This window comes from Zea mays, chromosome 5 (assembly GCF_902167145.1).
Source record: "Zea mays cultivar B73 chromosome 5, Zm-B73-REFERENCE-NAM-5.0, whole genome shotgun sequence".
NCBI lineage: Eukaryota > Viridiplantae > Streptophyta > Magnoliopsida > Poales > Poaceae > Zea > Zea mays.
Window position 1 is genome coordinate 4,672,679 of NC_050100.1, and position 70,227 is coordinate 4,742,905.

General features: G+C 48.6%; 4 protein-coding genes and 1 non-coding gene across 9 annotated transcripts; 3 read left to right on the forward strand and 2 right to left on the reverse strand.

Moving 5' to 3' along the window:
* The first annotated feature begins 36,619 nt into the window (after nt 1-36,619).
* LOC100273341 (ribosomal protein S18) lies at nt 36,620-38,527 on the forward strand. Its single transcript, NM_001147782.1, has 4 exons — nt 36,620-36,694; nt 36,783-36,943; nt 37,034-37,222; nt 38,149-38,527. Exons 1-4 carry the CDS (start codon nt 36,692-36,694, stop codon nt 38,252-38,254), a joined length of 459 nt encoding a protein of 152 aa, NP_001141254.1. The 5' UTR covers nt 36,620-36,691; the 3' UTR covers nt 38,255-38,527.
* A 159-nt stretch (nt 38,528-38,686) lies between these two features.
* On the reverse strand, nt 38,687-40,576 carry LOC103625815 (Acyl-CoA N-acyltransferase (NAT) superfamily protein). Of its 4 annotated transcripts, none has more exons than XM_008646214.4 (3): nt 39,494-40,576; nt 39,236-39,340; nt 38,687-39,141 (listed from the first exon to the last, which is right to left on the reverse strand). In XM_008646214.4, the coding sequence occupies exon 1, from the start codon at nt 40,293-40,295 to the stop codon at nt 39,708-39,710; it is 588 nt and encodes a 195-aa protein (XP_008644436.1). In that variant the 5' UTR covers nt 40,296-40,576; the 3' UTR covers nt 38,687-39,141; nt 39,236-39,340; nt 39,494-39,707. The 4 variants fall into 4 exon arrangements, with proteins under 4 accessions (XP_008644436.1, XP_008644435.1, XP_020393428.1 ...); XM_020537839.3 differs by having other exon boundaries at nt 38,774-38,978; nt 39,294-39,340; XM_008646215.4 differs by having other exon boundaries at nt 38,774-38,978.
* A 175-nt stretch (nt 40,577-40,751) lies between these two features.
* On the forward strand, nt 40,752-41,912 carry LOC103627969 (uncharacterized). The gene has a single exon (XM_020537600.1). The coding sequence runs from the start codon at nt 41,170-41,172 to the stop codon at nt 41,899-41,901; it is 732 nt and encodes a 243-aa protein (XP_020393189.1). The 5' UTR covers nt 40,752-41,169; the 3' UTR covers nt 41,902-41,912.
* Nucleotides 41,913-42,498: 586 nt separating this feature from the next.
* LOC111589509 (U1 spliceosomal RNA) lies at nt 42,499-42,659 on the reverse strand. The gene has a single exon (XR_004849905.1). It is a non-coding gene; the product is annotated as a U1 spliceosomal RNA (small nuclear RNA).
* Nucleotides 42,660-43,464: 805 nt separating this feature from the next.
* On the forward strand, nt 43,465-44,764 carry LOC100192116 (putative bifunctional inhibitor/LTP/seed storage protein family). Of its 2 annotated transcripts, NM_001352160.1 has the most exons (3): nt 43,600-44,059; nt 44,221-44,298; nt 44,384-44,763. In NM_001352160.1, exons 1-3 carry the CDS (start codon nt 43,707-43,709, stop codon nt 44,592-44,594), a joined length of 642 nt encoding a protein of 213 aa, NP_001339089.1. In that variant the 5' UTR covers nt 43,600-43,706; the 3' UTR covers nt 44,595-44,763. The 2 variants fall into 2 exon arrangements, with proteins under 2 accessions (XP_023158179.1, NP_001339089.1); XM_023302411.1 differs by lacking the exon at nt 44,221-44,298 and having other exon boundaries at nt 43,465-44,059; nt 44,384-44,764.
* Nucleotides 44,765-70,227: the final 25,463 nt, after the last annotated feature.

Genomic DNA, 70,227 nt, shown 5'->3' on the forward strand with positions numbered 1-70,227 from the left:
GCAATAAAATGACCGGGCTTACCACATTTGTAGCACACTTTCTTGGAGCGGGGTTTGTAGTCCTTCCCCCTCCGTTGCTTGAGGATTTGGCGAAAGCTTTTGATGATTAAAGCCATCTCCTCATTGTCGAGCTTGGAGGCGTCGATTGGTTGTCTACTTGGTGTAGATTCCTCCTTCTTCTCCTCCGTCGCCTTAAATGCCACCGGTTGTGCTTCAGACGTGGAGGGATCATCAAGATCGTTGATCTTCTTTGAGCCTTTAATCATGCATTCAAAGCTCACAAAATTCCCAATAACTTCCTCGGGGGTCATTAGTGGATATCTAGGATTACCACGAATTAATTGAACTTGAGTGGGGTTAAGGAAAATAAGAGCTCTTAAAATAACCTTAACCACCTCGTGGTCATCCCACTTTTTGCTCCCGAGGTTGCGCACTTGGTTCACCAAGGTCTTGAGCCGGTTGTACATATCTTGTGGCTCCTCTCCTTGGCGAAGACGGAAGCGACCGAGCTCCCCCTCGATCGTTTCCCGTTTGGTGATCTTGGTGAGTTCATCACCCTCGTGCGCGGTCTTGAGTAGGTCCCAAATCTCCTTTGCATTCTTCAACCCTTGTACTTTGTTGTATTCCTCCTTGCTTAGAGAGGCGAGGAGAATGGTTGTGGCTTGGGAGTTGAAGTGCTCGATTTGGGCCACTTCGTCCGTATCATAATCCTCATCCCCTACAGAAGGTACCTGTGCTCCAAACTCAACAACATTCCATATACTTTTGTGGAGTGAGGTTAGATGAAATTTCATTAAATCACTCCACCTAGCATAGTCTTCGCCATCAAAAGTAGGCGGGTTGCCTAATGGAACAGAAAGTAATGGAGTATGTCTAGATGTACGGGGATAGTGTAAGGGGATCTTACTAAACTTCTTGCGCTCTTGGCGCTTAGAAGTTACCGAGGGCGCATCGGAGCCGGAGGTCGATGTTGATGAAGTGTCGGTCTCGTAGTAGACCACTTTCCTCATCCTCTTGTGCTTATCCCCACTCCGATGCGGCTTGTGAGAGGAAGATCTCTCCTTCTTCTCTTTGTGGTGAGAAGAAGATTTCTTCTCCTTCCCTTTGTTGGAGGAGCTCTTCTTCTTCTCCTTCCTTTTGGTGCGGGACTCTTCCGATGAAGTGCTCCCGTGGCTTGTAGTGGGCTTTTCGCCGGTCTCCATCTCCTTCTTGGCGTGATCTCCCGACATCACTTCAAGCGGTTAGGCTCTAATGAAGCACCGGGCTCTGATACCAATTGATAGTCGCCTAGAGGGGGGGTGAATAGGGCGAAACTGAAATTCTCAAAAACAATCACAACTACAAGCCGGGTTAGCGTTAGAAATATAATCGAGTCCGCAAGAGAGGGCGCAAAACAAATCGCAAGCGAATAATGAGGTAAGACACGCGGATTTGTTTTACCGAGGTTCGGTTCTCTCAAACCTACTCCCCGTTGAGGAGGCCACAAAGGCCGGGTCTCTTTCAACCCTTCCCTCTCTCAAACGGTCCCTCGGACCGAGTGAGCTTCTCTTCTCAAATCACTTGGGAATCAAACTTCCCGCAAGGACCACCACACAATTGGTGTCTCTTGCCTCAATTACAAGTGAGTGTTTGATCACAAGAAAGAATGCGAAAGAAAAGAAGCGATCCAAGCGCAAGAGCTCAAATGAACACTACAAATCACTCTCTCTAGTCACTAGGGCTTTGAATGAAGTTGGGGGAGGATTTGATCTCTTTTGGTGTGCCTTGCAATGAAAGCTAGCTCTTGTAAGGTGGTTGGAAGGTGAAAACTTGGATGCAATGAATGGTGGGGTGGTTGGGGTATTTATAGCCCCAACCACCAAACATGACCGTTGGTGGAGGCTGTCTGTTCGATGGCGCACCGGACAGTCCGGTGCACACCGGACAGTCCGGTGCGACAGCCACGTCACCAAAAAGCCGTTGGGTCGACCGTTGGAGTTCTGACTTCTGGGCTCGCCTTGATGTCCGGTGGCGCACCGGACATGCACTGTAGAGTGTCCGGTGCGCCTGCTCCCGCGTGCCTGACGACTGCGCGCTTCTGGCGCGCATTAAATGCGCCTGCTGGTGACCGTTGGCGCGAAGTAGCCGTTGCCCCGCGGTTGCACCGGACAGTCCGGTGTACACCGGACAGTCCGGTGAATTTTAGCGGAGCAGCGAAAGTGAAAACCCGAGGCTGGTGAGTTCCGGAGGCCGCCCTTCCTTGGAGCACCGGACATGTCCGGTGTGCACCGGACAGTCCGGTGAATTATAGCGGAGTGGTCTCTAGAAATTCCCGAAGGCGAGCAGTTCGGAGTTGGAGTCCCCTGGTGCACCGGACATGTCCGGTGGCACACCGGACAGTCCGGTGCGCCAGACCAGAGGAGCCTTCTGTTGCTCCTTTGCTCTTGTGTTGAACCCAACTCTTGGTCTTTTTATTGGCTAAGTGTGAACATTTTGCACCTGTATAACTTATACACTAGAGCAAACTAGTTAGTCCAATATTTGTGTTGGGCAATTCAACCACCAAAATTATTTAGGAACTAGGTGTAAGCCTAATTCCCTTTCAGTCGGGCAGAGCGGAGTTCGCCGTCTTCCGGGGCTTAGCTCGAGTCCGAGCCCTGGGTCGGGCGGAGCGGAGTTCGCCATCTTCCGGGGCTTAGCCCGAGTCCGAGCCCTGGGTCGGGCGGAGCGGAGTTCGCCGTCTTCCGGGGCTTAGCTCGAGTCCGAGCCCTGGGTCGGGCGGAGCGGAGTTCGCCGTCTTCCGGGGCTTAGCCCGAGTCCGAGCCCTGGGTCGGGCGGAGCGGAGTTCGCCGTCTTCCGGGGCTCAGCCCGAGTCCGAGCCCTGGGTCGGGCGGAGCTTCCTATGGTGCCTTTGGCAGGGCCTGACTTCCTTTGTGTTAAATGCTCCTGCGACTTGGCCGGTCGGTGCGGCGATTCAGTCAGGGTTGCTTCTTAGCGAAGGCAAGGCCTCGGGCAAGCCGGAGATGTGTCCGCCGTTGAAGGGGGGCCTCGGGCGAGACGGAAACCCCTTCGGGGTCGGCTACCCTTGCCCGAGGCTAGGCTCGGGCGAGGCGTGATCGAGTCGCTCGTATGGACTGATCCCTGACTTAATCGCACCCATCAGGCCTCTGCAGCTTCATGCTGATGGGGGTTACCAGCTGAGAATTAGGCGTCTTGAGGGTACCCATAATTATGGTCCCCGACAGTAGCCCCCGAGCCTCGAAGGGAGTGTTAGCACTCGCTTGGAGGCTTTCGTCGCACTTTTTTGCAAGGGGACCAGCCTTTCTCGGTTGCATTTGGTTCCGGTGGATGCGCGCGAGCGCACCCGCCAGGTGTAGCCCCCGAGGCCTCGGAGGAGTGGTTTCACTCCTTCGAGGTCTTAATGCCTCGCGTAATGCTTCGGCTGGTCTGGTTGTTCCCTCATGCGAGCTGGCCGTAGCCCGGGTGTACGGTCGGGGCCCAAGTTCTCGGGCTGGTATGTTGACGCTGTCAACGGTTCGGCCGGAGCCGGGTTCGCGAGAGTAGCCCCGAGCCTCTGCACAGGGCGAGAGGGCGATCAGGGACAGACTCGGCTTTTTTACATACGCCCCTACGTCGCCTTTCCGCAAGGAGGAGGGGGGAGAGCGCCATGTTACCCTCGATGGGCACCGAACATGGTGTCTCCGGTGAGCTGCAAGCGGGTAATCCGAGTGGACGTACGTGCCCCGTTCGTTAGGGGTCGGCTAGGGGCCCAGAGGCACGCCCAAAAGTACCTGCGGGTGATCTACCGGACCCGGTCCCCTGGCGACGGGGTCCGAGGGCTCGATGCCTCCCTCCGATGGGATTCCGTTACAAGATCGCTCCCGCTGGTCTCGGAAATGTCCTAGGGTACCTCGGGAGCGCAGCCCGAGCCTCGGTTATGTATCGAACGTACCCCTGGTCATCCCTCGCTCGGCGTCTGGGGCGACTGTGAACCCTTCGGGGGCCAGCCTTCGAACCCCTGATCAGTAATGGGCACGGAGCCCGAGTAGCATGAGGCGGCCGTGGAACCCTTCGGGGGGCCGGCCTTCGAACCTCTAACCAGTAGTGGGTGTAGGGCCCACGCGATCTGAGGCGGCTATTGAACCCTTCGGGGGGGCCAGCCTTCGAACCCCTGATCAGTAAGGAGGCTCGGAGCCTGGTTCCTTCACGGGGAAGGATCCCTTTCGGGGTATCCCCCTTTCCCGGTCCCTGTTGCAAGAGATAGAGAAAGAGGAAAAAGGGAAAAAGGATACGAAACCGAACGACGCGGCGTACCTTTTTTGGTGCGGTTGTTTCGGCGAAGGCGAAGCGTCGCCCGTTGCTCCTGCCAGAAGCGCCACCTGTCCAGCCGCGGAGTTAATGCAACGGGGCGAGTAGTTGGCGGGGCAGCCGTTGCGCGTGCGTGAGCCATTCGAGGAACGGATCACGGGCGCGTTGTCTTCACACCGTGAGAGGGGGCTCTCTCGCTGCCCCCGGATGGGACGTGAGCTTGGCTATCGACGTGCCCGCTGCTCCCGCGCGTCTGCCACCGTCATTACTGCTGGCCCTCCTTTGGCCGCGTTGGCCGCCGTGTCAGGCTTGCGCCGCTGGGTCGCGCGCTGGGTTGCCTCGAGTCGCGGTATTGGTTCCGCAATCGAGGAGGCACGGTGGTGGCGCAGGCGATGCAGTTGCTTGCATGCAGCATCCGGCGCGCCGGTTGCGCGACGCGTGGGCCAAGGCTTCCATGCGGGCGTGTCGGGAGTCGGAGAAGTGCGTCCACTTGGCGCGGTTGCATGCCGCCTGCATGGCCGCCCGCCTCTCTCGCCCGTTGGTCTGGGCAAAGGTGGAGGATCACTTGTAACCGCTGGGCGGTTGCGTGCACCACGCGCGGCGGTTTGGCTTCTTCTGCTCGGAGCCGGTCTGCATGACATACGGGACCTAGCCCCCGCGCCGCAGGGGAGGGCTTTTAAGCGTGTTGGAGAAGACTCAGCCCGTGACGGTTGGGAGCGCAAGCAGGGAGAGTTGCCTTTAAAAGGAGGGCGACCCCTTTCGGAAGGCGACCATGTCTCCTTCCTCCCTCATGCGCCGCATCTTTCCACCTTCCAAGCCCCCGGGTGGGGGATGCCCGCCGTCTTTTCGCCTCATCGTTGGTGGAACGCAACTCCGTGGGAGTTGGTACCTTTCAGCCATCGTTCGGCTTCAAGGATTTTCATCACACAGTCCGGTTGCTCCCCTCCGCTAATGGTTACCCAAGACGGTGACCTCCAGCTCCTGGATAGGGAGAGGCAAACCGGACTGTGATCCCGGTCCCGCCCTCAGTGTTGAGGGTGTTCGCCATCCTCGCTGGGGCGGGGGGCGAGGCGAGCCGGGGTTCCACCTTCCGCGCGGGTCGGCGGACCACCTCTTCTTCCAGCTTCTGGTGGTGGCAATCGCCCTCTAGCCCTACGGCAGAGACGTCCTCCAGCCATGCCGGGGAAGGCGAACTGTTGCTGCCCAGCTAGGATGCAACATTCCGCCTCTTTCCTCGCATTCGCGGCGAGGACGATAGCGAGGATCTGCCGGTATGCTCGGGGGCGACCCGTGTTTTGCTGGTGATTCGCCCAGAGCCTGTCGCTCCACGGGCTTCCCCGGCGTGGAGGTTGTCCATTCCCGCGGAGACGGAACCGGAGTTCCGTTTGTAATGGCACTTCGAATGCCAGGGTTTCTGTTCATCACGGCTTTCGGGGCCTGAACATGTATGTAACGTCGGCACGGAGCCGTGTTTTTTCTTCATCTTTGAGCGCTAAAACTCGTCTGTTGATTATCTGAACCGCTTCACCAAGCATGAGTCGCCCCGTGTCAAGGTGACGAGTGAGGTATCCGTATCCCGGAGGCGTAGGAGTACCTCGGCTCGGTCGGCCTTGCTGTCCGAGGCTCCTCTAGCTCAGTTAAAGGGACCCCTCGGCCGCTCTTTGATGAGCCGAGGCCAGGGGTAGCGATATCAGTATGAACAGAGGCGGAGTCAGCTCGAAAATGAAACCTGGTCGACCGGAGCCTAGCCGGGTTGTCCGTCAGTGGGACTGATGCCAGAGTTGATCAGCCGAGGCCTCAGGTCGGGCTGGCACCCTCGGGAGATGGTCGGCCGAGGCCCCAGAGGCGACCGGCCGAGCCGCCTGCTCGGGTCGGATTCCCGAAGGAGTCCCAGGCAGCGATTGCCCGAGCGTGGTGATGACGTCGTCCTTCGGAGCGGAGAACCTCGGACCGCGTCGCCGTCCGAGGCTAAGTCGGGCCTCGCCGGAGGTGTCGTCGATGTCGAGGTTGTTGCTGCCTCCTTCCAGCGTTAAGACCCGAGCCTGCAGGGTCAAAGTGTCTTGTAGCGTGTGCCTTGTGCGGCCGCCGAGGCCGGGACACACACCCTCGCTGCGTTGTAAAGCTGCGTCTCTTTTCCTCTTGTTTCAAGTATCTGGACTTTTTGTCGGTAACAGGGATGTTTGTGCGAGCGAAAGTTGCTTCTCGCGGAAGGTGATGAGTGAGGTATTGAAAGTAGCCTAGAGGGGGGGGGGTGAATAGGCTACACCTGAAAATTTTCACTAAAAACTTCGAAATAGGTTAAATTAAAGTTGCACGGGTGCAAACCGGTTCAGTCGATTTTAATCACAACTGAACAAGTTTGAACCCACTCAACTTGAATTTAATAATCTATTGAACAAATTCGAAGTAGTAAAGAAAATAGCTAAAGATTTGCCCTACACAAGAACTACTTGAATGAATAATATGAACCAACCACCGAATATGAAATGTTTAACAAGAACACACAAGAACACGCGATATAACCCGAGGTTCGGCAACCACCACAAAGGTGTCCTACTCCTCGTTGAGGAGCCCACAAAGGGCCGGGTCTTTCCCAACCCTAAACCTCCACAAGCCGACCACAAAGGTCAAGGCAATCTCTTCTCAAATCTGCTCAAGGAGCGGGTGATACAAACTTCTTGGGGTCGTCCACAAATTTGGAGACTCCCAAGCAACCTCTAACCGTCAAGGAACACGAGGTTCCAAGAGTAACAAATCCGCACATGGTTAAGTTTGCAACGAGCTCAAGAACAAGAGAATGGGAGAATCGAGATGAAATTGACAGCGAGTTCGATCGAGTTCACCTCACACCAAGGGTCCTTCAAATGATTGAAGGAGATGCGATTGCGGGTGTGAGAGGTGAAGTGAATGCTCTTGTTTGAGGGTTGGTCAGCCAAAGATTCGTGGGAGAGGCAGAAGTTAATGAGAGAGAGAGTGTGAGGGGGTATATAAAGGATCCCCCAAAAGCTGGCAGCCGTTGGGAGAAAGAGGGCAAAAACCGGTTGAACCGGTTTTCAAACCGGTTGAACCGGTTTCTACCAGGGGGATCCCGGTCCACTGGTCTACTCAGCCGGACACTGGACCGGTTTCAAAACCGGCTGAGTAGGGTCAAAATTCGGCTCAACCGGTTTCAGAAAAATATCTGCTCCGACTTTTCTGACAGCTCTGACTGTCAGACAGGTCAGAGCAGAGGTGGCAGGATGAACAGTACCAAAACCGGTTGAACCGGTTTTGGGGGCTGAAACCAAACTTTGAGAATTTTGAAGAGAACTTAGGTGGAGACTTTGTGGGAAGTGAAATTTGTTTTTCTCAAGAGCATTCATGATTTGGGAAAAGATGATCTCAAGGAGTTTTCAAAAGAATTGAACTTGGCTCGTTTCACAACTTACTTAACCGTCGCGGATCCCTCTTAATTGTACGGCGATTCCTATGACTCAAGAATTATAAACTTAGTACCGCCGACGATTCATAGCACTTGGAGCACGCCATTTGATGTGGAATTTTAAATCCGCTGTGCTTTATACTTTTATGCTCGTAGGATCTGTGCTTCTCGTGTCTGTAAAAATACTGTGTACACACTAGGAGCAAACTTGTTAGAATCTTAGTTTGTTTTGTCATTAATCACCAAAACCCTCAATTAGGGTTGATTGCACTTACAATCTCCCCCTTTTTGGTGATTGATGCCAAAACAAACTAGAATGGAAATAATAATTAAAAGTTACAAATACTTGTGATAAAAGTCTTTTGTGTATATGTAGCTCCCCCTAAATATGTGCATGAGTTTTGCGATATTAACATTGACTTGATATGTCAATTTGCAACATATTTAGAGAGAGAGAACAATCAACACCATACACAAAAATGATGAGATATGAAACATAATTGAATATAAAAAGTAAAAGCACATTCAAGCTCATCATTGCATAGCATATGATATGAAAAAGGTCTACAGCTATTACAATAGTGAGAGCTCGTCTCAACACATCATCAAGTGTTTATGGCTCTCAAGCCATGCATGCAGCAAATAGAGTTATTACAGACCAAGAGTTCATTACAAAAATAAAGTACTGAATAGTAAACGTTCTCCCCCTTTTTGGCACCAAGAACCAAAAAGAGAGAGAGGGACGCGTCAAGCCAAGAATCACCAGTGGGGAGGAGGTTGATGAGGAGCAAAGAGGTGTTGTGCCAGGTCGTAGGCAAAGTGTTCCTCTCCAGACTGGGCCGGAGGAGGAGCACTGCCAGACGGGTCCTGGGGCGGAGGGTAAGATGACGATTGACCCGGATCCCCATGATACGGGGGAGGGTCAAACTGCTCCGGATCATCAACATAGGTTTCTTCTTCGACGTCATCGGCTGAAGAGAAAGGTACCCCATACGCCTGCTGGTACCACTCATTCACATCTGGAGGAGGAGGGTGAAGAGGTACATCAGGAGAGCGAGGGGCGAAGGGAGTACCCAAAGCAGAAGCTTGACGACGAAGGTTGTCGTCGGTCTCCCGCTGACGTCGAGCCACCTCATGGACATCTGCAGCAATATTACGGCACATAGAGAAGAAGGACGCAAATCCGTGGGCCAGGCGGGCACCCATCCCACGTCCACGACCTCGACCACGACCACGACCACGTGGTGTGGGAGATCCGCGGCCAGGCGAAGGGCGCGAGGCACCAGCAGCAGCAGCAGCAGCACCAGCACCGGCAGACGGACCAGCAGATGTAGGACCACGAGAACTGGAGGGAGCTTTCCTGAGACGCCCAGCTGGATTGTTGGGATCAATCCAGAAGGGAGTGTATGACTGATGTCGGGTGCCTTTCTCAAATCTGAATTGGGTCACGACCTCAATCATCTTCATAATGAATGGGGCATGAAGACACCCCTTCAAAGGAAAGCAAGCTGCATGAATAATCTCCTGCCAAATCATGTCAAAGACATTAATCCTTTCTGAGCTGTTTGGTTTCATAAAAGAGAGCAAAACCTTGCTCTCCCCAAGGATGTTCATCTGATTTCCCCCTTTTGGAATGAGGGTCATCCTGCAGAGGGAGTTGATATAGCGATAATACTTGTGAATGTTGGTTGACTCCCAATACTTTCCAGACTCAGACAAATGAAGGTCCTTGGCTTCATCTCTTGTGGGCTGACGGTAATCATGAATCTTAATCCTGTCTCCAGATATATCCTCGTCAGAAAAACAAAGAATGTGAGCAAATCTACGATAGCTCACCTTGTACCAACTACCTTCAATGAAGAAGTTCAGGTAGGGATAGTTGTAATGGCTCTCCTCATCAGCCAGCTTTATCCAGAGAGTGGAATAAAATTGTGCAATCACTTCATCATTCCAATCATATTGGAATGTCATGATGTTCTTCATTTGCTTCCTTTCACAGGCCCTCAGTGCCTGTGACATCTCTGGGTCTCCAATTGCTTCGCAACCCTCCCAGTTAATGTAACGTTGATGAAGGATGAGCTGATGCTTCTTGGGTAGAATAACTGAATTATAGAAATCAACATGGTGAAGAGTCCAGAAACGATTTCCATCGATCCTGGCATCGCGAATACGCAATACCGGATTTTGGAAACGCAGATCCTGGAGAAGTGCAGATCCTCCACTGGCCGTGAAGTCCGTGACTGGCTCATTGCCAGCACGCCGAGCTTCGGCCCGGTGAAGCACCAAGCCGCGAATCACAGGAGCCGATGCCGGGGGAAGATCAACTTCATCGTCCTTCCCACCGTCATCGTCACTTGCAGGCTCCCATGCCTGCGGATTCGTGGCAGGTCGAGACCTACCGGAGGGAGTCCGGGAAGTCCGACCCCGAGCACTTTGAGACCCGGAGGCCTCAGTACCCGGCATGACATTTCCACATCCGCGCCCTCGCTTGGATCGAGAGCGAGGAGGGGTATCACCATGGATCTCCTGATCATCTGAAGAATCGGATTCTACCACTGCTGGGTTCCTTCGTCGCACCATTCTAAGAAATAAGAGATAGAACCTATGATGAGCAAGGATCAACCACGTTTGAGAAGAAACGCATAAGAGATTGAATCATGCACTTCAACCGTTCATATGAGCGGTTCACTACAATGAACAATATCAAATCGCTAATCTCAAACAGTGTTTGTGACAAAATGAAGATAGCCTAAGTGTTGCAATCACTTAAACCAAAATGTACCCAACGAATGATACATAAGATAATCAAGAACGCATAGGATCGAGTACAAGGAAATAACATAGAACAGTACCTCGATCCGAAGATGGGGGTCAAGATCTCCAAACGAGAAGGAGGAAGATGGTGGAAACACGCCGGGAAGAACGGATCTCCAACCACACTTCCAAACGGGTGAGAGCACGAGAGAGTTTGGAGAGGAGAGAGGAAAAATAGAAGTGGCGGCGGCGGCTGGAAACAAGTCTGAGAAGGGAAGAGAAGAGAGGGAGAGGTATAAAAAGGAGAGGAGTCGGCCGCCAGAAAGTCGAAAACCGGTTCAACCGGTTTCAAAACCGGTTCAACCGGTTTCGGGTCAGACGGCGCAGTAAAAGCGCGCAGAAAACAGTGTTGACTGCGCGCAAAACCTGGCAGTCTGACAGCACAGACTGCAAGACTGACAGCGCAGACTGCGCAGCTGTCAGCGCAGACTGCGCGCGGACTGACGGCGCGACGGCCAAAACCGGTTCAACCGGTTTTTAGACCGGTTCAACCGGTTTCCACCAGGAAGAAACCGGTTGAGTGGTCTACTCAGCCGGTTTACTCAACCAGATTTCAAATATTGCCCGGAAGGGCTGTAATATCACTTAGCAATTATGACGTGAGATATTATAGAGATAAAAATGACATTTCTCAATTCATATTGCTCAAACAAACAATTTTCAATCATCAAATTTGATCAAAATTTTAGTTATTACGTCACGTTTCGAGAATCCAAGATATTTAGCTCACTCCTAAGAAAACAAAACCTAGTCTCATCAAGGGGTTTAGTGAAGATATCGGCTAGTTGATTTTCGGTGCTCACATGAAAAAGTTCGATATCTCCTTTGGCTTCATGGTCTCTCAAGAAATGGTGTCTAATGTCAATATGTTTAGTTCTAGAGTGTTGCACTGGATTGTTTGCAAGTTTTATGGCACTCTCATTGTCACACAAAAGAGGAATTTTGTTAAACTCACAACCAAAATCTCTAAGGGTTTGCTTCATCCATAGCAACTGTGCACAACATGCCCCAGCTGCTATGTATTCAGCTTCTGCAGTGGAGAGTGCAACACAATTTTGTTTCTTGGAACTCCATGACACTAAGGACCGCCCAAGGAATTGGCAAGTCCCAGTAGTGCTTTTTCGATCTACTTTGCAACCAGCATAATCTGAGTCAGAATAGCCAAGCAAATCGAAAAAGGAGCCTTTAGGATACCATAATCCTAGGTTTTGGGTGTGGACTAAGTATCTTAGAATTCTCTTAACGGCTACAAGATGGCAGTCTTTAGGATTTGCTTGAAAACGTGCACACATACAAACACTCAACATTATATCAGGCCTAGATGCACATAAGTAAAGCAGTGATCCTATCATTGATCTATATAATTTTTGATCTACAGGTTTACCTTCCTCATTTAGGTCGAGATGTCCATTTGATGACATTGGAGTCTTGGCGTGCTTTGCTTTTTCCATGCCAAACTTCTTGAGCATATCTTGAGTATATTTAGTTTGGCACAGAAAGGTACCTTCCTTGAGTTGTTTGACTTGAAATCCCAGGAAGTACTTAAGCTCGCCCATCATAGACATCTCAAACCTGTTCGTCATTACTTTGCTAAACTCTTCACAAAATTTTTCATTAGTACTACCAAATATAATGTCATCAACATATATTTGGCACACAAATAATTCATTATCAACTTTTCGAGTAAACAAAGTAGAGTCAGCTTTTCCTATTGTAAACCCATTTTTAATTAGAAAATCTTTAAGACAATCATACCAAGCTCTAGGGGCTTGTTTAAGCCCGTAGAGTGCCTTGTGAAGAAGAAAAACATGATTTGGCTTCTTTGGGTCTTCGAAGCCCGGTGGTTGCTCCACATATACTCTTTCTTGTAGTGGTCCATTTAGAAAAGCGCTCTTGACATCCATTTGATATAGCTTGAAATCATGGTTAGTAGCATAGGCAATTAATATTCTAATTGATTCTAACCTTGCTACCGGCGCATATGTTTCACCAAAGTCAAGTCCTTCCACTTGAGTATAGCCTTGAGCAATCAACCTTGCCTTGTTTCTTGTAACAACGCCATTTTCATCTTGCTTGTTCCTAAAGACCCATTTAGTCCCAATCACATTTTGTTTGGGTCTTTGGACTAAGGACCAGACTTCATTCCTAGTGAAGTTGTTCAACTCCTCTTGCATCGCAGTTATCCAATCCGGATCACCCAATGCTTCTTCAACCTTAAGTGGCTCAAGAGAGGAAACAAACGAGTAAAATTCACAAAAATTAGCTAAACGTGATCGAGTCGTTACCCCTCTCCTGATGCTACCCAGGATGTTGTCCACCGGATGATCCCTTTGAATTGAATGATGGACTCTAGGATGAGGCACTGATGGATGTCTTTGTATTTGCTCTTCCTCATCAGTTACTTGATCAAGAGGCACTTCACCATCAATATTTTCTTGTTCATCTTCTACCACTGTTGGCATCCTTTGATGATTTTCTTCGTGGTTTGGATGACTTGAGGTTGATGGGTTTGCTTGGGTGGAGACATTGTCACTCACCACCCTTGCACCCACATCAACTACCTCATTGGTCATCCACAAGGTTCCTTCTTCATCATCCCTTTCTTGAGGTCTCACCTCACCTATGGCAAGTTTCTTTATGGCCTCACAAGGTAGTTTTTCATTTCCTGCAGTGTCATTAGAAACATGCCCTTGCGAGCCATTAGACTCATCAAATGTCACGTCTATCGCTATTTCAACAAGACCGGTGGAATTGTTGAAAACACGATATCCATGCGCATTTGATGCATAACCAAGCAAGAAACCCTCGTCCACTCTAGGAGCAAACTTTGAGCTCTTGACTTTCTTGTTAAGAATAAAACATTTACAACCGAATACTCTAAAATAATCAACTTTAGGTTTGTTACCAGTGAGAAGCTCATAGGTAGTCTTTTTGTAGATCTTATGAAGATAGAGGCGGTTGATTGCATGACAGGCGGTGTTGACCGCCTCTGCCCAGAAGTTGTCAGGTGTCTTGTATTCATCCAACATGGTTCTTGCAGCTTCAATTAGAGTCCGGTTCTTTCTTTCCACAACACCATTTTGTTGTGGAGTGTAAGGCACCGAGAACTCATGCTTGATTCCCTCTTCTCCTAAGAATTCTTCGACACCTGTGTTCTTGAATTCCGTCCCATTATCGCTTCTCACTTTCTTGATTTTGAGCTCAAATTCATTTTGAGCTCTCCTCATGAATTTCTTTAAGATTTCTTGAGTTTCACCTTTGTCACTCAAAAAGAAAATCCAAGTGAATCGAGAAAAATCATCAACAATAACTAAACCATACTTACTACCACCAATGCTAATGTAGGCCACAGGTCCGAAGAGGTCCATGTGAAGAAGCTCCAATGGCCTCTTTGTTGTGACCACATTCTTTGATTGATGTGGGACTCCATGTTGCTTTCCTGCTTGGCATGCGCCACAAACCCTATCTTTCTCAAATACAACATTTGTTAGTCCAATGATGTGATTATCCTTTTGAAGTTTGGCCAAATTCCTCATACCGACATGGGCTAGCCGGCGATGCCATAGCCAACCCTTGTCGGATTTTGCCACTAAACAAGTCTCAGGCGTCACTTTACTTGTTGTGAAATCAACAAGATAAAGCTTACCCTTCAAGCGACCTGTAAAGGCAACTGAGGAGTCCTCCCTTCTAAGGATTTTCACATCCACATCCGAAAATAAGCAATTATAACCCATTCCACAAAGTTGTGAAACGGACAACAAATTATAGCTCAAGGAATCTACTAATAAAACATTTGAAAGTGATTGTTGGTCAGAGATAGGAATTTTACCAATACCAATCACCTTACTCTTGCCACTATCTCCAAACACAATTTCTTGTGCTTCTTGAGTTAGTTGCAATGTATGAAACATGTCTTTCTCCCCGGTCATGTGATTTGTACATCCACTGTCAAGCACCCAACTTGACCCACCAGAGGAGTAGACCTGCAAAACAAGTTTAGGCTATACTTTTAGGTACCCAAATTGAATTGGGTCCTACAGTGTTAGTTATAGCCTTGGGTACCCACACACTTCTTTTCATGACTTTTTGTTTAGTGTAGGCACCCACATATTTCACAACTAATTTCCCTGAATCCCAAGTCAACATATAATCACAAAGATATGAGTGGGAAATGGGAGCATTAGATTTTTGTCCACTTGAGGATCCCACTTCCTTCATCTTACTCTTTGTGGAACTCAAGTTAACCTTTACCTGAGATGACTTGTCATTTGAGGAGTGGATCCTCCCCAAGGCATCATATAGAGTGGTTCCCTCTATGAACTTGGGGGATCTCCACCCCTTATGCACTGTGCTAGGGTTTTCCTTGGATGAATTGAACCCAAGCCCCCTTCTACCATTGTTGGACTTAAGGGACTTGTACTTGGGTTCAACTTTCTTTAACCCATCATTGCTAGAGCATCTTTTCAAAATTTCTTTGACCTTCACCTGTGGGCTTTGCTTCCTTGCATGGTTAGTTAGACAACAAGAAGCATGATATTTGGCACAATGCTTGCAAGAATTATCATTAGAGCTAGACTTAGATTCAAAAACTAAAGTGGGGGCATTGATGTTCTTGCAACTTTCAAGTTGCACTTGAAGTTCTTGATTTTGAACATTCAAGCTTGACATGCTTGATTCAAGTGCACTCTTTTCATTTGCAAGGTTATCAATAGAGGTTTTCAAGTTAATTACTTCTATATCTTTATTGTGAATCAACTCTTGAAGCTCTAGGTTTCTTTCCTTTTCAAGGATAAGCAAGTCTTCTTGAGCATCAAGAGTTGCCTTTCTTTTATCTAGCTTTTCCATTAATTTTGTGATAACATTGTATCCATTTAAGCCAAATTCTTTAATCATTTTATTTTTCATGGCAATTTGATCATCATCATCATCATTTGAAAAATCATTACTAAACAAAGTTACCTTATCTCCCTTTGCCATGAGGCAAGTTGGAATGTAGGAGTCGTCTTGAAGGTTGGTGAAGAGTTGCGCGCTTGAGGTAGATTGGATGGCCACATTTGCCACCACTTCCTCTTCCTCGGAGCTAGAACTCTCATCATCGGAGTTCCATTCTTCACCAATATGAGCTTGTCCATACTTCTTCTTCTTGAAGTATCCCTTGGTCTTGCCTCCCTTTTTAAACTTATCCTTCTTGTATTCCTTCTTGGCTTCTTGTTCCTTCTTGTTAGGACAATCCGCTATGAAATGACCGGTTTGGCCACATTCATAGCATGCCCTCTTCTTTCCTTTCCTTTGGAACTTGTCATTCTTCCTTACAAATTTCTTGAAAGTTTTGATGAACATAGCTGTGTCTTCATCACTTGAGCTATCTTCATCACTTGAGGTCTCAACCACTTTCTTTGCTTTGTGGTCTTTGCTCTTCTTGAGATTGTCTTGTTCATTTGTGATCAAGGCATGAGAGTCTCTTGTCTTGATGGGGGCTTCCTCGGACTCGTGTTGTTGAATTTTTGCAAATAGTTGATGAGGCGTCATATCCTCATAATCATCACGATCCCTTATCATCCTTGCAAGACTTTTATCTTTCTCTTTATAAGCTCTCATGAACAATCTTGTGACCTTGGAGTCACTCCAATCTTCACTCCCAAGTACTCTTATTTTGTTGACCAATACCATCAATCGATCAAAGAGTGATTGGAGCGACTCACCCTTTGTCCAATCATACCTTGCAAGCTCACTTTCCAAAGCTTCAACTCTATGTCTTTTAGCTTTGGGATCTCCTTCATGTGACATTCTAAGAATGTTCCAAATGTCACGAGCATCTTCTCTTCCTTGAACTTTCCGGTATTCTTCCGGACAAAGACTTCCTTTGATTATGCTCACTGCTTGAGCATTTCGATGAACCTCTTGCATCATTTCCGGAGTCATCTCTTCTCCTTGGGCGGGCTTATACATACCTACATTAACAATCTCCCAAAGACTAGGATGCACACCGATTAAATGCGACTTCATCTTGTCGGCCCACTCATCATAGTTCAACTCACTAAGAGTTGGTAACTTTCCAAGTGGGGCGGAAGAGAAGTTGGGAATATAATTTCTAGAGTAATCGAATTGAACTTTACTACAGTCATTACCTTTGCTTTTGGTAGATGATCCTTCGGTGTTGAGACTTACCTTGCTCAATACCTTAGACACCAAAAGATCCACTAGATCGTCATTATAATCAAATGTTCCCTTACCTTTACCTTCTTCGGCCTTTCTTCTTGTTTCCTCTTCTTCGGCCTTTTTCCTAGCATCTTCCTCTTTCATTTTGAGGAACATTTTCTCGGCAATCTTCATGGCGAGGTCGAGGACCTTGGGGTCCACTTCCTCACCGGAAGATGTGACGGGGATTTCCTCGAGAAGAGGATCCACATGGTCCCGTTGTGTAGACATGATCGTTTCCTCACGCGGTTAAGCGTAAAACGAGGCACGAAGCTCTGATACCAATTGAAAGTAGCCTAGAGGGGGGGTGAATAGGCTACACCTGAAAATTTTCACTAAAAACTTCGAAATAGGTTAAATTAAAGTTGCACGGGTGCAAACCGGTTCGGTCGATTTTAATCACAACTGAACAAGTTTGAACCCACTCAACTTGAATTTAATAATCTATTGAACAAATTCGAAGTAGTAAAGAAAATAGCTAAAGATTTGCCCTACACAAGAACTACTTGAATGAATAATATGAACCAACCACCGAATATGAAATGTTTAACAAGAACACACAAGAACACGCGATATAACCCGAGGTTCGGCAACCACCACAAAGGTGTCCTACTCCTCGTTGAGGAGCCCACAAAGGGCCGGGTCTTTTCCAACCCTAAACCTCCACAAGCCGACCACAAAGGTCAAGGCAATCTCTTCTCAAATCTGCTCAAGGAGCGGGTGATACAAACTTCTTGGGGTCGTCCACAAATTTGGAGACTCCCAAGCAACCTCTAACCGTCAAGGAACACGAGGTTCCAAGAGTAACAAATCCGCACACGGTTAAGTTTGCAACGAGCTCAAGAACAAGAGAATGGGAGAATCGAGATGAAATTGACAGCGAGTTCGATCGAGTTCACCTCACACCAAGGGTCCTTCAAATGATTGAAGGAGATGCGATTGCGGGTGTGAGAGGTGAAGTGAATGCTCTTGTTTGAGGGTTGGTCAGCCAAAGATTCGTGGGAGAGGCAGAAGTTAATGAGAGAGAGAGTGTGAGGGGGTATATAAAGGATCCCCCAAAAGCTGGCAGCCGTTGGGAGAAAGAGGGCAAAAACCGGTTGAACCGGTTTTCAAACCGGTTGAACCGGTTTCTACCAGGGGGATCCCGGTCCACTGGTCTACTCAGTCGGACACTGGACCGGTTTCAAAACCGGCTGAGTAGGGTCAAAATTCGGCTCAACCGGTTTCAGAAAAATATCTGCTCCGACTTTTCTGACAGCTCTGACTGTCAGACAGGTCAGAGCAGAGGTGGCAGGATGAACAGTACCAAAACCGGTTGAACCGGTTTTGGGACCGGTTGAACCGGTTTTGGGGGCTGAAACCAAACTTTGAGAATTTTGAAGAGAACTTAGGTGGAGACTTTGTGGGAAGTGAAATTTGTTTTTCTCAAGAGCATTCATGATCTGGGAAAAGATGATCTCAAGGAGTTTTCAAAAGAATTGAACTTGGCTCGTTTCACAACTTACTTAACCGTCGCGGATCCCTCTTAATTGTACGGCGATTCCTATGACTCAAGAATTATAAACTTAGTACCGCCGACGATTCATAGCACTTGGAGCACGCCATTTGATGTGGAATTTTAAATCCGCTGTGCTTTATACTTTTATGCTCGTAGGATCTGTGCTTCTCCTGTCTGTAAAAATACTGTGTACACACTAGGAGCAAACTTGTTAGAATCTTAGTTTGTTTTGTCATTAATCACCAAAACCCTCAATTAGGGTTGATTGCACTTACAGGTATCCGTATCCCGGAGGCGTGGGAGTCCCTCGGCTCGGTCGGCCTTGCCGCTTACGTGTACTCCGTCGTTTCCAGGACCCACTTTTCGAAGTAGTCAAAAAGCATGGAAGATATTCTGGTGAAAGAGATCTTTTTTCGAGGAAAATTTCGACGCAGAGGGGGTTTCCCCCCTTTTAGCCCTCGAGGGAGGGTCGGGCTTTGCCGAGGCGAGGCCGACCCTTCCTTGTTGACTAAACTTTGCGTGGGTGCGAGGTATATGCACAACTTGAAAACATCTTAAGGGTAAAAGCGATGTAACTGTTGGATGTTCCAAGCGTTGTCGTAGACCTTGCCTTGGCTGTTGGCCAGCTTGTACGTTCCGGGCTTCAAAACTTTGGCGATGATGAATGGCCCCTCCCAGGGGGCGTGAGCTTGTGCCTCCCTCGGGCGTCTTGCCGCAGCCGAAGCACCAGGTCGCCCACCTGGAGGTCTCGGGGTCGGACCCCTCGGGCGTGGTATCGTCGCAGGGACTGCTGATACCGCACCGAGTGTAGTAAGGCCCTGTCCCGAGCCTCTTCCAGCTGGTCCAGCGAGTCTTCTCGCCTAGCTTGGTTGCTTTGATCGTCGTAGGCCCTCGTCCTCGGGGAGCCGTATTCCAGGTCAGTGGGCAAGACGGCCTCGGCCCCGTAGACCAGGAAGAACGGCGTGAAACCCGTGGCCCAGCTCGGCGTTGTCCTCAGGCTCCAGACCACCGAGGGGAGTTCCTTCATCCATCGCTTGCCGAACTTGTTGAGGTCGTTGTAAATCCGAGGCTTGAGCCCCTGTAGAATCATGTCGTTGGCACGCTCTACTTGCCCATTCGACATGGGATGAGCTACGGCGGCCCAGTCCACCCGGATGTGGTGATCCTCGCAAAAATCCAAGAATTTTTTGCCGGTGAACTGGGTGCCGTTGTCGGTGATGATGGAGTTCGGGACCCCGAAGCGATGGATGATGTTGGTGAAGAACGCCACCGCCTGCTCGGACCTGATGCTGTTCAGGGGTCGGACCTCGATCCACTTGGAGAATTTGTCGACGGCGACCAGCAGGTGCGTGTAGCCCCCGGGCGCCTTCTGCAAGGGACCGACGAGGTCCAGACCCCATACAGCAAAGGGCCAGGTGATGGGTATTGTTTGCAGAGCCTGAGCGGGCAGGTGGGTCCGCTTCGCATAGAATTGACACCCTTCGCAGGTGCGGACAATTCTAGTGGCGTCGGCCACCGCCGTTGGCCAGTAGAAACCTTGCCGGAAAGCATTCCCGACGAGGGCTCGAGGCGCTGCGTGATGGCCGCAAGCCCCCGAGTGTATCTCTTGCAGAAGTTCCTGACCTTCGGCGATGGAGATGCATCGCTGGAGGATGCCCAAGGGGCTGCGGTGGTAGAGCTCCTTCTCATCGCCCAGCAAGACGAACGACTTGGCGCGTCGCGTTACCCGCCGAGCCTCGGCTCGGTCGAGGGGTAGCTCTCCTTGGCGGAGATATTGCAGGTACGGGGTTTGCCAGCCTCGGTCAGGCGTGGCCCCGCTCCGCTCCTCCTCGATGCGCAGCGCCTCGCCCTCGGGGGCCGAGGGTACCTCGGGCTGAACCGAGGACGCCTCGGGATGGGCCGAGGGTACCTCAGGCTGGGCCGAGGGTACCTCGGGCTCGGGCACGTCGTTGATCTTGACGGAGGGTTGGCGCAGATCCCGGGAGAAGACGTCCGGGGGAACCGTCGTTCGCCTCGAGGCTATTTTTGCCAGCTCGTCCGCAGTCTCGTTGTAGCGCCGAGCGATGTGGTTAAGTTCGAGCCCGTAGAACTTGTCTTCCAGGCGCCGAACCTCATCGCAGTAGGCCTCCATCTTCGGGTCGCGGCAGTGGGAGTTCTTCATGACTTGGTCGATGACGAGCTGCGAGTTGCCGCGAGCGTCGAGGCGTCGGACCCCTAGCTCGATGGCGATTCGTAATCCGTTGATCAGAGCTTCGTACCCAGCCACATTGTTGGACGCCGGGAAATGGAGGCGTAGCACGTAGCATAGGTGTTTCCCGAGGGGTGAGATGAAGAGCAGGCCCGCGCCGGCTCCCGTCTTCATCAGCGACCCGTCGAAAAACATGGTCCAGAGCTCCGGTTGGATCGGAGCCGTCGGTAGCTGGGTGTCGACCCATTCGGCTACGAAGTCCGCCAAGACCTGGGACTTGATGGCCTTCCGAGGCGCGAACGAGATGGTCTCGCCCATGATTTCCACCGCCCACTTCGCAATCCTGCCCGAGGCCTCTCGGCACTGGATGATCTCCCCCAGGGGGAAGGATGACACCATAGTTACCGGGTGAGACTCGAAGTAGCGTCGCAACTTCCGCCTCGTCAGGATCACTGCATACAGTAGCTTCTGAACTTGTGGGTAGCGGATCTTGGTTTCGGACAGTACCTCGCTGATGAAGTAAACTGGCCTCTGAACGGGCAATGCATGCCCCTCTTCTTGCCTCTCGACCACAATCGCGGCGCTAACCACCTGAGTGGTCGCGGCGACGTAGACCAAGAGGGCTTCTCCATCAGCTGGCGGTACCAAGATAGGCGCCTTTGTAAGAAGCGCCTTCAGGTTTCCGAGAGCTTCCTCGGCCTCGGGTGTCCAAGTGAAGCACTCGGCCTTCCTTAAGAGGCGGTACAGAGGCATGCCCCTTTCGCCGAGGCGTGAGATGAACCGGCTCAGGGCCGCGAGACATCCCATGACCCTCTGTACGCCTTTTAAGTCCTTGATGGGCCCCATGTTAGTGATGGCTGCGATCTTCTCCGGGTTGGCTTCGATGCCCCGCTCGGAGACGATGAACCCCAAGAGCATGCCTCGGGGCACCCCGAAGACACACTTCTCGGGATTGAGCTTGACGCCTTTTGCCTTGAGATACCGGAATGTCACTTCAAGGTCGGAGAGGAGGTTGGAAGCCTTCCTCGTCTTGACTACGATGTCATCGACGTAGGCCTCAACTGTGCGACCGATGTGTTCTCCGAACACATGGTTCATGCACCGCTGGTACGTCGCGCCCGCATTCCTCAAACCGAATGGCATGGTGACATAGCAGTACATGCCGAAGGGTGTGATGAAAGAAGTCACGAGCTGGTCGGACTCTTTCATCCGGATTTGGTGATACCCTGAGTAGGCATCGAGGAAGGACAGGGTTTCGCACCCAGCAGTGGAATCCACGATTTGATCGATGCGAGGCAGAGGGTAGGGAACCTTCGGACATGCTTTGTTGAGACCAGTGTAGTCTACACACATCCGCCATTTCCCCCCTTTCTTTCTCACAAGCACAGGGTTGGCAAGCCATTCAGGATGGAATACCTCTTTGATAAACCCTGCTGCCATTAGCTTGTGAATCTCCTCGCCTATCACTCTGCGCTTCTCCTCGTCGAATCGGCGCAGAGGCTGCCTGACGGGTCGGGCCCCGACCCGAATATCCAGCGAGTGCTCGGCGACTTCCCTCGGTATGCCGGGCATGTCCGAGGGACTCCACGCAAAAACGTCGGCGTTCGCGCGGAGAAAGTCGACGAGCACTGCTTCCTATTTGGGGTCGAGCCCGGAACCGATCCGGGTCTGCTTGAAGGTGTCGCCACTGGGGTCGAGAGGGACGGCCTTAACCGTCTCTGCTGGCTCGAAGTTGCCAGCATGTCGCTTCACGTCTGGCACCTCTTTGGAGAGGTTCTCCATGTCGACGATGAGGGCCTCGGACTCGGCGAGGGCCTCGGCGTACTCCACGCACTCCACGTCGCATTCGAACGCGTGTTTGTACGTGGGGCCGACGGTGATGACCCCGTTGGGGCCCGGCATCTTGAGCTTCAGGTAGGTGTAGTTGGGAACAGCCATGAACTTCGCGTAGCATGGCCTCCCCAATATCGCGTGGTAGGTTCCTCGGAACCCGACCACCTCGAACGTTAGAGTCTCTCTTCGGAAATTGGAGGGCGTTCCGAAGCAGACGGGTAGGTCGAGCCGTCTGAGGGGTTGGACGCGCTTCCCAGGAATGATCCCGTGGAAAGGCGCAGCGCCTGCTCGGACGTAGGACAGATCGACGCACAGGAGCCTGAGGGTCTCGGCGTAGATGATGTTGAGGCAGCTGCCCCCATCCATCAGGACCTTGGTGAGCCTGACGTCGCCGATGATGGGGTCGACGACGAGCGGGTATTTCCCCAGGCTCGCCACGTGGTCGGGGTGGTCAGCTTGGTCGAAGGTGATGGGCTTGTCGGACCAGTCTAGGTAGACTGGCGCCGCCATCTTCACCGAACAGACCTCCCGGCGCTCTTGCTTGCGATGCCGAGCCGAGGCATTCGTCGCATGCCCTCCGTAGATCATGAAGCAGTCGTGAACCTCGGGGAACTCTCCTGCTTGGTGATCTTCCTCTTTGTCGTCGTCGCGGGCCCTGCCACCCTCCGCGGGTGGCCCGGCCTTGTGGAAGTGGCGCCGAAGCATGACGCACTCCTCGAGGGTGTGCTTGACGGGCCCCTGATGATAGGGGCATGGCTCCTTGAGCATCTTGTCGAAGAGGTTGGCACCTCCGGGGGGCTTCCGAGGGTTCTTGTACTCGGCGGCGGCGACAAGGTCTGCGTCGGCAGCGCCGCGTTTCGCTTGTGACTTCTTCTTGCCTTTCTTCTTGGCGCCGCGCGGGGTAGACGCCTCGGGAGCCTCCTCCGACGGGCAGCCCTGGGGCTGCTTGTCCTTTTGGAAGATGACCTCGACCGCCTCCTGGCCAGAGGCGAACTTGGTGGCGATGTCCATCAGCTCGCTCGCCCTGGTGGGGGTCTTGCGACCCAACTTGCTCACCAGGTGGCGGCAGGTGGTGCCGGCAAGGAACGCGCCGATGACATCTGAGTCGGTGATGTTGGGCAGCTCGGTGCGCTGCTTCGAGAATCGCCGGATGTAGTCCCGAAGAGACTCTCCCGGCTGTTGCCGGCAGCTTCGGAGGTCCCAGGAATTCCCGGGGCGCACGTACGTGCCCTGGAAATTGCCGGCAAAGGCTTGGACCAAATCATCCCAGTTGGAGATCTGCCCCGGAGGCAGGTGCTCCAACCAGGCGCGAGCAGTATCGGAGAGGAACAGGGGGAGGTTGCGGATGATGAGGTTGTCGTCGTCCGTTCCACCCAGTTGGCAGGCCAGGCGGTAGTCCGCAAGCCACAGTTCCGGCCTCGTTTCCCCCGAGTACTTTGTGATAGTAGCCGGGGGTCGGAAACGGGTCGGGAACGGTGCCCGCCGGATGGCCCGGCTGAAGGCCTGCGGACCGGGTGGTTCGGGCGAGGGACTCCGATCCTCCCCGCTGTCGTAGCGTCCCCCACGCCTGGGGTGGTAGCCTCGGCGCACCCTTTCGTCGAGGTGGGCTCGACGGTCGCGACGATAGTGCTCGTTGCCGAGGTGGCCCGGGGCCGCAGGCGCGGTGTTGCGCGTGCGCCCGGTGTAGACCGAGGCTTCCCGCATGAATCGGGAAGTCGCGGCATGAGGTTCCGAGGGGTATCCCTGCCTCCGGGAGGCAGAGCTTTCGGCCCGTCGGGCCGCAGCGCCTTCCAGGAGATTTTTGAGCTCTCCCTGGATTCGCCATCCCTCGGTGGTCGATGGCTCCGGCATCGCACGGATAAGCATTGCTGCGGCTGCCAGGTTCTGACCGACCCCGCTGGACGCGGGTAGCGGCCTGACCCTGACATCGTTGGCGACGCGGTGCTGGAAACCCTGGGGCAGGTGACGCATTTCTCCGGCCGGGGGCTGGCCCGCCCATACCTGCCCGACGTCCCGACGGATCGACTCAAGTGCTCCTGCTCCCTCGTTGAGCCTGGCCTGCGCCCCGCGGACTTGCTCAAGCTGTGGGTCGTGACCCCCGCCGGAACGGGGACCACAGCTAGCTCCCGCGGGATGTCGGCGCGAGGCGCCGGCCTAGGGAGATCACCGTCCTCCGGCATGCCGAGGTGGTTGCCTTCGGCGGGATCCCCTAGCTCGACGTGGAAACATTCGCGGCTTGGGCCGCAGTCCTTGTCGTCAAGGCTGCGGCTACCGTCGGAACAGTCGGAGAGGCAGTAGTCACATGCGGTCATGAAGTCCCGCATGGCACTGGGGTTGCCAAATCCAGAGAAATCCCAACAAATGCTGGGATCGTCATCTTCCTTAGACCCAGAGGGCCCGTAGGTCGAGACGTCCGTCAACCGGTCCCAAGGCGACCGCGTACGAAACCCCAGAGGGGTTGCACTCGCCTCAACGAGAGCGCCCGCCAAAGCGAGGTCGCTAGGCGGGTTGAGGCCGAGTCGACATAATGCAGGATGGGAATCAGTCGGTACCTTTTGGTCGACGAGGGGCGATGTAGTCACGTCGGGGGCTGATCGCACCATCGTCCTAGGTACGAGGGCGACGTCCTGCAGGCCCTCCGTGAGCTCGCTGGCGTCGTCCACTTGCTCGGGATTGGCGTGTCGCGGGGGGACGGCGCTCGCCTTTGTCTTGAATGCGAGGTCGACGCCCGACGCGCCCTCTGTTGGGGCGCTGGGGACGTCAATTCGCTCGACAGCCGACGAAGCGCGGCCTCCCGCCCGGCCTTGGTTGCCCTGCCTCCTCCTCCGTTGGCGGGGGAGAGGACGGGGCGAGCTCGAATGTCGTTCTTCCACCGCGCGGGGAAGACGTCGTCGATTCCGCCACCGGAGGGCGGGTTGTCGGCCGCCATTGTCGTTGTCGCGCGGCAGTGGAAGGAGTATCATGTCGTAGCTGCCGTCGAGGGACATGAACTCAAGACTCCCGAAACGGAGCACCGTCCCGGGTTGGAGAGGTTGTTGGAGACTGCCCATCTGGAGCTTGACGGGAAGCTGCTCGTCAACACGCAGCGGGCCCCTACCTGGCGCGCCAACTGTCGGCGTTTCGAGACCGGGGGGTCCCTAAGCCGACGAGTGAGTGTGCTGCGTGCCCCAGCCCAGATGGGTCGAGCGCGTGGGCGAGCGCGAAGGGGGGAAAGGAGCGAGGAGGCCGGAGTCCGGCGAGAGAGAGGTGGGAATCCCGCGACCTTCGTGTTCGTCCCGTGCCTAGGTCGGGTGCGCTTGCAGTAGGGGGTTACAAGCGTCCACGTGGGTGAGGGAAGCGAGCGGCCCCAAGAGAGCGCCTGTCCCCGTCCTCGTCCCCGCGCGGCCAACCTTCTCTAAGAGGGCCCTGGTCCTTCCTTTTATAGGCGTAAGGAGTGGATCCAGGTGTACAATGGGGGTGTAGCGGAGTGCTACGTGTCTAGCGGGGGGAGAGCTAGTGCCCTAGGTACATGCCAATGTGGCAGCCGGAGAGATCTTGGCATCCTGCTGGCGTGGTGTCGTGGCTGTCGGAGGAACAACGGAGCCTGGCGGAGGGACAGCTGTTGGAACGGTTGTGTCCTTGCTGACGTCGCCCTGCTTCCGTAAGAGAGCTGAGAGCCGCCGTCGTCACGGGGCTTGTGGGGCGCCATCATTGCCTATCTGGCGGAGCCAGCCAGATGGGACACAGGTTTTGTTCTCTGCGACCCGAGTCGGCTCGGGGTAGGGTGATGATGGCGCTTCCTGTCGACGTGGCTGGCCTGTGCCCTATAGGACTGGGCACTCGGTTAACCGAAATTTTTCGGTTCGGTTTTTCGGTTTTTTTAAAGTTCGGTTTTTGAAAAATGCCAACCGAAATTATCTCTAGAAAAGGAAAAACCGGACCTCCGGTTAACCGTATAGTTCGGTTCGGTTTTCGGTTTAACCGAAAAAACCGAACTAGGCTGTGCTGTGTTTCAGACTTTCAGTACCCTGTCCGCCGGCTAGCTGGCTGTGTAGTCCGAAAAAAACAAATAGCTATGTGCTGCATAGTACACGCCTACACGGCTTCCGTCCCAGCACTCGGACGACTCCAAGGCCTGATCGCCTGCTATTGCTAATTTGCTATGCCAGTGCTATTGCTACTGACCGATTGCCAGTGCTGCATGCCTACATAGAATAATACAAGGAATTCTGAATTGCTATTCTGCATGCCGACGGGATTGAGCAAGGGTGCCTGCACCTGGGCCCAGGCAGCGTGAGGGGCTGAGAGCCGGAGAAGGCCCAAGACAGCAAGCCGCGTTTCTGAAGACTTGGGCTGAAATGGGATTATAGGCTGATGGGCTAACAGTTCGGTTTTTCGGTTTAAACCGAACTAAAAACCGAAAACCGAACTAAATTTCGGTTTCTGAAGAATGGTAACCGAAAAATATAACGGTTTGATCGGTTCCGGTTTTTCGGTTTCGGTTCCGATTTTTTCGGTTTCGGTGTTCGGTTTTCGGTTTTTATGCCTAGGCCTAGTGCCCTAGGTTGGGCGACGTGGAGGCTCCTCCGAAGCCGGGGTCGAGTCTGTCTTCTATGGCCGAGGCCGAGTCCGAGCCCCTGGGTCGGGCGAGGCGGAGGTCGTCAGCAGAGGCCGAGTCCGAGCCCCTGGGTCGGGCGAGGCGGAGGTCGTCAGCAGAGGCCGAGTCCGAGCCCCTGGGTCGGGCGAGGCGGAGGTCGTCAGTAGAGGCCGAGTCCGAGCCCCTGGGTCGGGTGAGGCGGAGGTCGTCAGCAGAGGTCGAGTCCGAGCCCCTGGGTCGGGCGAGGCGGAGTTCGTCAGCAGAGGCCGAGTTCGAGCCCCTGGGTCGGGCGAGGCGGAGTTCGTCGTCTTCCGGGGCTTAGCCCGAGTCCGAGCCCTTGGTCGGGCGGAGCGGAGTTCGCCGTCTTCCGGGGCTTAGCCCGAGTCCGAGCCCTTGGTCGGGCGGAGCGGAGTTCGCCGTCTTCCGGGGCTTAGCCCGAGTCCGAGCCCTGGGTCGGGCGGAGCGGAGTTCGCCGTCTTCCGGGGCTTAGCCCGAGTCCGAGCCCTGGGTCGGGCGGAGCGGAGTTCGCCGTCTTCCGGGGCTTAGCCCGAGTCCGAGCCCTGGGTCAGGCGGAGCGGAGTTCGCCGTCTTCCGGGGCTTAGCCCGAGTCCGAGCCCTAGGTCGGGCGGAGCGGAGTTCGCCGTCTTCCGGGGCTTAGCCCGAGTCCGAGCCCTGGGTCGGGCGGAGCGGAGTTCGCCGTCTTCCGGGGCTTAGCCCGAGTCCGAGCCCTGGGTCGGGCGGAGTGGAGTTTCCTATGGTGCTTTTGGCAGGGCCTGGTTTCCTTTGCGTTAAATGCTCCTGCGACTTGGCCGGTCGGTGCGGCGATTCAGTCAGGGTTGCTTCTCAGCGTAGGCAAGGTCTCGGGCAAGCCGGAGATGTGTCCGCCGTTGAAGGGGGGCCTCGGGCGAGACGGAAACCCCTTCGGGTCGGCTGCCCTGGCCTGAGGCTAGGCTCAGGGGAGGCGTGATCGAGTCGCTCGTATGGACTGATCCCTGACTTAATCGCACCCATCAGGCCTCTGCAGCTTTATGCTGATGGGGGTTACCAGCTAAGAATTAGGCGTCTTGAGGGTACCCCTAATTATGGTCCCCGACAGATTTGTTTGGCTTTGCCTTTCTTGTCATACAAAGCCTTGCCAAGGCGAGCCACTTCTTGCCTTAATTGTTCATTTTCCTTTGCAACCTCGTCCGAACATGTTTCTACAACAATATTCTCAACAAGAACTTGGTTGCAGGGGTTAGAATCATCAATTAAATCAAAGCAAGAAGTAGAAGCATCTTTCTCAGTAATCTTAGGTATTTCAACTAAAGATGTTGTTGGGGTGCTAACAATGTCTTCTAGCTTAATAGTTAGCTTATTATTGTGTATGCTAAGAATTTCCATTTTCTCGAGCAAATTTTCAATAGCCTCTTGGGAGCTAGCTAACTTAGCCTTAAGTTTTTCATTCTTTTTGATAAGGCCATCATCAGTAGTAGTGGATGGAGCACTAGACTCTAATAGCTCAATTTTAGTTGACAACTCACAATTTAGGTTTACAAAAGTTTCAAATTTTTCTAGCAATCCTTTGTAATCATTTTGGGAGCTAATCAACTTATTTTTCAAAGCTTTAAGTTGAGCTTTTTGCTTAGTGCAAACATCCTGGAAAAATTTAACGGCTTCCGCAAGTTCATCTACGGAGGGCTTTCCCTCACCATCATCATCACTACTACTATCATCACTAGAGGATAGAATGCTCATTTTACCTCTTGCCATAAGGCATTTGTGTGATGACCGTGATGAGGACCGGTGGCTGCGCGTCCTTGGAGGTTCATCTTCACTTGAAGAATCATCCCAAGTTCTAACACTTGTTAGCGTCTTGCCTTTGCTCTTCTCCTTTTTGGATTCGACCATAGTTGGACAGTTGTCCCTGAAGTGGCCCTTTTCCCCGCATGCGAAGCATCCTCTTTTTCTTTGCTTTTTCCTGTCAATGTTAAAGAGAAGATCCTCTACCTGCAGAGGTACACCCATTAGATTAATCTTGCGAATCATCCTCATTAACTTCCCGATGCGTCAGATTGTTTCTTCGTCCTCGAAGGATGATGTGCATGGTTGATTATCTTCTTCATCATCACTTTCTTCCTCTTCCTCTTCTTCACTTGAGGAACTTGAAGTGGGAGCCTTCTTTTTGCCCTTCCTTTCATCACATGCAAAAGCATATGGCCTTGAGGAAGTTGGCTCCTCTCCCCGACACATTTTTCGCGACATCTCAAAAGCCGTGATTTTTCCAATCCCAATGGTCGGGGTCATGTTACTCAAGTCCTCCATATTGTGAAGGATGGTGATGATGCTCCCATATCTTCGTTGTGGTAGCAGGGAGATAATCTTCCTCATAATGTCCACATTAGCTAGCTTATTAATACCAATAGAATTGAGCTCATTGATAATTAGATTCAATCGAGAATACATGTCTCTAACAAGCTCATCATCTTTCATGGCAAAAGAATTATACTCATTTAAGACTAGCCAATGTTTTTGCTCACGGACATTGGATGTGTCGTCATGGAGCTCATGCAATTTTAGCCAAATCTCATTAGCAGTTTTCAATATAAATACTTGATTAAAAATATCCATGCTAAGAGATTCATACAAGCAATTTTTGGCTCTAGCATTTAAATGAATTTCTTTTTCCTCACTCGTGGTGGGTTTCTCGGGATTCTTGAGGGGTTTTATCCCGTCACGAGTGACTCTCCAAACACCTAGATCAACGTCCTCTAGGTAACAAGCCATTCTAGCACTATAATATGGGAAGTTAGTGTCGTTGAAGTGTGGTGGCCTATGTGTATCCATCCCTTCCTCTAAAAAGTGTCGACTCTTTTAGCGGTGAAGCTAAAACGTTTCAAATGAGCCAAACCAGGCTTTGATATCACTTGTAGGAAACGGGTGACACCTAAGAGGGGGGTGAATTAGGACTTCTAAAACTTTTACTTAACCAGGCCACAAATAAATCTCTAGAGCAAAACCTATGCAAATAGTCAAACTAGAATGTGCAAACTAGATTTTGTCTAAGTGTTGCTATCTCTACCGCAATGGCTAAGTTTCAATCTACACTAAATAAGTATGACTACAAGATTGAAACTTAAATGCTTAATATAAATACGGAAACTTAAAGAGCAAAGTAGAGAAGCAAACTCTTGTGGATGACGCCGGTATTTTTACCGAGGTATCCGAGAACCGCGCAAGGTCCCAACTAATCCTCGTTGGTGCCCCTACGCAAAGGGAAGCCTACGCGAGGGCCAAACACCTCGGTCGAGTAACTCTGTAGAGAGACGCGGGCCTTCTCCACGCGCAAGTGGTGCTCCGCTTCCGGCTCCTCTCGGACGCTCCCCGTCGTCTCCACTATCGAGCTTCCGGCTGAAACGTCGCGGGCCTCGTTCCCTCCGGTACACGGTGGCGACCGTGACACAAACGCGGTTGTCACGGTCTCGCAAGACACTCGTCCCACTCGGTACAATTTACAACGGCTCACGCAAGAGCCGAGGGATTGTGAGGAATATCTAAACTCACTCAACAATCTAGGGTTCACCTAGAGCAAGCGCTAAAGCGATCTAACTAACCTAAGCACTTCGCAAAGCACCTACGCTAATCACCGAGTGATTCTATTAAGCACTTGGGTGTAAGAGCACTTGAGAATGTCTACTATATGCCTTGGTGTGTCTCTTGGGCTCCCACACTTGGAAATGGCCGGTTGGGTGTGTATTTATAGCCCCCAGCACAAATAGAGCCGTTGGAGAAAAACTGCTGCTTTCTGTGTCACACCGGACAGTCCGGTGGTGCACCGGACAACGCACTGTAGCCTGTCCGGTGCGCCTAGCCGTTGCCCTGTCAGAGCAGGTGACCGTTGGCGCCACAAGCTTTCCACACCGGACAGTCCGGTCCTCACACCGGACAGTCCGGTGGTCTTCTCTCCGAGTGCCACCTGGAACTAGCTGTTGGGCTGCTGTTCCCTGGTGCACCGGACAGTCCGGTGCTCCACACAGACAGTCCGCAGGCAGCACACTTGGACTTTTCTTGGATCTCTTTAGTGTCTTCCTTTGAGGTGTTGCTTTCCTCAATTCCTTAGTCCAAGTTAATCTTGCTTCCTGTGAACTACAAACACAAACACTAGAAAACTTATTAGTTCACAGATTGTGTTGAACATCAAACACGAATGTCATTAACATTGCCAAATGGCCCGGGGTCCATTTTCCTTACAATAGCAGCTTGGATCTGGCCGAAACAACCCCATTCTTTCTGAGCTGACGCATATCAGCCTTCAAAGAGATGACGATTTCTTTCTTTCCAAATACTCCACGCAGTGCCATTGATAGTTACCCTCAAGGATAAAAACACGAATGTCATTAACATTGTGTACAGAGCCTTCGTCAGTATTTCACTGTCAAGTCATTGTTCCATCTTCCTAGGTTCATCTAAACCCCCGAAGTACAACCGATATACATAAAGATACACGATATATTCTTATACAACAGATTGGTGTATCTAAAGATTCTACTGCGAATATGTGATGGACTATACCATCATTTTTGAAAAAATAGATTGTATCCCGCTCATGTTTGTTTGCTCAGATCAATAAGTTTGCTTATGAGACTGATTGCACTATTCTTTCTTGGTGTTTATAACTTTTGCTTGCACAATACCATAATTTGTCTATCTGAGAACCAAGTTCCTATTTTTTAGAGTGCAATACCATTATCTTTTTATTTTTGTCAAACATAGTTGTCTCGGTAACTTCATATTTTTGTCATGTTAGCCTACAATTGCTGCAATTGAAGCGGGTCAAGACATAGCATTTGCAAAGATTTAGTTTATTCTGATCACTCTGCAATATTTTAGGTATCTCACATAAATTTTTTTATTGCGGTTCTATTTCGTATTCTCATGTTGTGCATTCTTTCTTATTTTTGTTCAAACAATATAATGATCAGTTCATTTAATTATTACTATGATTGTTTGGAGCAGCACACATGTTATCCTAAATTATAAGTCAAAATATTCTTGACACGTTATTCAGTTCATGGTTTGTAGTAAAAAAATGGTTTTTAGGATAACATGTGTGCTGCTCCAAACAGTATGAGGATAATAAGTCAGTTCACCTTTTAGTTTAGAATTGACTCTCTCTTATTTTTGGTCAAATTCTAGAATGATCATATGCTCGACAATACTTACTAATGTGATTGTTTGGTCATTTTTAGTTCATGGTCTGTCTTATTTTTATCCCCTACAAGTCATCTACGAAAAGTTTGTCAGTAGCACTAAATCTTTTAACTGTGGTAGTCTGAGTTTCATGCTTCACATTTTCATAGCAGTAGTACTAACTGTTTTATGTGACTCGAAATATGACCACTGCATACCAGGTTCGGTTAGGAAATCACGTTGCAGTGTTTCTTGTTACAACCTGGTGATGTGGATCATACCTTTTAGATCTGAATTCACAGTAATAAACTTAATCACATGCTTCTGAATCCTAGAAAAATAACCACTCCATACCAGGTTCAGATAGGAAATCATTAGCAACAATATATTGTTTCTGAATGTAATATATTCCAGTGTTTATTTATAACGCGACTTTGTCTTATTATTTTGGTTTTTAGTGTAATGCTTATATCCTAGTTTGGATATCCAGTTTAAAGATATCCCATCTATTGGACGCACCATCAATCATGCATTTAACCCTATCTCATGGTACTGTTTTTTTTGTGTATATTGTTTTTTAGGGTTTAGGGTTGAAGAGGCCAGCAACAATTCAGTTGCTTGGCTTCTTTTCTCAATCATTGCACTACAATCCTTCTTTCACTAGGATCAACACTACAAGTAATGGCACCGTCTACACCGAACCAAAATAGGACGGTTGCAGTCCTACATCATGTTCCTACCGAGTCCCCATAAGTACACATTTCACAATCATATCTATATGCGTGGACAACCAAATATGAACTCACTTTTAATGTAGTTTCGTACTATTTGATGACGTTGGAAACATTGGGTTACCAAAAGTAAAGAGTATTGTAGCGAGAAAAGTTATTAAGTTCCCTAGACATGATGATAGCCATCATTTCATTCTACAGAACATAACTGTAAGTCACTTCATCAAACATTCAAACCAAAATATATGACGTCGACATAGTTCTCTTACTCACACGACCTGTATTTTGAAATGGCTAGGGATAAAAATAGAAGCAATTTCATACCACACAGTTGCTCTTATACTCGTGGGTTATACTTGGTCTGTGGGTGGGTAGAGTAGCAGTGCCTCGAGTGAGTTCTCTGAATTGGTTGAATCACTAGCATAAGATTTGTTGTGTTTTTCCTGAGTTCTATTCCTGCATTTTTGCATGAAAATGATATGGCATGGACATTTTTGTCACGACGTTGTCATCTAATTTACCTAGCATTGGAATTGGCAAGTTGATATTCCACAAATCGATGAAACTGCACACTGGAGTGTTTCTCCATACTGACCTTAGTGATCTCGATTGAGCCTTACCTGTTACCACATTGTTGGAGGTATGGCGTGTTATGGACAAATGCATGATGGTGATGGGAGCTCCTCAAGGCCAGTATTGGTATGGGGACTGGAGATGAGGCAGGTAATTTTCACCAACATTGGTATGTGGATCGGAGTTGAAGCAGGTTACTCATTTGAGGAAAGTGTGCGTATAATATTATCCCAAGTTCCAGTCGCTGCTTGAACTGTTTTGTTGTCCTTGTGGCAGGAGACGTGGTTTTCATTCCTATCCTATGCACACTGCCTCCTCGTTGTCATTCGTTGTCGCTCTCGCAGTCCCGATACCGGAGAATGGTTGCCAGTGGAGAACAGTCCAAGGCAAATTTGCCATGTTGGAGCAGTCACGGGAGCTAAGGGGGTTGCAGTCACAGGTCCTGCTAGCCAGGGTGGAGCAATCATAGGAACTCCTGGCAATCCAAGGAAAATTTGCCATGTGGGAGTAGTGGCAACTTCTGAAACCGACGTGATAACATGCTCAAGCGTTCTTATGATAAAAAGAAGATGACACATAATCAAAAGAAGACATCATGTTCTGCGTTTGTGAACCTGTTTGTATTTTTTTGTGAACTTGTTTTGTGAACCTCTATTTGTAAACTTATAAAATTTGAAGTTGTGAATATGTGAACTTGTTTTTGTGAAATCTGAATCTAGTTTTGTGAACTTGTTTTGTGAACCTGATAAATGATGAACTTGAGTCTGAAATCCGTGGGTCTGAACCTGTGAGTCTGAAATCTAAATTGAGCCTGAACCTGTGAGTTTGAAATCTGAAATCTGAACATGGCAATTGCTGAAGATGGCAAATGATGAACATGTGAGTCTGAAATTAGTGAGTGTGGACCTGTTATTCAGTTTGAAAACTGAGATTGACAACCCTTTGCAAATGATGAAGGTGTTAATATGAACCTACGAACATGTTTCCCTAAATTTGTGAAATTGAATTTGACGGCAGTTTGCCGAGCACCACTGCTAGCTGCTAGCTTAGGGTGTGTTTGGTTTGGCTTTTGGCTTTGGCTTTTGTCCCCCTAAAAGCCAAAAGTCAAAACCAAAGGGATGGATCCAGAAAGCAGTTTTCTCTAAAAGTTGATTTTCTTGCAATGCAAATTTGAAAGCACCACTAGATCTGCTTTTAATGACTTTAAGATGGAACTATGAAAACATATATCGACGAACTTTTAACGGCTTTTAATGGTTTCCACCCAACAACTTTTAGTTTTTTAACAGCTCACAGCCTATAACAACTTTTCCACAGTTCACATCCCACAACATCTTTTTTCACAACCACAGCCCAACCAAACAAACCCTTTGTGTTACAGTGATATCTTGTCTCGCTTATTTTGTATACCATAGTAATATTTGTCGTATTGTATCTATACTAATTTTAATTTTCGTGACAACGCACGAGCACTCACCTAATATGATAAAACTGAATATAAAACACGATACATGTGCACTATGTTGTTGTGAATGTTGATTTAGAGCCAACAACTATGTTTTGGATTTTCAATTATGCATAATTTTAACTTTCCTACTATTTAAATGTGGGGGAGCAGAAAATCACAAAACTGGTGTTTTATATAGTATATAATAGTACATTTTTCGTGTGTTGCGATGGTACGTTAATAATACTAGGTACATGCCCACGTTCCACAGTTTCTATATATCACATAGGTAGACTTGTTTAAAATGGGATGACTATTCAAACATGTTCCAAAACCTTACAATGATGCTATTATGAAATTATGATGTGTGAGACACTACTATCAAGAATGTCAAAACATAAATGTAAAGGGACAGAGCTAAACTTTGTTAGCAACGTGGGCACTTTACTCAGTTTATGTGATAGGAATTATAGATGATGAAATAATAAAGCATCCTTGATCACATGACAATCATAATGAATGATTGATTGCATAATTGGATTCAGTTCATCCACGTTGTTGATAAAAGGACCATAGCTTTGTTTTGCCTACAAGCAATAACAAAACCTCTGTCAAACTGTAGTCTTGCCTGCAAGCAAGAACAAAACCTTTGTCAAATTGTATTGAATTACCATGCGTGTGTAAAACATAATCGAAACGATCGAAGCGACAATCAAACAACTTGGGTTTAAAGAAAACAACCTTACCTTATGGCCCACAACAATTGGCTTGTAAGTCCAACTAGGGCTCGGTGCCTGAACGAGCGGTCGTCTATTCCACGAGCTGGAGAAAGAGGCTCGACTCGACATTGACTCGCGAGTCATATCCTGATACTTATTATTTGCATTATTTAGTGAGTTAACATTATATAAAATTATAATATATAATCATCGTTCAACATTATGAGCAATTTAAATTATAAGTTATAATATATTCATCATCAAAAACTAAAAATGAGCTATTATCTATAAGATTATCTAATATTCATTATTATTCTATAAATTGATCAATTTTGTAAGACTCGCGAGACGGCTCACGAACTGGATGAACCGGCTCGGCTAGGTCGCTCCAAAAATGAACTTAAAGAACGGGCTCGACTCGATTCGTTCGAGGCTCACGAGAGCTTATTTTTTTCCAGCCCTATGTCCAACGTCCCATTGTTGACACCTTAGATTAGGCACTCCCGAATCCCACCCTTTAATTCACCAAGTTCACCACCACTGTCCCGCACAAGATAGTGGAACATGCAAATTTAGAGTTGATGGGAAGGATTATTGCATTAGCAGAGCGCATGTGTCACCATTCTATTTATGATATAAACTATATATGTCCACCTTTCCAAAATGAAGTGGCTATCGGCTAGAACAATATAATCAGTCATCTTATATTCCAAACACATTTCATAGTCCCGACAATTTTTTACCTTCATTCCCATAGTTGACAACAGCAATACGAAATGGTTCACACCTACTTTAAGATCAATAGTTGTAACCTTCTAGAAGACATTTAGATAAACCATTTTTTATCATTTAAATTAAAAATATTTTTAAAACTATTTAAATTGATATGGTAAACTATAACTATACAACACTGTACTGAAAACATGAAGCCATACGAAACACCGACGCAGGGAAGGAGGATCGGCAGTACTTCATAATCCAAGTGGGCTCAAATAAACGCGGAATGCCCGTGAACCGAATCAAAGCCCACGAATCCACCAAACGAAGCCTGCATAGATTCATCACCCTGGCCCGTAAACTAGCAGCCGTTCGATGAAGCTCTAGGGTTTCACTCTTCATATATAAACCAGTCCACAACTCCCCCCCTAAAACTTAGCCGCGTGGACGCACACCAGCACCTGCCCTCCTCGCCGTCGCCGCCTCCCTCCGCGCGACCGATCTACCCTCCGCCGCCACCATGGTAACCTTCTCCACTCACTTCTCCCCATTGCTTCTCGGTGTGCAGATATTTTTATAGTTTCCTGACTCCGTGACGTCTGTGGCCGCAGTCGCTGATCGCCGGGGAGGACTTCCAGCATATCCTGCGTTTGCTGAACACCAACGTGGATGGGAAGCAGAAGATCATGTTCGCCATGACCTCAATCAAGGGTGTCGGGCGCCGCTTCTCCAACATCGTCTGCAAGAAGGCCGACATCGACATGAACAAGAGGCAAGCGTCGCGCTTTAGCTCCAAGGATATTATCAGATCTCTCTGGTGACGATGTGGCTGATATGTTGTGATGTTTCGGTGAGTGTGCAGGGCCGGCGAGCTGACGCCTGATGAGCTGGAGCGCCTGATGACGGTCGTGGCCAACCCTAGGCAGTTCAAGGTGCCGGACTGGTTCCTCAACAGGAAGAAGGATTACAAGGACGGCAGGTTCTCGCAGGTCGTCTCCAACGCCCTTGATATGAAGCTCAGGGACGACCTTGAGAGGCTCAAGAAGATCAGGTTTTTTTCGCGTTCCTGTATTGCCAGATGCTATGGATAACATCACTACATTATTTGTTGAGAAATTATGCATTTAGATGATATTCGTGCACTTGTCATTTTATATGTAGCCTCTACTAACTAAAGCAACATGTCATACCTGTCTATTGCACCTATATTAGCAGTTTAGCACCGTGTTATACTAGTCTGAATCTGAATTGATGATTTTGTTTGTGTTGGTGACAGCTAGTCGTATTAGTTTATGAAGTCTCGGAATAGACACCTAGTGGCATTTAATTATGATAGCAAATACTGTTTGGCATCTTTCTTGAATGTCAGTTTGGGACTTTGGGTACCTCTAGCTGGTCATGTTTGGGCTTTTGGTTACCTGCACCGATGTGATATGTTGCATCCATTTACATACACAAGCAACTATGCACGCTGGTGGTGAGGTGTATTGAACTGTCCTTGATTATTGAGGCCTAGTGTACGTTGTGCAGTTGTTTGTCCAGCCTATGGTGGGTTGTCTACATCTCCATGAAATGAGATGGAGAGCTGATGGATAAAGGATAATGTTGGTTGGACATATGGTCATAATTACATAAGTTTGATTAGGCTCACAGAGTCACAGTGATTTGAACTACCGTGACTTGATTGACATATCTTCGGGTATGTGATTCCCAAAGTAGCCATTGTGTAGCTGACTTGCAACTGCAGATAATCTTCTCAGTCCTGATTCCCGAGTGTTTGGTTTCTCTCTGTCCCATTCGAAAATAGTTATAGAATAGTTATCTCAAGACATGTGAAAAATCAGTGTCAGCATACTTGTTCTATAATTGTCCAACTGGTCCATTGTGCACTGTCTACACTCTACATTCTTGCATCGAGAATACATGATCTTATTATCGTAGTAGCCCAGACCTTCAGATTTTTAATTTGTTCTGCAGGAACCACCGTGGTCTGCGTCACTACTGGGGCCTCCGCGTCCGTGGCCAGCACACCAAGACTACTGGTAGGCGTGGAAAGACCGTTGGTGTCTCCAAGAAGCGATGAGCTCTATATCACCCTGAGAAATCTTGGCCGCACTACCGTGTTGGTTTGTGTCCAAACAGTCCTGATGAAGGGTTTCTGTTTAGGCAGTTTCCTGAAATGGTGTTTTGCTCTAGGACAATCTCGCGGTTATTGAACCTTAATATATCGTGTCCCTGGGTTGTGTTTTTTTGACACTTTATAAGTAATTTCATTTGGATGAGACTTAATTCTGGTTTGACTCGTTACATTGTTAACTCGACTCCGAGAGGAGTGCCTTCCCAGTGCAGTTCATTCACATTGCCTGTTGTGGAGGATAAGGTTCATTTTCATCGTTTCACGTTTGCGGTATTTTGCGTTAAATTACACCTGTGTTGTACAAGTTTGGTTCAGTGAAGCTGCTGATTTATTTGCTTTGCTCGGTGTTGTGAAACCTCCTCGCATTAACCTATAGTATTGCAACGCCATAACCTATAGTATTGATTGATTTACACTATGGGCAAAGCTGTATGAAACATCCTCGCGTCTGACTACAGGAAAGGCAGTATGGAACATGCAGTTGTGCTTGCGGATTTTGATCATGAAAACTTGGACCTCTCTGCACGCCAGTAGCTCAAGCATGCAGGAATGCAATTCATCGACAAGTTTTCGATTTTCACCCGTGTCTTTAACCGAAACCAGCGTTAGACGCGAGCATGCCTCTGATTTCCACTCCTCGCTGTCCATGGGCTGCTTTGAAATTTGTATGCTGTAAATTATAAATCTTCTCCATGTGAGAAGCTGAAATATGTATGCAGTAAATTCAAAATCAATCAAACAGTTGTGTAGTCGGTGCGGATGTTGGAGTCCGGCCGATTGCCCGTTGGTGACGGGGATTTGTCAATTGCACGCACGCACCCAACTCTTTGGGACTGTGAATCATGAATTCATGACCAGATCACTGAAAGAGATCAGCCTCAAACACTTGCTTCTCAGGATTGGAAAAAATCGGAAACCAAACCTCACCTGGCGGCAATACATTTTGTTGTTTTGTTCCATGGGGAATCATGATAGAAAAACGTACCCTTGGTTTTCTTGGACAGGTTTGATTTGTTTGTGCTCCTTGTAGATCTAAAAAGGCGGTCAAAATTAGGAATTTTATCTAGCACAATCCATTGGACTTTATCTAGGTTGCAACAAGGTTACGTGATTAGCATGCACAAGCACAATGATTAGTTGGATAAAATCAAAGTATTTCACTCTCTTCACAGGATGACGGCTTACCTTCTCATTATCTTTCATGTACTGTGAATTTCCTTCTGAATACACAGGACCTTGGAGGATCATTGGAAAGAGAAGCCGCTACTGGAAGGGGAGTTCTGTTTGCTACCGAAGCTTTGCTTGCAGAGCATGGCAAAGGCATTGCAGGCCAGCGTTTCGTCATACAGGTAAACGAACGTTAACTGCATGGGGAATCCACCCGCCATGGGGATCGTTCTCACTCGGGGTCGGGGAGGAGGTCGGAGGAGAGGAAGCTGTACATGACCATGTCCCTGGCGCGCCCCTTGTGCCAGTAGTGGCGCCGCAGCACGCCCTCGCGGCGGAACCCGGCCTTCTCCGCCACGCGCTGCGACGCCGGGTTGCCCACGTCCACCAGCGCCTCCACGCGCCGCAGGCCCTCGGGCTCCAGGTCCGCGAACGCGTCCCGCAGCGCGCGCCGCACGGCCGCCGTCGCCACGCCTTTCCCCCAGTGCGCGCGGGCCAGCACGTAGCCGAGCTCCCAGCGGCAGCGCTCCGGCGTGGGCGCCAGAGACACCGCGCCCACCACCGCGCCGGAGACGCAGATGGCGCGGTACCACGGGTGCGGGAGCACGGCGTCGCGCAGGAACTCCAGCAGCGGCTCCGCCGACGCGTACGGCTCCCACCGGCAGAAGGCCGCCACCTGAGGGTCCGACGCCCACTCCATCATGGCGTCCACGTCGGTCAGCTCGAACCGACGGAGCGTCACCTCGTCGTCCACGGTTGCCTTCGCAGTGCCGGGCACGGTCTTGGCTTCTTGGATTCTTGGCGTCGCCGTGACCTCCATGGCTGAAGCAGTTTTCTTATGCTCCGATTATTTCTCGACGCGACAGTGCAGCTGCTCGGCTCTGTTCCCAGAGGTGATGCGGCGGCAACCTGTTCCACTCTGGCTAGAGAGAGAGAGAGAGGAGAATCTTGATCCGCAAGCTTGATGCAGATATGCAAATTGGTATACGAGGCTGTCGCTTTCTCGTGGAAGCAACGAGGAAGGCAACAGCCCGAAAGGGGAAAGCTGTGAGCGTTGGGTTGATCTTATTATCAGCCTATCAGGGTTAGGACATTTCGCGTTTTGATCGCAAGTAACTATCTTAATTGTGGTCTCTTTAACATCTGGTAAAATAAATATAAATAATATACTTATATGAGTTGACATTTGATTACATAATAATTTTGTACGAACGTACTTAACATTTGGTCACTCTAGGGGGCTAACAAAAGAGATACATGAGAATGGTTTATAAGACTGTCTGCAGCGCCGCACTCTAGCCCTCCTCTCCCCTATTCCTATTCATTGCTTAGGGGCTACAGGTGACCTCTACGTCCCGCAGCGCAGCCCTCTACCGTGCCCCCTTCGTAGCGGACCGCTTCTCTCTCACGCCAGATCGAGAGGAGCGCTGTTCACCCCCTCGCGGCATTGTTTTCTCCCTTTCGCGCGCGCATCGGAAGGATCAGAAGCATTTTCGTTGCTGATGACGATGGCGGTACATCGACGGACAAAGCCCGACGAGAGATTCGTCTCCATCTCGCCTCGTCTTCCTCCCTCCTTCAGCCCGAGGAAACCGTAGCTCGGGGACGGCATCTTCAACTCCGACGGCGACACCTGGGTGGCACAGCGCAAGACGGCCGCGCTCGAGTTCACCACGCGCACGCTCCGCACCGCCATGTCGCGCTGGGTCTCCCGCTCCATCCACGCCCGCCTGCTGCCCATCCTCGCCGACGCGCACATCGTCGACCTGCAGGACCTCCTGCTCCGCCTCACCTTTGACAACATCTGCGGCCTCGCCTTCGGGAAGGACCCCGAGACGCTCGCCCGGTGCCTCCCCGACAACGCCTTCGCCTCCGCGTTGGACCGCGCCACGGAGGCCACCCTCAACCGCTTCATCTTCCCCGAGTGCGTCTGGCGCTGCAAGAAGTGGCTGGGCCTCGGCATGGAGACGACGCCGGCGCGCAGCGTCCGCCACGTCGACCGCTACCTCTCGGCTGTCATCAAGGCGCGCAACCTCGAGCTCTCCGCCTCCTTGCCGCCGCCGCCACGAGGAAGGACCTCCTCTCGGCCACGCCGCACGACGACCTCCTCTCGCGCTTCATGCGCAAGGGGACCTACTCCGACGAGGCGCTGCAGCACGTGGCGCTCAACTTCATCCTCGCCGGCCGCGACAGCTCCTCGGTGGCGCTCTCCTGGTTCTTTTGGCTGGTCTCCACGCACCCCGCCGTGGAGCGCAAGAATATTTGTAATGAAATTGCAAATATCAAACCGTATTCGAATAATAATGGAATTTGCTTCGCAGGAAAATATATTCCAGAACCGAAGACGGATAATACGTTTTCACGAAATTATGCAATTTCGAATGTATTGTAAAATAATAGTTGTTATATATTATATGTGCAAGTAATTGTAAACTAATTATTATTTATAATTGTATTTTTTTAATACATGCGCAACATGTCGGACGTGTGCAAAATAATTAAATAAAATCAAAATTAAAGTTGGTTAAGTTAGTTATATGGAAATGGTTTTTTAATGAGTAGAGGGATATATAGGGGAAACTATAGGGGGAATGGTTGCGGGACGAGTGAATATAGGGGATGAAATCTTGCTGACGTGGCTGCATAGTAACATTTAGGGGGAAAAATTTAGGGGGAACGGTTGCGGACAGTCTAAGCTCCAGCAGAGAAGTAATGAAAGGTGAGCATGGTCCCCGTTGCTGTAAAAAAAACTCTAATAGAGAAGGTTCGAGGTAACCTGAATGGTTTATAACATGCAACAGAGGTTATTCAGTTGTTAATGGCGCCATTTTTGTAAGAGGAAACGTCAGGTGAGAGGTGAGGGATTTCGGCTTTGCCAATGGATACAAACCATCTTCCTAACAATAGAAAAGACCAACAGTTATTTTTTTGCTGATAACTATGGCGGGACGCTAGAACAAGAACTGGTCTATCATTTTCAGGCTTAACAGAGGAGAAAAAATGAAAAAATTTTAATTGATTTGGCAGGGGCCGCGCGAACGCGTACCCCCTCTGCCACAAATTATGACGTCCACTCTCCCACTTGGGGAGATGGTAGACCAGCGCACCAGCCAAGTGCAATGCAGGCCACTGATCTAGGCCACGGGGCTTCTTGATCCCACGTCGACCCCGTCCAGGTAAGTATGTAGCAACGGTGCACAGGGCGCTCTTCTTATAGCGGCAGCTCACTCGCGTCCCAGCTCGACTGCCGCGGTGGTACTAAACTTCTCCGGCCACTCAACCAACTGACCAACGCGTACTCCCGCTGGGTTGTCGACTCCGCGGTGGGCTCCTGATACATAGAGACGTATATGGGCCTCTGGTACTGGGCCAATAACAAACATTCGGGCTGTGGGCGCTGTAGTGGATCTGCTAAACGTGGGCTCGGTTCATCAAACTTAAAATTACAATTCGTGCGACACACTTGACCCAATCTTCGTCTATTCCATTATTATTCATACGCTTCATCAAACTTAAAATTGTCAGATACTTTCTACGTGTTGACAAATTACAATTCTAGCATAGTACCTACTCAAGACCACTTTTAACTTAATTGTGTCCATCAAGAAAGTATTAATATCTATACTATCAAACACGTGCTATTAGAGATAGCAAACGACGACTGGGCAATAGATTGGTAACGATTTGGTGAAGCCATGAGCGTAGTTGAACAACAACTACCAATGATGGATATACGTCAGTGTTTACCGGATGGCGGCATAGCAGTAGCAGCAGCCCTACACTACAGCCGCCTTATAAAATCAAACAGAAATCTCATGATGTATTCCTATCTTCAGCGGAAGTAGTAATATCCAGGGATTGGATTCCAGGCTGAAAATTTGAAGCGGTTCATTTTACAAAATGCCGGTCAGCCGTCGTTGTCACAGCCACCAAAAAACGTTGCTTGCACCGGTTTTTTTAGCAGGTTCCCCGTATGTATAGCCTTTCCTGCACAAATCGAAGCGAAAAAAGATGATTAGGAAGCGGCAGATCACCAAAGTTAACTAACTCATCCAACTTCCCAAACCAACCCGTCCTATAAAAACCCTCATCAACACCGATCCAAAGAACACAGCTCAAGCACACAAATCCAAAGAACACAAACCGGCGGCAATTCAGCTTCCTGATCCAAGACCTCATCAGGGACAGAGAGGCCTCTCGCGTTCGTTACCGAGGTGAGGTGAGGAGAGAAATGGCGGCGGGAGCAGGAGCAGGAGCGTCGGCGCCCGTGGCGTGGCTCCTGGCGGCTGCCGTGGCGGCGGCGGCGCTGGCGGCCTCGGCGTCGGCGCAGTCCGGGTGCACGACCACGCTCATCAGCCTGTACCCGTGCCTCAACTACATCAGCGGCAACGTGTCGACGCCGCCGCCGTCGTGCTGCTCGCAGCTCGCCAGCGTCGTGCAGACCAGCCCGCAGTGCCTGTGCGCCGCGCTCAGCAGCGACTCGTCGTCCCTCGGTGGCGTCACCATCGACAGGACGCGCGCGCTGCAGGCTGCAGCTGCCCCAGGCGTGCAGCGTCAAGACCCCGCCGGCGAGCAAGTGCAACTGTGAGTGTGCTCCTCTGCTCCTGCTCCTCCACCCGACCCAATCCAATCCCTCCCACTCCCACCGGTGCAGCGCAGAGCTGCTGGCGCTGCCGACTGCCGAGCAACATGATTCACTGTTGAACCGTGCTGACTAGCTGACCGCGTCCGTTGCTTCTTGGCAGCTGTTGGTGGCGGCAGCGCTCCGGGCGCCGCGACGCCGGCCGCGCCGTCGTCCGGCGTGCCAGCGACCGCAGCCGCAGGTAAGGCGCCAAACAACCGTTATTGCTCACCGGCTCAGCTGTCCACGGCTAGCTTGTTTCTTACGTGACGGGGGCACTGGTGCAGGAACTGGCAGTGGATCGAAGGCGACGCCGACGGCGCCGTTCCTAACGTCCGGCGGCGCGTCAGTCCGGGGCGCGGTGAGCCTGGCGCTAGCATTCGCGGCTGTCACCGTCTATGCCATATCGGCCATGTGACAGACTTGGCTCGTCTATCTCTGTTACCCACGGCGTTTGGGGATTCAGACGTGACACGTTCAGGATTTAATTTGGCGTAGAGGATTTGGCGTCGCGTTTGTACTATTGCTTGTAATTGGTTGTCAGAGTAAAGAACATTGTTTGTTTGTTTCTACAAGATGTTCGTAAATTTGTCCGCTAATCCATTGTTTGCAAAATGTTATGGGCATTAAACCCAAAAATATATCCATTTTTAAACTTCTTTGATTCATTGTAAGCCAAAATATTTCTTCTTTGCAGAGATAATATGACAAGCTCAAAGCTCGAACGCGAACTTGACCAGCATGTCACCATGTACGTCTGGATGACTTGATTATAACTTTTGGCAACACCTTGACCGTTCACGTGTTTCTTTCTTGTCATGGATTGTACAAATTTATTATCTTGTCTTATATTATACCCTTGATTTAGCCCCGAGACGTTAATTTGTTGTATTGCAAGTGTTTTAGGGTCTGTTTGGTTGAGCTGTGGCTGTGAAAAAAGTTGCTGTGGGCTGTGAGCTGTGGAAAAAGCTGCGGTAGGCTGTAAGCTGTTAAAAAGCTAAAAACGTTTGGTGGAAACCACTAAAAGTCGTTAAAAATTCTTCGATATATGTTTTCACAGTTCCATCCGAAAAGCCACTAAAAGCAGGCCTATGGGTGCTTTCAGATTTGCACTACGAGAAAGTCGACTTTTAGAAAAAACTGCTTCTTGAATCCAGCCCTTTGGTTGGCTTTTGGCTTTTAAGGGGGCAAAAGTCAAAGCCAAAAGTCAAACCAAACACACCCTTATCCACAGTCGGCTTCCAAGTAAGTTCAATCTTCCGTTGTCTATGCGATTTTACATGTTAGTGTCTGTCTGCTTTATATCGATGCAAGACCTCCGTTAGGCGCCAACTATGAAGGACTTGTTTGGTTTACAGTCTCCTAGCCAACGGTAGCGCTAGGCAACGATCTGGTCTTCAGGCATCTAAAATCGAACGCCTGGGAACATTGTCTGGTCCAGACAAGTTTTCCAGGCTTCAAACCAAACATGCACTAAGTTAGTGAAGTTGGATGCCAAAACCACCTCAACCTTTTAGAGTTGATGTGAAATTTCATATTATCTTTTATACCTTCTTAGAAAGACAAGTCCAAGACAATGGTGATGACTCTCTCATCGAGCCACTAGGTCATGGTTTGAACTGTATTTGCGGGAAAAACTTGCTTCACTTTATATCTTTCTATATTTGACTCATATGTAAGCTTCGACATTGAGTATACCTCTTTTTAACTATCTCAATGGTCTTAATAAATACCTTTTAAAACTACTAAGTTATAGATACCACTACATTTTTCATACATAAAGTATCTTCATATGATATCACATAAGAAGGTTTTTTAAGGTTAGTGTTGTGATCTAACTCAAATTTCCTATGCAATAATCACAATAATTTAATGTTGTCATTACATCCAAAATCAAACTAGAGGTCTAGATGCTTTTATTATTCTAAATTTTGTTATTGATGACAATACAACATCGACTATGTGAAATAAAGAGATGAGGTTGTTAAAGTACTTGATTTGCTTGTATTTCGGGCATTAAAGCATAGAATGTTAGTGCAAGTCCATAACATGTGCCACATGAGTCAAAGTTTAAGCACAAGTACATGTTTAAATAATCTCATTTGCATGAAATTCAAAAAGAAGAGCATAGTCTCCGGTGAAATAGCGACATATCAAATGATTATGAGAAGTGATAACGTCTCTATGTGTCTTAGAGTTTGGTTTGGATTGTTAGATTTAAATATGGGTATGGCTCATATCTTATTTGTTCAAATCAAATTACTCCAAGGTAGATGTTAAATGCGTTCAAGCCCTATAGCTTCCGGGGCATTTGGAGGCCCCATCATTAGGACTGGGCAAAAAACCTGTAACCCGAAACCCGAACCCGAAATAACCGAAACCTGAATTTTGTTTGGGAATTTCGGGTAGCAACTTGCAAAACCCGAATTTATTTCGGGTAGTTCGGGTATCACAATCGGGTACCCGACTTACCCGAATTACCCGAACTTTCATGTGTCATGTACTCATGCCATGCTTAATTATTAATTTGTACATCTATAATTATGTGTAAGTATTGTCGGCGTTTCGACCCCGGGGGTACCTGGACCGACGAGTAAATTGTCGCTGCGTGTCCCAGCCCAGATGGGTCGGCGCGAGACGGAACACAAGGGGGGAAACAGTAAGGGGAAACCGCGGCCTCGTGTTGTCCTGCGCCCAGGGCGGATGCACTTGCAGTAGGGGGTTACAAGCGTTCGCGAGGGAGAGATAGAGACTGTCCGCCAGCCCGTTCTCCCGCGCGGCCACCTTCTCGTACGAGAGCCCTGGGCCTTCCTTTTATAGATGTAAGGAGAGGGCCCAGGTGTACAATGGGGGGTGTAGCGATGTGCTAACGTGTCTAGCAAAGGGGAGCCAGAGCCCTATGTACATGTCGTCGTGACTGTCGGAGAGGTGTTGCTGCCCTGTTCATGTGATGTCGTGGCCGTCAGAGGAGCGCTTGAGCCCTGTGGAAGCACATCTATCGGGGCTGTCGGATCCTTGCTGACGTCTCCTTGCTTCCGTAAGGGGCTGAGAACCGTCGTCGTCATGGAGCACGCGGGGTGCCATCATTACCTGTTTTACTAGGGCGAGCCAGATGGGATGCCGGTCTTGTTCCCCGTAGCCTGAGCTGGCTAGGGGTAGGGTAATGATGGCCCCCTCTATGACGTGGTCGGTCCGAGCCCGAGGTCGGGCGAGGCGGTGACTCCTCCGAGGTCGAGGCTGAGTCCGAGCCCTAGGGTCGGGCGAGGCGGAGACCGTCTTCCGGAGTCGAGGTTGAGTCCGAGCCCTGGGGTCGGGCGAGGCGGAGACCGTCTTTCGGAGTCGAGGTTGAGTCTGAGCCCTGGGGTCGGGCGAGGCGGAGACCGTCTTCCGAGGTCGAGGTCGAGTCCGAGCCCTGGGGTCGGGCGAGGCGGAGACCGTCTTCCGGAGTCGAGATTGAGTCCGAGCCCTGGGGTCGGGCGAGGCGGAGATCGTCTTCCGAGGCCGAGACAGGGGCCGAGCCCTCGGGTCGGGCGAGGCAGAGCTTCCTATGGCGCCCGATGCTGGACTTAGCTGCTGTCGGCCTCACTCTGGCGAGTGGCACAGCAGTCGGAGCACGGCAGGCGGCACAGTTTTCCTGTCAGGTCAGCCAGTGGAGCGGCGAAGTGACTGCGGTCACTTCGGCCTTGTCGACTGAGGAGCGTGCGTCAGGATAAGGTGTCAGGCGATCCTTGCATTGAATGCTCCTGCGATACGGTCGGTTGGCGTAGCGATCTGGCCAAGGTTGCTTCTCCGCGAAGCCTGCCCGAGCTGGGCCTCGGGCGAGTCGAAGGTGCACCCGTTGCTTGAGGAGACCCTCGGGCGAGGCGTAAATCTGCCTTGGTCTATTGTTCCTGCCCGAGGCCGGGCTCGGGCGAGGCGAGATCGTGTCCCTTGAGTGGACGGAGCCTTGACCGGAATCGCGTCCATCAGGCCTTTGCAGCTTTTGTGCTGATGGGGGTTACCAGCTGAGATTAGGAGTCTTGGGGGTACCCCTAATTATGGTCCCCGACAAGTATGTATAACTTGTGATTGTAGAGTGCTTATGTTTTATATGGCCACGTATATCATTATTTAAACTATATTTTATACTAATTTAATAGGGTGTATGTGTTTCTATGAAGCCAACACAACAGCTCGGGTAGTTCGGGAATACCCGAACCCGAAATTCCGGGTACCCGAATTTTCGGGTATTGTAAAACTCGTTGTAATTTCTGGTATCAATTCTCAAAACCCGAAATTTTAAATACCCGAATTACCCGACCCGATTTTTTCGGGTAACCCGAACGCCCACCCCCTACCATCGCCTCCGGTGGCTCTCAGGACGTCTGATGACCCCTCGTGGCTCTTGAGATGTTCGAGCCTCCTGGTCTTTATAATGCGGGGGCCTAAGCATCATGCTAGAAACGTGTCAGAGTTTGGCTCGACTCGATGTTTGACTGAACTCGGCTCACCTATTTGATGAGTTGAAAAAGGATGCTCGATAAACTAGCTCGCGAGCCAACTTGGTCCGTGAACACATCGTGATAAATATTGTTAAATTATATAGTGAGTTAACAATATATAAGTATGGCATATAGAAACATCATTCAACACTACAAGTAATCTAAATTATAAAATGCCATATATATTATTATCAAATGCTAATGAACGAGTTGAATGTCTATAAAATTATTCAATATCCATCATTATTGTGTATATTGATTAATTGAACACGAATGACATGGCTTACGAGCCGACTCGACTCATGATGTTGTACTAATGGGTCTAACAAACTGGCTCAGCTCGACTCGCTCGAGGCTCACAAGTCGCCTTGAGCTCGAGGGGACTCATAAGCCTTGAGCTTATTTTCAGCCCTATCTATGTGGGCCTTAGTACATCCATGGCCCCAATGACCATTGGGATGTGGAGGATAGGAATGTCAGGGGCTTTTGGACCTCTAGCGAACTCAAGGGCCATCCGGAGCTATCATGATTGTTGAGCCATCTGAAACCGATATGGCATATCATTATATTTTTTGTCATTGTATAGTGTGGGTGAACTAGTTTCGCTATTCGAATAGGGTACCGAAGGAGTTAATAATTGCAATAGACTTATACCATACAAAGTAATGTGTATATGTTATAATGATTACTCCATATTTTATTTGCAACTCTTGCTATTATATGTCGGCGTGGGGAACCATGGAGACATGCGCATTTAATGCGACAATTCGAATACCTATCCACGTGATGCCGCAGTTAAACAGGACTGACGTCAAGTCTGATTTACACCATACGGGGAGAGTTACCATCCACTTTTCACCATACTTATCACTATTTCAACAACTACGACTTGGACAACACCTCCATCATACATGCTTGGGTACGTGTCTGAGCCCCTGATCCTGCCATCGTCTCTTTGCTCGGTTAAGATCCAAATACAAGGACCAGACGTCCTCCTCTTGATCCAAGTCATTTACAAGTACAAAAGCCATTCTGTCGGCCATACCGGCTACAGGGGCTCAGGCTCGCCTCCTCTCCCACATACACGACAAACCGTGGCGCTCATGGGAGCCCTATTATAAAAGGAGGAGCCCAGGGCTTCAAAACGAAGTAGGAGGACACTTCACAGGTTTTTCACCTCCACGACTGATATTGGCACTTGCCTCAATCACCACCAAGTATTTGGGATCCACTCCCTCTTCCGGCCAGCTTGTACACCTACTACAAGCATTTAGGTGCAAGATAATATAAGTCTCGTCCCCTCTGCTAGAATTAGGGCCTTCTCTCACCCAAACCAGGATAAAAGCTTTGTGTCTTCTTGCATGCATTCATCTGGATCTGGGCATGCAACACTAATTCACTAGTTGGTAGGACCCTTGGGTCAAAACACCGACAAGTAATATGGTATATATATGTATATGTATATGCATATATGAAAGGGAAATGTGCCCTTGGGCCATTTCTAAGTATTTTGGTGGTTTAGTGTCCAACACAAGTGTCTAAGTGTAAAATGGTGGACAAAGTACAAATCAAGGATAAAGGTATGTTTCTCAGACTTAGTACATTGTTTTAGAGACTAATGTACTGTGTCTAAGTGCTGGAAACAGGAAAAGACCAATTGGAAAAGCCTTGGCTCGAGCAGCCAAGACTTTGCTCAGTCTGGAGCACCGGACTGTCCGGTGGTGCACCGGACAGTGTCCGGTGCGCTAGGTTGGCTCGAGGGAAAAGGCTGTTCTCGGGACTTCGACGGCGGTGTACGGCTATAATTCACCGGACTGTCCGGTGGTGCACCGGACTGTCCGGTGGGCCGTTCACAGGCGAACTCGTCGCTCTCGGGAATTCATCGGCGACGTACGGCTATAATTCACCGGACTGTCCGGTGTGCACCGGACTGTCCGGTGAGCCAACGATCGGCAGGGCCAACGGTCGGCCGCGCGATCTGCGCGGGGCACGTGGCCGAGCCAATGGCTAGAAGGAGGCACCGGTCTGTCCGGTGTGCACCGGTCTGTCCGGTGTGCACCGGACATGTCCGGTGCGCCAACGGCTCTCTGGCTGCCAACGGTCGACTGCGCCATTTATGGAAGGAAATCGGGCACCGAACAGTGTCCGGTGTGCACCGGACTGTCCGGTGCGCCAGTCGACAGAAGGCAAGACCAGCCTTCCTAGATTGCTCTTAACGGCTCCTAGCTATCTTGGGGCTATAAAAGGGACCCCTAGGCGCATGGAGGAGCACACCAAGCATCTGCTAAGCATTCCTAAGCACCAAGACATCAATTTCGCGCCTTTGATTCTTTGCGATAGCGATTAGAGCTCTAGTTGAGTGGTGAACTCATTGAGTTGTGTTGTGAGCTCTCATTGCGACTTGTGTGCATGGTGTTGCTGTGATTTCTTGTCTTGAGTGCGTTGCTAATCCCTCCCTTGCTCCGTGCTTCTTTGTGAACTTTAAGTGTAAGGGCGAGAGGCTCCAATTTGTGGAGATTCCTCGCAAACGGGATTGAGTAAAGCAAACAAAACACCGTGGTATTCAAGTGGGTCTTTGGACCGCTTGAGAGGGGTTGATTGCAGCCCTCGTCCGTTGGGACGCCACAACGTGGAGTAGGCAAGCATTGGTCTTGGCCGAACCACGGGATAACCACCGTGCCATCTCTGTGATTGATCTTTGTTGGTTATTGTGTTTTGTTGAGGATTCCTCTCTAGCCACTAGGCAATTTTTTTGTGCTAACAATTAACCAAGTTTTGTGGCTTAAGTTTTGAAGTGTTACAGGATCACCTATTCACCCCCCCTCTAGGGGCTCTCAATTGGTATCGGAGTCGTTCTCTTCACAAAGGGACTAACCGCCCGAAGAGATGGATCCTAAGGGGAAGGGAATCGTGATCAACGATAAAGAGAAGGAATCCTTCGTCAACGAGCCGAAGGACGACAAGCCTACCGACTCCGGCTCGGGCCATAGACGGAAGGAAGGGAAGAAGAAGAAGACGAGGCGCATCAAGGAGATCGTCTACTACGACGACAGCGATGAGTCTACTTCTTCCCAAAAGGACGATGACCACAACGACTACGAGAGAAGGAAACCGGTTAATTCGAACTTTTCTTTTGACTACTCTCATATTCCGCAAAGTTCAAATTCACATTTGCTCTCGTATTCCGCAAGCCTCCACACTTTGATGGAGAGGACTACGGATTTTGGAGCCACAAAATGTGTAGTCACCTATTCTCTCTCCATCCTAGTATATGGGAGATTGTAGAGAGTGGAATGCACTTTGATAGTTCGGATAGTCCCATGTTCATTAATGAGCAAATTCATAAGAATGCACAAGCTACTACTGTTCTTCTAGCTTCATTGTGCAGGGATGAATATCACAAAGTGAGCGGCTTGGATAACGCCAAGCAGATCTGGGACACCCTCAAGATTTCTCATGAGGGGAACGACGTCACCTTGCTCACCAAGATGGAGTTGGTGGAGGGCGAGCTTGGACGATTCGCGATGATAAGGGGCGAGGAGCCGACACAAACATACAACCGGCTCAAGACCCTTATCAACAAAACAAGGAGCTACGAAAGCACGCGATGGACGGACCACGACGTCGTCCGGCTGATGCTAAGGTCCTTTACCGTTCTTGATCCTCATTTGGTAAATAATATTCGTGAGAATCCCAGGTACACCAAAATGTCGTCCGAAGAAGTCCTTGGAAAATTCGTTAGCGGGCGGATGATGATCAAGGAGGCGAGGTACGTGGACGACGCCTTGAATGGTCCGATCAACGAGCCGCAACCCCTTGCTCTCAAGGCAACAAGAAGCAAGGAGGCGCTACCTAGTAAGGTGGCACAAATTGAGGCAGCCGGACTTAATGATGAAGAGATGGCCCTCATCATCAAAAGATTCAAGACGACGCTTAAAGGTCGCAAGGGACAGTCAAGCAAGACCAAAGCCAAGGGGAAGCGCTCATGCTTCAAATGCGGTAAGCTTGGTCATTTTATTGCTAACTGTCCCAACAATGATAGTGAACAGGACCAAGGGAACAAGAGGGAGAAGAAGAAGAATTATAAGAAGGCAAAGGGCGAGGCTCATCTCGGCAAGGAGTGGGATTCAGACTGCTCCTCGTCCGACTCCGACAATGAAGGACTCGCCGCCACCGCCTTCAACAAGTCATCCCTCTTCCCCAACGAGCGTCACACATGCCTTATGGCAAGGGAGAAGAAGGTATATACTCGAGACTCTACTTATGCTTCTTCAAGTGAGGACGAATCTAGTGATGAGGATGAAATAGATTATTCATGTCTATTTAAAGGCCTAGATAGAAATAAAATTGATAAAATCAATGAATTGATTGATGCCTTGAATGAAAAGGATAGGCTTTTAGAAAAGCAAGAGGATTTGTTGTATGATGAACATGATAAATTTGTAGAAGCACAAACATCCTATGCCTTAGAAGTTAAAAGAAATGAAATGCTTTCTTATGAACTATCTACTTGTCATGAAACCATTTCTACTTTACAAGGTGTTAACAATGATTTAAATGCTAAATTAGAAGTAGCAAATAAATCTAATTCTTGTGTAGAACACGTTATGATTTGCACTAGGTGTAAGGATTTTGATATTGATGCCTGTAGTGGACACCTAGTTTCAATTTCGAGATTGAATGATGAAGTAGCTAGTCTTAATGCCCAACTTAAGACTAGCAAAAGTGATTTCAATAAGCTAAAATTTGCAAGGGATGCCTACACGATTGGTAGACACCCCTCAATTAAGGATGGACTTGGCTTCAAGAGGGAAGCCAAGGACTTAACAAGCCATAAGGCTCCCATCTCCACCAAGGAGAAAGGGAAGGCCCCTATGGCAAGTAGCACTAAAAAGAACCATGCCTTTATGTACGATGATAGAAGACAGTCTCATAGGAGTTGCAATGCTTTTGATTCACATGACTCGTATGCTATGTTTGCTCCTAGTTCTTCCTATATGCATGGTAGAGATATACCTAGGAAAAATGTTCATCATGTGCCTAGAAAAAATTTTGTTCATGCTTCTAGGAAAGTTATGAATGGTCCCTCTACAATTTATCATACTTTGAATGTTTCCTCTGCTATTTGTAGAAAGGATAGGAAGATAGTTGCTAGGAAATCAGGGTCAAAATGCAAGGGTGATAAAACTTGCATTTGGGTCCCTAAGGAAATTGTGACTAACCTTGTAGGACCCAACAAGAGTTGGGTACCTAAGACCCAAGCCTAAATTTGCCTTGCAGGCTTATGCATCCGGGGGTTCAAGCTGGATTATCGACAGCGGATGCACAAACCATATGACGGGATAGAAGAAGATGTTCACCTCCTACGTCAAGAATAAGGATTCCCAAGATTCAATCATATTCGGTGATGGGAACCAAGGCAAGGTGAAAGGTTTAGGCAAGATTGCAATATCAAATGAGCATTCTATCTCTAATGTGTTTTTAGTGGAGAGTCTTGGATATAATTTACTATCTGTTAGTCAATTATGTAATATGGGATATAACTGTTTATTTACAAATGTAGATGTGTCTGTCTTTAGAAGATGTGATGGTTCACTAGCTTTTAAGGGTGTACTAGACGGCAAACTTTATTTGGTTGATTTTGCAAAAGAAGAAGTCGGTCTAGATGCATGCTTAATGGCTAAGACTTGCATGGGCTGGTTGTGGCATCGCCGCTTAGCACATGTGGGGATGAAGAACCTCCACAAGCTTCTAAAGGGAGAACACGTGATAGGTCTAACCAATGTTCATTTCGAAAAAGATAGACCTTGTGCAGCTTGTCAAGCAGGTAAACAGGTGGGAGGCTCTCATCACACCAAAAATGTGATGACAACATCAAGACCCCTGGAGCTGCTACATATGGACCTCTTCGGACCCGTCGCCTATCTGAGCATAGGAGGAAGTAAGTATGGTCTAGTTATTGTTGATGACTTTTCCCGCTTCACTTGGGTGTTCTTTTTGCAGGATAAGTCTGAAACCCAAGGGACCCTCAAGCGCTTCCTCAGGAGAGCTCAAAATGAGTTTGAGCTCAAGGTAAAGAAGATAAGGAGCGACAACGGGTCCGAATTCAAGAATCTTCAAGTGGAGGAGTTCCTTGAGGAGGAGGGGATCAAGCACGAGTTCTCCGCTCCCTACACACCTCAGCAAAATGGTGTGGTAGAGAGGAAGAACAGGACGCTCATAGATATGGCGAGGACTATGCTTGGAGAGTTCAAGACCCCCGAGTACTTTTGGTCGGAAGCCGTGAACACGGCTTGCCACGCCATCAACAGGGTCTACCTTCACCGCCTCCTCAAGAAGACTTCATATGAGTTGCTGACTGGTAACAAACCCAATGTATCGTACTTTCGTGTATTTGGGAGTAAATGCTACATTCTAGTGAAGAAGGGTAGGAATTCCAAATTTGCTCCCAAATCCGTAGAAGGGTTTTTATTAGGTTATGATTCAAATACAAAGGCGTATAGGGTCTTCAACAAATCATCGGGTTTGGTTGAAGTCTCTAGCGACGTTGTATTTGATGAGACTAATGGCTCTCCAAGAGAGCAAGTTGTTGATCTTGATGATGTAGATGAAGAAGACGTTCCAACGGCCGCGATACGCACCATGGCGATTGGAGATGTACGGCCTCAGGAACAATTGGAGCAAGATCAACTGTCTTCCTCAACTATGGTGCAACCCCCAACCCAAGATGACGAACAGGTACCTCAAGTGGAGGCGCATGATCAAGGGGGAGCACAGGGTGTTCAAATTGAAGAGGAAGAAGCACCTCAGGCACCTCCAACCCAAGTTCGAGTGACGATTCAAAGGGATCATCCCGTCGACCAGATATTGGGTGATATTAGCAAGGGAGTAACTACTCGTTCAAGATTAGTTAATTTTTGTGAGCATTACTCTTTTGTCTCTTCTATTGAGCCTTTTAGGGTAGAAGAGGCCTTGCTAGATCCGGACTGGGTGTTGGCCATGCAGGAGGAACTCAACAATTTCAAGCGCAATGAAGTTTGAACACTGGTGCCTCGCCCCAAGCAAAATGTTGTGGGAACCAAGTGGGTGTTCCGCAACAAACAGGACGAGCACGGGGTGGTGACAAGGAACAAGGCTCGGCTTTGTAGCATCCCAAAAATTCAAATTCTGAAATTTTCTCAAACTCGCCCTAAATTCAAAATGAATTTCAAATTTCATTTCAAAATGTTTGTTTGCGAGTTGATATCAACAAATAAAGTATAGTGGTCTATATTCTCTCTAAAATCCTCCTCAAAATACCCTACAAATATTTCCTCAGTGATCCCCCTCAAATTGTTTACAGAAATACTGCCCAGATATTTCCCTAGTGATCCTCTTCAAGTTCTTTCCAGAAATACTGCCCAAATATTCCATCGATATATCTCCAGATATTTTCCTCCTGAGAAATACCTTCAGAATCATTTTTCAAGTCCCTATAAATATTTTCTTCATAACTTTCCTCATGCTCATACGTATACGTATGCCTCCAGTGTCATACGGTGAGCTCTACAAGCAAATCTCACTTATACAAGACAAATACATGCTAATCTCCCACTAATCCTCTCATCCTCCCACTAATCCTCTCATCCCTCCCCCTAATCCCCCCACCATGGCTATAAATGGAGGGGCAAGGGCCTCCTCTCATCCCACCCCAAGCCATTTCATGGCAACTCTCTCCCCCCCCACACACCCACTGCATGTTCCACACAAGCACACACTAGCACAAGGATCATTCGATCGTTCTTCGATCGTTCGTCCCCCTGTTCTTAGTTTGTTCGTTCGTTCGTCCGATCGTTCGATCGTTCGTCCGATCGTTCATGGTTCGTTTGTCCGTTCGTTCGATCGTTCGTCCGTTCGTTCGTCCAAATAATCTTTTTCCTACCGTTATGCTGCCGAAATTCCGATCGTTCGTTCGTTCGATCATTCGATCGTTCATCGTTCGTTCATAGTTCCTATTCATCGTTCATCGTTCGTTCATAGTCCCTATTCATCGTTCTTCCAGATAATCTCTGTCCTGCCGTTATGCTGCCGAAATTCCGATCGTTCGTTCGTTCGATCATTCGATCGTTCATCGTTCGTTCATAGTCCCTATTCATCGTTCATCGTTCGTTCATAGTCCCTATTCATCGTTCTTCAAGATAATCTTTGTCCTGTCGTTATGCTGCCGAAATTCCGATCGTTCGTTCGTACGATCATTCGATCGTTCGTCCGTTCGTTCGTCCAAATAATCTTTTCCTGCTGTTATGCTGCCGAAATTCCGATCGTTCGTTCGTCCGATCATTCGATCGTTCGTCCGTTCGTTCATAGTTCCTATTCATCGTTCATCGTTCGTTCATACGACTATTCACTATCACTATTCACCATTACTATTCACTATTACTATTCATCGTTACTATTCACATACACTATTCATCATCATTACTATTCATCATCGTTACTATTCATCGATGATATCTATAATTTCTTTTCCATCGCCACTATTCATCGTTACTGATCATCGTTACTATTCATCGGTCATCTAGTCATCCCAAATTTCAACTACTCGTACATCATGTTGTCCAGTCCACCTAAGACCAGCCAGACCCATATTCCAGTCATACGAACTCCGGTGACTGTGATTTTTCTTCCAGTAGGGAACTTCCCATCTGGTCACCCATCCTAGGTTTCTCCAAGTTGAGCACGCTTAACTTTGAGAATCCTTCGAACCAGGCTCCCAAACTCAGATTCCAATAAATCTCGTTTCTAAATTCTTATCAAACTATTCCCTACCCAACCATGTCATCCCTTAAGCATGGTCCATATTCCAGAAAACTTCCAAAATACTCTTGTCCCATATTCTGCCTATAACTCTCCTGTTCATACTAAGTCAGACGATTCATTCGTCACTATTCTCACCAACAGTGAACTTCACTGTGCTACACCACATACACCCAGCTATAAATACACCCAGCTACCCTCTCCCTCTCCACACACACTCAACACCCTCAGCCAAGGCAAACACCCCACCCACTCAGTTACTCTGCTCTGCCGGCTACACACATAGTGTCGCTTCGCCTCCAGTCCACCCTCCTGGTAAGCACCTCCGCTCCACCACCAGTAATATCACAACACCACATGACACAGATTCTACTCAAGACTCTACCCATCCATATATCGCTATTCTGACCACTATACTAAATATTTGTTGGTATACTTGCTGGTTTGTATGTTTGCTTGTTCATGTTGCATAGTTATCGGAGCGTTCGTGCCGTCTCGTGGAGGCCAGATCTGCAAGTCTACGCTAGGCGGTGGAGCCAGAAGCCAGTTCCGCGAGCTCCCCTTCCCCTTCGTCGAATAAGCACGGCAAGCTCACTGGATCCCTTTGATGCATAAATTACCTATGTTTTACAACCACAACCCTCAGCCTGTTATTTTATGCATAATATGATTTTGAGACAAGTTATTATGGCCACCCAGCCGCTTGCCGCAATCAATCCCTGATATAATTGTTACAAATGATTTGAGGAAAGGTGTGAGTTTTCAAAAGAAAATGCTTTTCAAAATGTGTTTGATGAAGGGTTTTCACCCTTATCACCTTTGAGTAGGGATGATCAAGGACTCCCTGGTTTAGGGGAGGGCATAAGGTGATGGCTCAGCTGGTTTAGGCGTGAGCAGAAGGATTGTCCCCTCTTATAAGGACCGGTTTGTCATCTTTCACTACCTGTACTCATGATAAGTACAACCACTCGAGACTGTGTGGGCAGTCACTCAATCTGAACTCGTACGGTCCAACCCCAGGGTTATGAAGGCTGGGGAGCACCGGGAGGATAAGGAGGGGGGAAGTTTTGTCCGGTTTGGACATGGCGGTGGCCTGACTCCTTCCGGTATAACTGTTAAGGTTAGGACGTGCGAGGAAAGAAAGAGATTCGGATTCGGATCTCATCGGCCATGAGATCGCAGAGCCGGACTAGTGGGTAAAGTGTACACCTCTGCGCAGAGTTTGAGAACCTATTCGAATAGTCTGTGTCCACAGGAATGGACGAGTCTGGTGTGGTATGGCAATTAGTGTTTGGTTTTTCCAAAAAAAGGGTGTGTTTGAGAAAAGTGGTTTTTAAAAGGACCGGCGGTTGAGCCGTGAGCTATGGTGGACGGGAAGTCCAATAGTTGTTTTTGAAAATGGAAACCAGTGGGAAACTGCTGAGATACCTGGATGGTTTAGTCCAGGGGATTTTGTTATAATACTGAAAAACTTCCTGCTCCTTTTGGAGAGGATGCACTTTGCAAAATACAAAATGTTTTTCAAAACAACCCTGCATAAAATATTGCTGTTTCTGCAAATATCCTGAGCTCTACATATTCCATGCATTATATCTGATTTCCCCATTCCGCAGGTGAAGGTGGGCTGCTGAGTACGTTTGTACTCACTCTTGCTTATTTGTTGTTTTTTCAGAAAAAGGAGATCGGGTAAGAGTTACGACTGTTCCCAACCTTGCCTGTGGCTGTTGGACCGCTGAATTGCTTCGCTGCGTATATCGGGCTGCTTCAGCCCCACTCTGATGATATGTCCCGAGTTGTGGACCAACTCTTAAAGTTGTTCGCCACCTTTGTAGGTTTGTCTCGTTTAAGCAGATTTGGTATCATCTGATGTATAAATGTGTTTACTAGCCTCCTGGGACTAGTAATTGTATCACATTTGAGTCTCAGAGGATTCGGGACGCTCCAGGTGGTATCAGAGCTGTTAGGTTGGCCGCAGAACGTAACCCTTAGCCTGATCAAAAGTTTTTGAGTCCAAACTATTTTCTTAAAAAAAATTCTTGCTCTCATCCCTTCATTTCAAAAATGTTTTCCCCCTTTCCTTCTCTCAGAAGTCAGATGGAGGTTCAGTGCCAAACCAGCTTCTGCCAGAATGAAGATGGTTTCCCCAAGTTGCTGAGAGCATGCACAGTCCGCCTCGGAATCAGGAGCCAGCCAGAGTATGATGGTCGTGAGTTCGTCGAGCATGGCACAGAGAAGTGTGTCGTGACTGTATACATTGGATCCAGTCCACACCATGTGGAATGGAGTGTCACTGCTGCTGGGCACAGATTCAAAGACACCTGCCAAGTCGTCGCTCGCAAGGCATTGAGGGCCCTGTGTCAGATCTATGAAGAAGAAGTGGCTGACACTCCGCTCAGATTCTTTCCGCCCTTTCAGAGAAACCGTCCCGCTTGGATGGCCAGGATGCGTGCATTGGAAGGGCAGCAGCTGCTTGAGGATGACCCCACAGTCGTGTACCTCACTGCATACCTGCTCACCCTGGATGCACAATATGATTTCTTGGCTCGGCACCACCGTCAGATGATTGCTCGAACAGAAGATGCAGAGAAGCTCAACCGTAAGCTCCATGTGGATCTCACCACAGCTCAAGCCCGTGTAGCTGCCTTGGAAAGTCGTGAAGTCATTGCTGTTGAAGCCCTGAAGCAAGCCAAGGATGAGCACATCCAGAAGTTGATGGACGCCTACTTGGTAACCCATAACCAACGTAGAGCCCTGCAGATCCAAGAGCCTGCTCCATCCAACCCAGTTCAACCCAGGAGAGCTGAAGACCCCCAGATTCTTGAAGGTCACCCGGTCTCTATCAGAGGAGAGAAGAAGGCTTGGGAACTCTCGAAAGGAGCCATAGTCTTGGAAGGAATTCCAGTCTTCCCTCAGGCTATGGATAAGCAAGAGCACCCTGAATCCTCCCAAGATCCCCCGCCAGAGTTGTTTGAGCCCCTCACCATGAAGAAGATTCCAGCACCGTCTCGTGAGATCAAAGAAGAAGCTGCAAGCACCCCGCCAGCACCGCCGCCCTCTGAGGAGCTACAAGAGCCAGTCCCGCTTGAAGAAGAGTTCGACCCCGTGCTGCCATCTCAGTCGCTGCCAGAAGAAGTCATCAACATCAGCTCCCTGTTGACCCATCCAGGAGATGTCTCAGATTGAAGCTGTGAGCCAGCCTTGCCAGAAGAGAAGCTGCCAGATCTGAGTTAGTATGCCCAGTCCTCTGCATGCATTGGGTAGTGAAGTTTTTCTTCACTTTGGCTAGAGCCCTGCGTGTATGAGAGGTAATCGTGTAGACTCGTGTTTTGCAAAACTCTATTTGTGTGGCCCCCTAGGGCATTTCAAAATGAATTTCGCCTGATGTTTTCCTCCCTTTTGAGTGCATATGTGATGCTTTAACGTTAGTGCTCATAAGTCCTGGTTAGCATAGTTCTCAATTCAGGAGCCGAGCAATAGTAGTTATGCTTAGCCCCAGAGTCTGAGTAGTCCGTGCTTTGAAAAAACTCTATTCTTTCCCCATTCAAAATATTTGAATTGTTTGTGCTTATCATTGCTGAGCTTGTGTGTTTTCTTTTTGTTTTTCTTAAAAAGGTTTTCTCTAAAAACATAGATAACAAATTAGAGCTAATCCTCACCTTATGCTTCCATTCTCATCTTAACCCATCTCAAGAGAAAAGTGCCTTGCCCAAGAAGATACCGGGAAGCTTACCCTTGAAGCCTGGAATAAGTTACAGAAGGAACCAGTCCAGCTGCTCAGTCAAAAGGCCGACCGTGAGAATCAAAGCACTGCCCGTGAGTCAAGGTAAACAGGAAAAGAGGACAGAAGGAGTTATTACCATACAGAGAGGCAAAATTCTTGGAACCAGAGACCACAAACATCAGGGTCATCGACCCCACCACTCACCCATGCCCCCCCGCATACGTGCCCCGCCTCCATGTGCACTTGATAGTCGCCTAGAGGGGGGGGGGTGAATAGGGCGAAACTGAAATTTACAAATATAAACACAACTACAAAGCCGGGTTAGCGTTAGAAATATAAAAGAGTCCGCGAGAGAGGGCGCAAAACAAATCGCAAGCGAATAAAGAAGTGAGACACGAGGATTTGTTTTACCGAGGTTCGGTTCTCTCAAACCTACTCCCCGTTGAGGAGGCCACAAAGGCCGGGTCTCTTTCAACCCTTCCCTCTCTCAAACGATCCCGCGGATCGAGTGAGCTTTCTCTTCTCAAATCAAAAGCCGGGAACAAAACTTCCCCGCAAGGGCCACCACACAATTGGTGCCTCTTGCCTTGATTACAATTGAGTGTTGATCACAAGAGCAAGTGAGAAAGAAACAAAGCGATCCAAGCGCAAGAGCTCAAATGAACACGGCAAATCACTCTCACTATTCACTTAGGGTTTGAATGGAATTGGAGAGGATTCGATCTCTTGGGTGTGTCTAGAATTGAATGCCTAGCTCTTGTAAGTGGTTGAGAAGTGGAAGACTTGGATGCAATGAATGGTGGGGTGGTTGGGGTATTTATAGCCCCAACCACCAAACTTGACCGTTGGCTGGAGGCGTCTGCTCGATGGCGCACCGGACAGTCCGGTGCACACCGGACAGTCCGGTGCCCCTGCCACGTCATCACTGCCGTTAGATTCTGACCGTTGGAGCTTCTGACTTCTGGGCCCTCCTGGGTGTCCGGTGCACACCGGACATGTACTGTTTGATGTCTGGTGCACCGGTATGGGCATGTCTGACGTCTGCGCGCGCTGCGCGCGCATTAAATGCACCGCAGGGAGCCGTTGCTCCGCTGGTACACCGGACAGTCCGGTGCACACCGGACAGTCCGGTGAATTTTAGCGGAGCGGCTGCCGCGCGAACCCGAGGCTGGCGAGTTCCGGAGACCGCGCTTCCTTGGAGCACCGGACATGTCCGGTGCACACCGGACAGTCCGGTGAATTATAGCGCGCCGGCTTCCGAGAATTCCCGAGAGCGAAGAGTTGGAGTCCTCTGGGCGCACCGGACACTGTCCGGTGTACACCGGACAGTCCGGTGCCTTCAGCCAGAGGTGCCTTCGGTTGCCTCGTTGCTCCTTTGTTGAATCCAAAACTTGGTCTTTATATTGGCTAAGTGTGAACCTTTTACACCTGTATAACTCGAGTACTAGAGCAAACTAGTTAGTCCAATATTTGTGTTGGGCAATTCAACCACCAAAATTATTTAGGAACTAGGGGTAAGCCTAATTCCCTTTCAATCTCCCCCTTTTTGGTGATTGATGCCAACACAAACCAAAGCAATTTCAAAAGTGCATAATTGAACTAGTTTGCAAAATGTAAGTGCAAAGGTTGCTTGGAATTGAGCCAATATTAATATTTACAAGATATGCATGGATTGTTTCTTTCTTATGTAATATTTTGGACCACGCTTGCACCACATGTTTTGTTTTTGCAAAATTCTTTTGTAAATAGACAAAGGTAAATGATTAAGAGTTGCAAAGCATTTTCAAGATTTGAAATTTTCTCCCCCTGTTTCAAATGCTTTTCCTTTGACTAAACAAAACTCCCCTTCAAATAACTTCTCCTCTTAGTGTTCAAGAGGGTTTTAAGATATCAAGTTTTGAAAATACTACTTGCTCCCCCTTTAGAACACAAAGAGATACCAAATTTTGAAATTTTCACTTAATTGAAAATTAGGGTGGTGGTGCGGTCCTTTTGCTTTGGGCTCATATTTTCTCCCCCTTTGGCATGAATCGCCAAAAACGGAATCATTAGAGCCCTTTGATGACTAGTTTCTCCCCTTTGGTAAATGAAACATAGGAGTGAGGATTATACCAAAGTTGGAGAGAAGTTCGGAGTGACGGCGAAGGATGAGTAGTAGAGTGGAGTGGAAGCCTTTGTCTTCGCCGAAGACTCCAATTCCCTTTCAATATACCTATGACTTGGTTTGAAATATACTTGAAAGCACATTAGTCATAGCATATATAAAAGAGATACATGATCAAAGGTATATTTATGAGCTATGTGTGCAAATTTAGCAAAAGAAGTTCCTGGAATCAAGAATATTGAGCTCATGCCTAAGTCTGGTAAAAGATTGTTCATCAAGTGGCTTGGTAAAGATATCGGCTAATTGATCTTTAGTGTTAATGTATGAAATCTCGATATCCCCCTTTTGTTGGTGATCCCTAAGAAAATGATACCGAATGGCTATGTGTTTAGTGCGGCTGTGCTCGACGGGATTGTCGGCCATTTTGATTGCACTCTCATTATCACATAGCAAAGGGACTTTGGTTAATTTGTAACCGTAGTCCCGCAGGGTTTGCCTCATCCAAAGCAATTGCACGCAACAATGGCCTGCGGCAATATACTTGGCTTCGGCGGTAGAAAGAGCGACCGAATTTTGCTTCTTTGAAGCCCAAGACACCAAGGATCTTCCCAAGAACTGGCAAGTCCCCGATGTGCTCTTCCTATTAATCTTACACCCCGCCCAATCGGCATCCGAATAACCAATCAAATCAAATGTGGATCCCCGAGGGTACCAAAGCCCAAACTTAGGTGTATAAGCTAAATATCTCAAGATTCGTTTTACGGCCGTAAGGTGTGATTCCTTAGGGTCGGCTTGGAATCTTGCACACATGCATACGGAAAGCATTATGTCCGGTCGAGATGCACATAAATAAAGCAATGAACCAATCATCGACCGATATACCTTTTGATCCACGGACTTACCTCCCGTGTCGAGGTCGAGATGCCCATTTGTTCCCATGGGTGTTTTGATGGGCTTGGCATCCTTCATTCCAAACTTGCTTAGGATGTCTTGAGTGTACTTTGTTTGGCTAATGAAAGTGCCCTCTTGAAGTTGCTTGACTTGGAATCCTAGAAAATACTTCAACTCTCCCATCATAGACATCTCGAATTTCTTTGTCATGATCCTACTAAATTCTTCACATGTAGATTCGTTAGTAGACCCAAATATAATATCATCAACATAAATTTGGCATACAAACAAATCATTGTCAAGAGTTTTAGTGAATAAAGTAGGATCGGCCTTGCCGACTTTGAAGCCATTAGCAATAAGGAAATCTCTTAGGCATTCATACCATGCTCTTGGGGCTTGTTTGAGCCCATAAAGCGCCTTAGAGAGCCTATAGACATGGTTAGGATACTCACTGTCTTCAAAGCCGGGAGGTTGCTCAACATAGACCTCTTCCTTGATTGGTCCATTGAGGAATGCACTCTTCACGTCCATTTGATAAAGCTTGAAGCCATGGTAAGTAGCATAGGCTAATAATATACGAATTGACTCAAGCCTAGCTACGGGTGCATAGGTTTCACCGAAATCCAAACCTTTGACTTGGGAGTATCCCTTGGCCACAAGCCGGGCTTTGTTCCTTGTCACCACACCATGCTCATCTTGCTTGTTGCGGAAAACCCATTTGGTTCCTACAACATTTTGGTTAGGACGTGGAACTAAATGCCATACCTCATTCCTAGTGAAGTTGTTGAGCTCCTCTTGCATCGCCACCACCCAATCCGAATCTTGGAGTGCTTCCTCTACCCTGTGTGGCTCAATAGAGGAAACAAACGAGTAATGTTCACAAAAATGGGCAACACGAGATCGAGTAGTTACCCCCTTATGAATGTCGCCGAGGATGGTGTCTACGGGGTGATCTCGTTGAATTGCTTGATGGACTCTTGGGTGTGGCGGTCTTTGTTCTTCATCCTCCTTGTCTTGATCATTTGCATCTCCCCCTTGATCTATGCCGTCATCTTGAGGTGGCTCATTTGATTGATCTTCTTCTTCATCAACTTGAGCCTCTTCCTCATTTTGAGTTGGTGGAGATGCTTGCGTGGAGGAGGATGGTTGATCTTGTGCATTTGGAGGCTCTTCGGATTCCTTAGGACATACATCCCCAATGGACATGTTCCTTAGCGCGATGCACGGAGCCTCTTCTTCACCTATCTCATCAAGATCAACATGCTCTACTTGAGAGCCGTTAGTCTCATCAAACACAACGTCACATGAGACTTCAACTAGTCCAGTGGACTTGTTAAATACCCTATATGCCCTTGTGTTTGAGTCATAACCAAGTAAAAAGCCTTCTACCGTCTTAGGAGCAAATTTAGATTTTCTACCTCTTTTAACAAGAATAAAGCATTTGCTACCGAAGACTCTAAAATATGAAATGTTGGGCTTTTTACCGGTTAGGAGTTCATATGATGTCTTCTTGAGGATTCGGTGTAGATACAATCGGTTGATGGTGTAGCAGGCGGTGTTGACCGCCTCGGCCCAAAACCGATCTGAAGTTTTGTACTCATCAAGCATGGTCCTTGCCATGTCCAATAGAGTTCTATTCTTCCTCTCTACTACACCATTTTGTTGAGGCGTGTAGGGAGAAGAGAACTCATGCTTGATGCCCTCCTCCTCAAGGAAGCCTTCAATTTGAGAATTCTTGAACTCCGTCCCGTTGTCGCTTCTTATTTTCTTGATCCTTAAGCCGAACTCATTTTGAGCCCGTCTCAAGAATCCCTTTAAGGTCTCTTGGGTTTGAGATTTTTCCTGTAAAAAGAATACCCAAGTGAAGCGAGAATAATCATCCACAATAACTAGACAGTACTTACTCCCGCCGATGCTTATGTAAGTAATCGGGCCGAATAGGTCCATGTGTAGGAGTTCCAGTGGCCTGTCGGTCGTCATGATGTTCTTGTGTGGATGATGGGCTCCAACCTGCTTTCCTGCCTGGCATGCGCTACAAACCCTGTCTTTCTCAAAATGAACATTTGTTAATCCTAAAATGTGTTCTCCTTTTAGAAGCTTGTGAAGATTCTTCATCCCAACATGGGCTAGTCGGCGGTGCCAGAGCCAACCCATGTTAGTCTTAGCAATTAAGCAAGTGTCAAGTTCAGCTCTATCAAAATCTACCAAGTATAGCTGACCCTCTAACACGCCCTTAAATGCTATTGAATCATCACTTCTTCTAAAGACAGTGACACCTACATCAGTGAAAAGACAGTTGTAGCCCATTTGACATAATTGAGATACGGAAAGCAAATTGTAATCTAAAGAATCTACAAGAAAAACATTGGTAATAGAATGGTCAGGAGATATAGCAATTTTACCAAGACCTTTGACCAAACCTTGGTTTCCATCCCCGAATGTGATAGCTCGTTGGGGATCTTGGTTTTTCTCGTAGGAGGAGAACATCCTCTTCTCCCCTGTCATGTGGTTTGTGCACCCGCTATCGAGTATCCAACTTGAGCCCCCGGATGCATAAACCTACAAAACAAGTTTAGTTCTTGACTTTAGGTACCCAAATGGTTTTGGGTCCTTTGGCATTAGACACAAGAACTTTGGGTACCCAAACACAAGTCTTTGACCCCTTGTGCTTGCCCCCAACATATTTGGCAACTACCTTGCCGGATTTGTTAGTCAAAACATAAGATGCATCAAAAGTTTTAAATGAAATGTTATGATCATTTGATGCACTAGGAGTTTTCTTTCTAGGCAACTTAGCATGGGTTGGTTGCCTAGAGCTAGATGTCTCACCCTTATACATGAAAGGATGATTAGGGCCAGAGTGAGACTTCCTAGAATGAATTCTCCTAATTTTGTCCTCGGGATAACCGGCAGGGTATAAAATATAACCCTCGTTATCCTGAGGCATGGGAGCCTTGCCCTTAACAAAGTTAGACAATCTTTTAGGAGGGGCATTAAGTTTGACATTGTCTCCCCTTTGGAAGCCAATGCCATCCTTGATGCCCGGGCGTCTCCCATTATAAAGCATGCTACGAGCAAATTTAAATTTCTCATTTTCTAAGTTGTGCTCGGCAATTTTAGCATCTAGTTTTGCTATGTGATCATTTTGTTGTTTAATTAAAGTCATATGATCATGAATAGCATTAATATCAACATCTCTACATCTAGTACAAATAGATACATGCTCAACAATAGATGTAGAGGGTTTGCAAGAATTAAGTTCAACAATCTTAGCATGAAGAATATCATTTTTATCTCTAAGATTGGAAATGGTAGCATTGCAAACATCTAGTTCTTTAGCCTTAGCAATTAAATTTTCATTTTCTACCTTAAGGCTATCAAGAGAAATGTTTAATTCTTCAATCCTAGCAAGCAAATCATCATTATTATCTCTAGGATTGGGAATTGAAACATTACAAACATGTGAATCAACCTTAGCATTTAAACTAGCATTTTCATTCCTAAGGTTGTCAATCATCTCACGGCAAGTGCTTAGCTCACTAGATAATTTTTCACATTTCTTAATTTCTAGAGCATAAGCATTTTTAACCTTAACATGTTTCTTATTTTCTTTAATTAGACAATCCTCTTGGGAATCCAAAAGGTCATCCTTTTCATGAATAGCACTAATTAATTCATTTAATTTTTCTTTTTGTTCCATGTTAAGGTTGGCAAAAAGGGTACGCAAATTATCTTCCTCATCACTAGCATTATCATCACTAGAGGTTTCATATTTAGTGGAGGATCTTGATTTTACCTTCCTTTTGCCGTCCTTTGCCATGAGGCACTTGTGGCCGACGTTGGGGAAGAGGAGTCCCTTGGTGACGGCGATGTTGGCGGCGTCCTCGTCGTCGGAGGAGTCGCTTGAACTTTCGTCGGAATCCCATTCCCGACAAACATGGGCATCACCGCCCTTCTTTTTGTAGTACCTCTTCTTTTCTCTCCTCTTGCCCTTCTTGTCGTTATCCCTGTCACTGTCACTTGATAATGGACATTTTGCAATAAAGTGACCGGGCTTACCACACTTGTAGCAAACTTTCTTGGAGCGGGACTTGTAGTCTTTCCCTCTCCTTTGCTTGAGGATTTGGCGGAAGCTCTTGATGACGAGCGCCATTTCCTCATTGTCAAGCTTGGAGGCGTCTATTGGTTGTCGACTTGGTGTAGACTCCTCCTTCTTGTCTTCCGTTGCTTTGAATGCGACGGGTTGAGCTTCGGATGTGGAGGGATCATCAAGCTCGTTGATCTTTCTTGAGCCTTCGATCATGCACTCAAAACTTACAAAATGCCCGATTACTTCCTCGGGGGTCATTTTAGTATATCTTGGATTACCACGAATTAATTGAACTTGAGTAGGGTTAAGGAAAATAAGAGATCTTAGAATAACCTTAACCACCTCATGGTCATCCCACTTTACGCTCCCGAGGTTGCGCACTTGGTTCACCAAGGTCTTGAGCCGGTTGTACATGTGTTGTGGCTCCTCCCCTTTGCGAAGCCGGAACCGACCGAGCTCCCCCTCGATCGTTTCCCGCTTGGTGATCTTGGTGAGCTCGTCTCCCTCGTGCGCGGTTTTGAGCACATCCCAAACCTCTTTGGCACTCTTCAACCCTTGTACTTTGTTATACTCCTCTCTACTTAGTGAGGCGAGGAGTATTGTTGTCGCTTGAGAGTTGAAGTGCTCGATTTGGGCCACCTCGTCCTCATCATAGTCCTCATCCCCTACGGATGGTACCTGTGCACCAAACTCAACAACATCCCATATGCTTTTGTGGAGCGAGGTTAGATGAAATCGCATTAAATCGCTCCACCTAGCGTAATCTTCACCATCAAAAGTTGGTGGTTTGCCTAATGGGACGGAAAGTAAAGGTGTATGTTTGGAAATGCGAGGGTAGCGTAGGGGGATCTTACTATACTTCTTGCGCTCTTGGCGCTTAGAAGTGACGGATGTCGCGTCGGAGCCGGAGGTGGATGCCGATGAAGAATCGGTCTCGTAATAGACCACCTTCCTCATTCTTTTCTTCTTGTCCCCACTCCGATGCGGCTTGTGGGAAGAAGATTTTTCCTTCTTCTCTTTGTGGTGAGAAGAAGATTTCTTCTCCTTCCCTTTGTTGGAGGAGATCTTCTTCTTCTCCTTCCTCTTGGTGCGGGACTCTTCCGATGAAGTGCTCCCGTGGCTTGTAGTGGGCTTTTCGCCGGTCTCCATCTCCTTCTTGGCGTGATCTCCCGACATCACTTCGAGCGGTTAGGCTCTAATGAAGCACCGGGCTCTGATACCAATTGATAGTCGCCTAGAGGGGGGGGTGAATAGGGCGAAACTGAAATTTACAAATATAAACACAACTACAAGCCGGGTTAGCGTTAGAAATATAAAAGAGTCCGCGAGAGAGGGCGCAAAACAAATCGCAAGCGAATAAAGAAGTGAGACACGAGGATTTGTTTTACCGAGGTTCGGTTCTCTCAAACCTACTCCCCGTTGAGGAGGCCACAAAGGCCGGGTCTCTTTCAACCCTTCCCTCTCTCAAACGATCCCGCGGATCGAGTGAGCTTTCTCTTCTCAAATCAAAAGCTGGGAACAAAACTTCCCCGCAAGGGCCACCACACAATTGGTGCCTCTTGCCTTGATTACAATTGAGTGTTGATCACAAGAGCAAGTGAGAAAGAAACAAAGCGATCCAAGCGCAAGAGCTCAAATGAACACGGCAAATCACTCTCACTATTCACTTAGGGTTTGAATGGAATTGGAGAGGATTCGATCTCTTGGGTGTGTCTAGAATTGAATGCCTAGCTCTTGTAAGTGGTTGAGAAGTGGAAGACTTGGATGCAATGAATGGTGGGGTGGTTGGGGTATTTATAGCCCCAACCACCAAACTTGACCGTTGGCTGGAGGCGTCTGCTCGATGGCGCACCGGACAGTCCGGTGCACACCGGACAGTCCGGTGCCCCTGCCATGTCATCACTGCCGTTGGATTCTGACCGTTGGAGCTTCTGACTTCTGGGCCCTCCTGGGTGTCCGGTGCACACCGGACATGTACTGTTTGATGTCCGGTGCACCGGTATGGGCATGTCTGACGTCTGCGCGCGCTGCGCGCGCATTAAATGCAC

Bases quoted from the DNA above. Each gene is read 5' to 3' on its own strand.
- LOC100273341 (NM_001147782.1), top strand. The intron at 36,944-37,033 runs GCAAGCGTCGCG...GTGAGTGTGCAG, and splicing joins GACATCGACATGAACAAGAG to GGCCGGCGAGCTGACGCCTG. The intron at 37,223-38,148 runs GTTTTTTTCGCG...TTTGTTCTGCAG, and splicing joins GAGAGGCTCAAGAAGATCAG to GAACCACCGTGGTCTGCGTC.
- LOC103625815 (XM_008646214.4), bottom strand. From the start codon at position 40,295: ATGGAGGTCACGGCGACGCCAAGAATCCAAGAAGCCAAGACCGTGCCC.
- LOC103627969 (XM_020537600.1), top strand. From the start codon at position 41,170: ATGTCGCGCTGGGTCTCCCGCTCCATCCACGCCCGCCTGCTGCCCATC.
- LOC100192116 (NM_001352160.1), top strand. From the start codon at position 43,707: ATGGCGGCGGGAGCAGGAGCAGGAGCGTCGGCGCCCGTGGCGTGGCTC. The intron at 44,060-44,220 runs GTGAGTGTGCTC...GCTTCTTGGCAG, and splicing joins GCCGGCGAGCAAGTGCAACT to CTGTTGGTGGCGGCAGCGCT. The intron at 44,299-44,383 runs GTAAGGCGCCAA...GCACTGGTGCAG, and splicing joins GCCAGCGACCGCAGCCGCAG to GAACTGGCAGTGGATCGAAG.